Genomic DNA, 72089 nt, shown 5'->3' with positions numbered 1-72089 from the left:
AGACTAGAACCACTGCTGCGCTAATAGATCCTGTAACAGTAAGCGAGGACAAATCTGCGAGAGACAGCGACGTTGTTGAATTTGACAAGAAAGTCAGTGATCAGGGAGGAAGTCATATTTCGTCAGGCATCAATGTTGTAGCAGAGTAGAGAATGTACAAAGGACAGACACACGCTACGGGTGTGATCTATTGCCCAAGGAATGTTTATTTTGTTGTCGATAAGTCACCCTGAAACATTTACAGAAATGATAAAATAAATAATACATAAAATCGTCAATGTGCAATACTTATTACTAATATCGATAAACAGACTAGACAACAAAATACACAATGTTACAACTTATCTTATCGAGTATATAGCAAGACATATTTGGATAAACATTCTAATTTAAAAAAGGTTATGAACTTGAATCATTCAAACAATAAGCCTACCCTGTGGGTGAGACTGGGGTGACGACACAGCACAGCAACAATCTGTATCACGAATATATCTGAATAAAATATAATTACTCTCATAACTAAGAATAACACGCTTTACAATTTATGTGTTATGTGAAATGTTATAATGTATACACATACTAAACAACAGAATTAAAATACACATTCGGACTTAAATATGTCATGCGCGCAAGAGTAAGGGTATAGAAAAGTTGTTACTAACAACAACAAAAAAACAAACCTTACAACTGCTAAGCCTGGTTTAGCATATTTATATTTATAGATAATGGATGATATTTAGACAATATCAAACGCCTAGTTTACTTTAATAGAACATATTTAACGCATCACAACATATAGGTGCAATGGTATAAATATACAGAGATATATTAAACTAACCTGATTTGTCAAGTGTCTTTGTGAACTTGTCTCTGTAGTGACTTTGTGCAGAGAGCAGGCTATTAGACAAAAGGTTTAACTTGGAGAGTTAGTTTGGCCAATCAGTTGAGCACGTCATGGCTAGGTTTGTTAAGGGTTTGAGGGACACATGACCTATTAAGTAGCCTACAGATATACATGTACAGAATAGAAAACATTAAAATTATAATAAAATCCCTATGTACATAGTTGTGTCTCTGCCACAATATCACCACCAAAATGTGTTTTACTACACAGGTATGGTGTTACAAAACTGGTAAATACAATTAGCTTAACAATCTTATTGAAAATACTGATTTAATTTTATGATTCTACAAATAAGAACAGATGATTATGTATCAAAACTCGTTAACACTAACCATTACCCTAACCCTAAACCACATCCTAGCCCCTACCCTAAGATCATTACCTAACTCTGAAACCTCGAAACAATCCTAATAAATACAATACTTTTCAAGCGTGGGACTCTTACCATTGGGGCGATATTTTCAACAACCGTGAATGTGTTGATGATGCATGTAAAGTCTTCCACGATACTTTCTCAGGATATGCTATATCACGTGTCCAATCTAAAACTGTAGCGATTCGTCCCGATGATAAGCCCTGGTTCGATTCTGAGTTGAAACGGGAATGCAGAAAACGGAATAGAATGAGAAAGAAAGCAAAACGAACAGACAGTGAAATTGTATCCGTGTGTTTGTTGGTTCGGCTCTGGCAATGGTGGTGATAATGAAGATTTATTCTAATGAGGAATGAAGCTGTCGCTGAGACAAGTCCTGGAAAACGAAATGATGTTTCCACTTCAGCAACAGCCAGTGAAGTCATAAAATTAAAAATGGGAACCAAGTAAATAATTCTGATAAATTTACATATTAAACAGTTCAAAATATCACAGTAAATATCAGCTAGTGTATATATCACAGCAAATTATCCAATATCCTAATCTAATCATGTACAACACTAACTGCAAATATAGGGGTTGTAATGTTCTCCTCAACAGGTTGTGCCAGAACTCCCCAATACTTGCTGCATCTAATCATGTACAACACTAACTGAAAATATAAGGGTTGTAATGTTCTCAACAGGTTGTGCCAGAACTCCCCAATACTTGCTGCATCTAATCATGTACAACACTAACTGCAAACATAGGGGTTATAATGTTCTCCTCAACAGGCTGTGCCAGAACTCCCCAATACTTGCTGCATCTATTCCTGCACAACACTGATTGCAAATGTTGGAGTTATAATGTTCTCCTCAACAGATTGTGCCGGCACTCTATGGCGCTGTCCTTCAGCTGCCGAAGACCAAGACCTGCATGACTGATGGGGAGTGTGGGACTGGAGAGTGCTGTGCCAAGCAGATCGGGGGCTTAATTGTCAGCAAGAGGGATGCCTACACTACCCCCGACCCTGCCACTGTACAAGGAGCGTGCGTGAGTGCCTGCGTGATATGTGTGGTGTGTGTGTGCGTGTGATTGTGTGTGGTTATGTTTATCATGTGCACGTGTCCGTGTGTTCAATGGGGTGGGATCTATTTCCGCTCAAACACAAACCTTGTACCGTTACCCCTATTGTATCAATCGGACCATATCCTCAGTAAGTGATATCACCATAGTATACATTCCTCACTCATTCACTTGAAATGAGACGTCCAGGATATCTCAAATTATCTCGTCATCTCATTCACTCTTGCAGGAACCTGCAAGCCGTACCTGAAGCACGGAGAGTGGTGTGGAGGTGTCTGGAAGCAGAACGGATTTTGCGGGTGTGCCCCCTCCCTCACCTGCCACCGCTACCCCCTCACAGGCATAGTTACTAGGGGTAAAAGAAAGATGCTGGCTGGCAACTATCTCTGCGAGCCGAAGGAGATGGGTCCCTAGATCGTGATGTAATATGTCCAATACGTCTACTTGGAATATAAAGAAATATACGACAATATTCGTGATTTGTTTGTCTTTACAAGATTTATGTATCATGATCATTATTATTATAGAATATTTATACACAGCGCGCATATCCACTCAAATGAAGCTGGTTCAAGGCGTTTGTATTTTGTATTTTTCCTTCGATCACTGGATGTCAATCTCAAAAGGCACATCGTATTGTCAGTCCTAACTTTGATGCTTCTAGGCGCACCGAGTTTATCATGACCTTCGCATAATTTTCCTTTATCAATCTGGTTCTTGTTGTGTGATTGGGATCCACATTCCCCCGCCAACACCTGTGGCAAAACACGACTGATGGAGTAATCGAGCTTGCTGATCTGGGTAGGTCCAGATGTTCGCGAAAAGGGTAGCGGTGTCCCAGTCCACCGGCAACGCCTGACTCTTACGTGTTGCTTTGACGGGAAGGGGAGATGGGTGGGGGGTCTAGCGATCTTAGTTCAAGGTCAGATGAGGAAGCTCGGTTAAAAGCATAAAACCGTACTCATTCACTCACTCTTAGTTCAAACGCAGCACAACACGACAATGGCTTTCTACAAATGTATGTTTACTGTTGTTGTGAGAATATACACGGGAAGATTCAACACAGGAAAGTACACAAACTGTGTTTATGTCCTTCAGCCATTCCCACATTCGCCAGTCCGCCACGTGAATGCATGTCCGACATATCCATGAAAGCCTCGAATCAACATATCCATTACACACGTATCCTCAGGTCGTGTAGGCCATTGGTGCTCTCAGGATGCTGGAACATAAATAATGAAATAACGAAATCATCGTAACACATCGGTTGGCTGCGAAGGTTTGCTCTCTGTACGACTCTGATTTATGGGAATCAGCTTTTTCCTCAAATGGTCAACTTTTCCATGTTGAACGAGAACCTATCCGATCGAAGTCAAGGGTTTCCGCGGCCATTACCGTTTACGGAAGAAGCGGAAGTGAGCTATGATAGAAGCCTTGTGATTGGTACGCTAAACTTCAAATTGTAGATAGCTGATTGGATAAAAATCCAGCCAATAGAGGTAATACAATTTTCGGTCTAGCCGTAGATGCATGCAAAGTATAGTGGAGATTTATCTGAACGCTCGAGGTCTAAAGGTTGCATTGGCTGGTCAATTCGGGGACTTAGTCAATCTCATCTGATTGTGATCTTATTGTGTGAATCGATGTTCTTCACTGGATTGTCTGGTCCGAACTAAGAAGGTGAGAACATCACTCAGTCACACACTCATTTAGCCCCTGCAATGCGGGTTAGAACTGGGGCCAGTTTCACAAAGTTCTGTAAGATCTCGTAAATTTCCTACCTCCTCTACTGTAACATAGGCGGTACCAGTGTTACGAGTAAAGTTACGAGATTTTAGGCCTATCAGAGCTTTGTGAAACGGGCCCCTTGTCTGAAGCAGCCAGTAACCGTGGTAACCAGCGCCGCATTAACGGTTCGCTGATGGTGCGATGTTGAATGTTCAAGACTTGACCGATATAGATGAGGGTTAGAATTGGTCTTCAGTAACCCAAGCTTCTCGGAAGAGCTGACTAACGGGATCGGGTGGTCAGGCTGGCTGACTTTGCTAATGCATTTCACCGCGCTTCCCTGTCGCGTTGATCGTTACTCATTCTTTCGATCACTGGATTACATGGTCTAGATTCGATAGTTTACACACCACAGCTGGAATATTGCGGCATAAAACAACAAGCAAACAATGTTGAATCACTCATCCACGTCCAACACCTCCCTAATACAACCCTCGTTAATGCGGACACACCGCAACCCAGATGCTTACTCTCAACTCATGTATCCATCGTTACGGCACTTCGATAACGCGGACTGTTGCTAATGCGGACAATTGCACTGAATGCTGCTGTCCGTTTTAATGAGGTTTCAGTGTAACCGATCTGGACATAAAAGCAGAAATACTTCCCAAACTCTAGCAGCCACTGTAGCACATATGGAGGGATAACATGTTCAGATATAAAATATAAATGTAAAAAAAAGGTTCTTATCCTCCTGAGAAAGATTGATCGGAGGCTATAATAATGATGACTGATTATTTACCTGTGTGAATAAAGCAGGACCCGGATGATGGACAGGTACCACATAACCGTACTGGCCCCTGCTATATGGTAGCATCTTTCCATCGACGCCAAGGTCACGTGTTATTTGTCACCTGTTCGCAGGCGTCAGAGGTCAGAGATCATGCCACGAAAGACGACGTTCTTTAACTGTAAACAGCGAATTCTCTGAACGTGTACAGTCTTCGTCATTCAAAAAATTAAGAACTGGCCTTTTAGTATAATGATCACTGGTTTGTTTACAGACAGCCGTTGCGTGACGGGAGTAAATTGAGGGTGTATCGGACACCTGTACCTTTCTCCCGAACACCTGGTGTCATCACTGATTTTCAGTGATCTAGTGATATGATTTTCACAGCTACTTCCCCTTTACATCACTGACTATAACATACATATAAGATGTTCACTGGTCCCTCGGGACCGAACACCTCAATGTTAATTTTGAACTGTTTGAAGCACGGGTGCTGGATCATAATAAGAAGTACCGAAGTTAGGCAACAGCCCAAACATAAACAATACCAAATTCCCATAGTTCGGCATTTCAAGCGGGTAACATAGAAAATGTTATTCCCCTGTAAGCGGGACGGACCGATTGGCTCAACCAGTCAGAAAACGACATTTATGTGAGAGGTAAGATAATTAGCGTCATCAATTGGTTTCTTTTTTTTTTCTTAAATGTGTTTGACGCAAACAACTTTTATAAATTAGACGGTTACCTTCAAGGTTGTATTCATACGTTAGGATAAAGTTACTTGTTTGTGAACAACTAAGAGTCAAACATCGATAATTTTACAAATTACATTATATACTTCGGGAAGAAGATAAGGGATCACAAGAAAGGACAACTCTTCGTTTATTTTATTTCTTTCAGGTTTCTTCACAAGCTATCCGATGGAAAGCCTGTGAAGAAACCTTAGAAAAAACAACAAACAAACACTTGTCCTTTCAATTGATCCCTTATTTTCTTCCCTCAGTATATAACAAAGGATAATAGGCTTTATACATTGTATCCAATGAGGTATTGGAGTCGGGTCAAGCGTGTGACACGCGAACGCGTTAACCATAGGGTCCTAGATCGAATCCTGGAATTAAGCTTCCACTCAGTTAAAAATCCATACTTGAAAACACAATCTTACCTCGAATTCGAGTGGAAAAAGGGTCAAATCTGTATATTTATGTAAAGAGGGGATCGGAACCATATCATCGGTTCGAGATATCAATAAATTCTAGAAACTAATCCCATTGTTTTAATTTTGTATAATTTTGAAACATAAAATTACAATTTCTCAACATTTTTTTGAAAAAGAAATACAATGAAAAACAAGTATATTCTTCATAAGGCCTTAGGGCGGATCCCGCTCGGGGTGATTTAATGGGATTTATATTCTTTTCGTCGCATGTGTCACTTTTGATAAGTCTCAACAGACATTGCAAGATATAACATTCATACAGAATAGCCACGGACTGGAATTAACGTTAAAGAGACGGAGCTCGTGAGATCGGGGCGCATTTAGGTCACGAAATATCGCCGCAGGTGTGAGATCAAAGAAAAGGTTTGTGTTTTCCTTGTCGTAACGAAGAGAAATCACGACGAGACAGGTAATAACATAGACACGTACAGTGGAAGCTGTGAAAACCGGCATCTGTCTAATCCAGAAAGTTGTCTTTACCGGCATTGAAGTCCCTTCCGTGGCTTGTACATTTATCATCAGCTCTCCAATCCGGCACAGTGTTTTAAGCGGATAATTTCCTCAGTCCCAATGAGTGCCGGATTAGACAGATTCCACTGTATATGCCTGTGCATATACTGATGATACTATGTCTCACTCCGATTGCGTTACCTCGTAACTTTTGTTGTCGTTGTCGTTGTTGTTGTTGTTGCTGTGTTGCGGGGCTTTTTTCGATTTTGTTTATTGATGGTGGTAGTGGTTGTTGGTGGGATATGTTGTTGTTTATTCAAAAGATGGTTTGTTTATTATAAGGTATTCCATGCCAAGTCGTTGTTGTTCTTTGTCACTGTTATTTGTTGTTGTAGATTGTTGGTTACTCTAAAGACGGTTACACTGAAATGCTGGCATCGTCAAGTATTTCATGTCGATTTGTTGTTGCTGTTTAGGGGCTTTCTTTCTTTCCTTTTTGCATTTTTTTTTTGGGGGGTGGTGGTGGTGGTGTTTATTTAATTATTTATTTGGGTGTATGCGTTGTTTTGTTTTGGGTTTTTTTTGGTGGTGGTGATCGTTGTTGCTGGGCATTTTATTTACTGTAAAGAAATACTCAAATTACCAGAGATTCAGAGTTTACTCCGTGTCCTCCCTCAGTGAGTGAGTGAGTAAGTGAGTGGTCTTAACCCTGCTATGAGACACATGGTTTCCTCACAGTAACGACAGGCATTGAAATAGCCGAGTTTGTTAAGCCTTTCCTGAAGATCCGGGTTCGATTCCTCGATTCCCGAATTGGGTGCAGTTGTGGAGCTCTTTTCATTGCCGGAATGTATCTACAAGCGACATAATGCAATGCTCATTCACTATGCACATGAACTGAATTACCGATGTGAATCGAAGGAGATATGTGGTACCGTTACCAATATGAAAATATATAAATTATAAAATAAAAGATTCTATGGCGGTTTCTTGTGATCAACGTTTAGCTCTTAACTGCTGAAAATGTCAGCTTGCTTCGACATCAAGTCTGAGTCCAAGATCGAGTTTGTTTTTCTACTCGCTCTTGTTTTAGAATTATGAGATAAACATGTCTACAGATGTCCTAAATTGTCTAGACAACACCTGATTGTCTTCTAAATAGAAACACTTAAGACTGACCCGGTTAGAATTATCTTACAGCAACACATGCTTGTCGTAAGAAGCGACTAACGGGATTGGGCGGTCAGGTTCGCTGACTTGAGTGACCAGTGTCAGTGAATGTAATTGTCATGGTACGCACCTTCATCTCATCATCACGTTATCGCAGCTCACAGTATAACCTTTTTTTTTACGCTTTGTTATCCCACCTTGTTGTTGCTACCTATACAGGACAAAAATAGTTAGGGATATACAGTGGAAGCTGTCAAAATCGGCATCTGTCATTACTTCCACTTAGATGTCCAAAAACGAAGGTTTCAATGAAAAAGTGAGGGAAGTCCATCCAACGATCATGGTTAGAGACAATCGGGGATTCGAACTCGTGTTAAGCGGATCCTGGCAGAGATATGAGGCGAAAGGTGTTTTGCAACCCATATTGGCGAACAAGGGGGAAACACCAAACGAAGTTCCATGTATATTAACGAGGACGTAACCCAGCACACAAGCATTTTTTAAAACAGCAAGAGATCTGAAATCTAAACGGAAAATCGATTCAACCTGGACATAAGACGGGAGAATACACATACGTGAACTCCGAGATGGTAACAAGGACGGTGCAGTCCGAGTGATTACATGTGAAACTGACCTGGATAAGTATAAATGTTTGTAATATTCAGATTAATATTCAGACAAGCTGTTTATACTGATACAATCATAATACCAGAAAGTCAGTAGATATTGTCCACACAACGGGAGATGTTTAAGTCCAATGATTTTGTCGATATTTGTTCATACTGCTCTTGTATTTATATATACCCACTTCTTTTGCCTTCTTGCTCCCTGTTATTTGTCTATCCATTGTACCTCCAATGTTATATCCTGTCCACAAAACACTTTTGCTATACCCTAACTCCTACCTGAAGTCAGATCTGCATTGCCGGTTAAAATATAGAAGGGATCAATCATGTAAAGAAAAATGTAATTATTCTGTTTATATCCAATCTTCCTATAATGTGTGCCATGTGGATACATTTGCTACAGATTGTTCTCAGCATTTGCCAAATGTGTAATGATATAGTACAATACCGTGTGGCGATAGGAACTTTCAATTTCAGGAACTTTTCAATTGTATTGTAACTCCTGTAATCACTTAAGCAGTCTGCTCCTGTCAGTGTATCATGCAGTGTTTTTCCATGGATTATTTGTAACGAATTTGGAAAGTTGATCAGTTTGTTCAAAACTGAGTGCATTCTTTGCTTTCTACATTGTCAGTTACATAACGCCAACATAGCTGTGGTCCTCCTATTGTTGCTACTGCTTGCAGGGGACGTGGAGACAAATTCAGGCCCACTGAACCATGACCCTGAACAAGCACTTGATGTATTTCACTTAAATACACGAAGTATCCGCCACAAGTTAAATTATGTGTGTGAAGTTCTCTGACTATCACATTGTCTGTTTCACCGAAACACCTGGATGAGACTATAAACACTGATCTCTTATAGGATAACTTTCCCGAACCGGTCAGAAAAGATAGAAATACTTTTGGAGGAGTGGTCTGGCAACGTTTAGATCAAAGTGTAGAAACAGCCTCAGATGCAACTAGTAAGATAATGATCGCTGGGGATATAAATGAAAATTTGCTGTCAAGTAAACATTTAAATAGTGTGGAGTTAATGGAAAGAAAAATTCTATACAATGTTATTCAAGAACCTACCAGAGAGACTAGAACCACTGCTACGCTAATAGACCCTCTGATAGTAAGAGAGGACATATCCGTTAGAGACAGCGGCGTTGTTGAATTTCACAAAAAAATCAGTGATCATAGCGGAACTTATATTTCGTTAGGCATCAATGTTTTAGTAGGGTAGTGAATGTACAAAGGACAAACACACGCTACGGGTGTGAGCTATTGCCCGAGGAATGTTTATTTTGTTGTCGATAAGTCACCCTGAAACATTTACAGAAATAATGATACAATAAATAGTACATAAAATCATGAATGTGCAATACGTATTACTAATAGCTATAAACAGATTAGATAACAAAATACACGATAAGGCTACAACTTATCTTATCGAGTATATAGCAAGACACATATGGATAAACATTCTAATTTAAACAAGGTTGTGAACTTGAATCATTCAAACAATGAGCCTACCATGTGGGTGAGACTTGGGTGACGACACAGCACAGCAACAATCTGTATCTCGATTATATCTGAATAAAATATAATTACTCTCATAACTGAGAGTAACAGCTTTACAATTTATGTGCTATGTGAAATGTTATATGCGCACATTGTATACACCTACTAAACAGAATTAAAATACACATTCGGACTTAAATATTTCATGCGCGCAAGAGTAAAGATATAGAAAGGTTGTTAGTAACTACAAAAAAAACTTTACAACTGCTAAGCCTGGTTTAGCATATTTATGTTTATAGGTAATGGATGACGTTTAGACAATCTCAAACGCCTAGTTTACTTTAACAGAACATATTTAACGTATCACAACATATAGGTGCAATGATATAAATATACAGGGATATATTAAACTAACGTGATTTGTCAAGTGTCTCTGAACTTGTCGAACTTGTAGTGACTTTGTGCAGAGTGCAGTCTATTAGACAAGAGGTTTAACTTGGAGAGTTAGTTTGGCCAATCAGTTGAGCACGTCATGGCTAGGTTTGTTAAGGGTTTGAGGGGCACATGACCTATTAAGTAGCCTACAGATATACATGTACAGAATAGAAAACATTAAAATTATAATAAAATCCCTATGTACATAGTTGTGTCTCTGCCACAATATCACCACCAAAATGTGTTTTACTACACAGGTATGGTGTTACAAAACTGGTAAATACAATTAGCTTAACAATCTTATTGAAAATACTGATTTAATTTTATGATTCTACAAATAAGAACAGATGATTATGTATCAAAACTCGTTAACACTAACCATTACCCTAAACCACATCCTAGCCCCTACCCTAAGATCATTACCTAACTCTGAAACCTCGAAACAATCCTAATAAACAGAATACTTTTCAAGCGTGGGTTACGGGTGGAACTCTTACCATTGGGGCGATATTGTCAACAACCGTGAATGTGTTGATGATGCATGCAAAGTCTTCCACGATACTTTCTCAGGATATGCTATATCACGTGTCCAATCTAAAACTGTAACGATTCGTCCCGATGATAAGCCCTGGTTCGATTCTGAGTTGAAACGGGAATGCAGAAAACGGAATAGAATGAGAAAGAAATCAAAACGAACAGACAGTGAGATTGTATCCGTGTGTTTGTTGGTTCGGCTCTGGCAATGGTGGTGATAATGAAGATTTATTCTAATGAGGAATGAAGCTGTCGCTGAGACAAGTCCTGGAAAACGAAATGATGTTTCCACTTCAGCAACAGCCAGTGAAGTCATAAAATTTGGGAACCAAGTAAATAATTCTGATAAATTTACATATTAAACAGTTCAAAATATCACAGTAAATATCAGCTAGTGTATATATCACAGCAAATTATCCAATATCCTTTTAAAGCACCTGCATAAAGTTATTGAAACATTCAAAAAGCACATTGTCCAAGCCATGTTTACAGTTTACCTTAATTATACAAATGTAATATATATTCCTTAAATTGTAGAATTATTGATTAAATATTACTTTTAATTATATTTTATTATTGTTTAAAGGACATTTTGCACCTTTTTATAGGGAATTATGAAGTGAAGAGGCAGATGGAAACAGATTAGAAAATTGGCCATACCTGGAAAACGAAATGATGTGTCCACCTCAGCAATAGCAAGTGAAGTGAGGTGGTAAACAGGTGGCCAAAGGAAGTCTGGACAGAGGGCACAATAGCCAATAAGAATATAGGTAGCACATCAAAGGAAGTCCTTGTTTTGTCCTATTAATAGAAAAGGGAAACTCCCAAAGAATGGGTTACCTAGCTAAGAATAGAGAGGAAGTGAAGGGAAATCCTTGTTGACAAGGCTCCAGAAACAGAAGAAAAAGGTGAAGATGTACAGAGGTGGCATTCAACGGCAAGACACAGACAACATGGAAGAAATGAACATTGAACAGATAATGATGGCTATGAAATATGTGATGAATGATTTGTATGAATTATGCTGTGAAATACAACATTAAAAACATACTGCTACAAAAGAGCTATTCGATTGTATAAGAAACAGAGAAATAAGGTCAACAACATGAAACACCATGCAAAAGAGAAGTTTATTCCAATCTTGATGACTTTATCACTGAAATGCACTTTACAAATAAATCCTCTTACTGGAAAAGGTTACGGTATGTTGTAAAACATTCAAGTACAGCAACTTGCATTCCTGCTCTCAAACAGCATCCCACTGATGATGACCCGTCGCTTTTCTCCGATATTGATAAAGCTGAATTTTTAAACGACTACTTTGCCTCGATCTCCTGTGTAAATGACGAGAATATGTCTCCTCCTCAGTTTGACAGACGTACAAATTCCACTAGAATTTATAACAGTGACTAAACAGGAAATTACAGATATAAGTAAATGTTTGCCTCTGAGTAAAGCTTCGGGTCCGGACAGAAGAAGCCATAAGCTGTTAAAAGACACTGCTCATTCAATGAGTGTGCCATTATGCTTGCTTTTTGAATTGTCATTACTACAAGGTGTGTATCCATCAGAATGGAAACTAGCACACGTAATGCTTGTATTCAAGAAAGGTGACAAGACTGAAGCATCAAACTACAGGCCGATATCTCGTATAAGTTGTGTCGGTAAACTGTTAGAGAGAGTAGTATTCAAGCATATATCTAATTATTTCAACGAGAACAAGTTATTGTACAAATACTAAGCTGGTTTTCAAGCTCGAAGTTCAACTGTCCATCAATTTATTGAAATATATCATCAAATATGTCAAGCTCTAGATGATAAAAACCAGTATTGTATGATCTTTTGTGATGTTTAGGAGGCTTTTGACCGTGTTTGGCACAGAGGGCTTATACATAAATTGGAAATATGTGGTATTAAAGGTAGACTGTTAGAGTGGTTATGCAATTACACATGTAAGCGCTATCAAAAAGTCTTTGTTAATGGAGCCCTGTCTAAACCAAGGTTACTCCAAGCTGGCGTACAACAAGGATCAGAGCTGGGTCCGTTTTCACTCATTGTTTATGTGAATGATATTGCTGATGAGTTAGATTGCATTACGTGACTATTTGCAGATGAAACATCATTAGGCAATGTGACCGGAAATCTTAACAAAATCGAAACCTCATTAAACGTAAATCTCAGACGTTTAAACGACTGGGCAAACAAGTGGTTGATAGCATACAACCCAGATAAGACAGAATCAGTACTTTTCTCACTTAAAGATAATACTTCCTCATTTAAGTTATTATTTGACCATACTACTGTTAAAGCTGTAGAAAATCATAAGCATTTGGGGATAATACTTTCATCGAAGTGCAAATGGTCCAAAAACCTCTAAAATGATTTACTCAATGAGAAAACTTAAATATATTCTAACACAAATGCACTTCTAAATATTTACACAGTTTTTATAAGACCTCACTTTGAGTACGCATACGAAATCTGGGATGGCTGCGGAAAAGAACTAAGTTTAAAATTGGAAATCCTGCAGATTAAAGCTGCTAGAATTATTGCCGGACTTCCTAAATATTCTTCTTTTAATTCATTTTATTATGAAACAGACTTGGGAGCAATATCAGAGCGCAGAAGAATACAAAAATTGTCCTTGTTCTAAAATATTCAAAACGACAAAGGTCCAGTCTACCTAACAGAAATGATTCCTCAACGCGTGGGCTCCAAGCGTCAATATAATCTAAGAAATTCAAACAATATCTGCTTGCCAAGAACAAGAATATTTGTATTTCTTTTAGACTTCTTGTGATGTAATAAGTGATTGTAAATATCTTTGGAGAGGGGTTTTATAGGTTAAAAATCTTATCCCCAGTCGTTTTCATATTGTGAATAAAATATGTCTAAACTTAACTAAACACCAACATTTTATTATAAAAGCAATTACTCCTGGCGATCCTGTTATTGTTAATCCTGTTCTATTCCTGTTTATCCTGCGAGCATTAATCCAGGTTAGATTCCTTTGTTATCATTACAGCTCTGTGATTAACGCTCGTGTCTGAGTGAGTGAGTATGGTTTTACGCCTCGTTTGGCAATATTCCAGCAAAAATACAGTGGGGGGTATCAGAAATGGGATTTACACATTGTAGTCCTGTGGGAAGTCGAACCCGGGCCTTCCCCGTCACGAGCGAACGCTTTAACCACGGGTCTACCCCACCGCCCTGGCCCCGGCTACATAAATCATGAAGATTCCCCAAAGGTTTGGAGAAAATGCTCCTCAGGACAAAATACATCAAGGGAGAAGGAAGGGGTGGGGGTTGCACATCCCTACACCCCTCATCTGAGTCCGCCCATGGTAGATGTTTTATGTCGCAGTCTTTCAGCTATTCCACGACGAAGTTGAACCATACATTCCAGTGACTGATATTACGGACAAAAGTTAAAACGATTTGGTACAATGACACGCAATGAACCAAATTATCGATCCCGAGCACCAGATCATCAAGGACCCGTGCGGATCAGTGTTAGAGTGATTCTTCAGCAAGTTGAAAGCAACCCAAGCTTGTCGTGAGAGGCGACAAACGAGACCACGTGCTCGGTCTGGGTGACGTATTGCGTAGATGCATGCTCATGATTTCAATCACACGCTGTCTGACATAGACCTCGATTTCGGCATTAAAGAGACTAGGCAGACAGACAAGTCACCATACCTAACTCGAAAATCCCACTTGGGATGCGTAAAGGATCGCGATCGTCTAAAAACCAACAGTTTTACCTGTCATTGTTTCATTCGTCCGAACACCCCTACGTCAACCCCCACAATGTCCCTGAAAACGATATCGTTCGGGTGAACGAGGATTTATTTTGTACGCGAACTGCTGTTACTGTCAGCTCGTCATGTTTACTCTCGTGACACGTATCTAATCGTCAGATAAATCACTATACTATCTCTGACCTGTAACCCAGATCCAAGTGATTTTTTCAACAGATTTCGTCAAACATGGCTCCGACATTTGCATTTGGATTAGTGCTAACTTTTCTGGTAAGCACCTTGTGATGAAATACTAGTGCTAAATATTCTGGTAAGAGTACCTTCTGGTGAACGATTAGTGCTAATTCTTCCGGTAAATGTATCTTCTGATGAACGATTAGTGCTAATTCTTCTAGTAAATGTACCTCCTGATGAACGATTAGTGCTAATTATTCTGGAAAGTGTACCTTCTGATGAAAGATTAGTGCTAATTCTTCTGGTAAGTGTACCTTCTGATGAACGATTAGTGCTAATTCTTCTGGTAAGTGTACCTTCTGATGAACGATTAGTGCTAATTCTTCTGGTAAGTGTACCTTCTGATGAACGATTAGTGCTAATTCTTCTGGTAAATGTACCTCCTGCTGAACGATTTGTGCTAATTCTTCTGGCAAGTGTACCTTCTGATGAACGATTAGTGCTAATTCTTCTGGTAAATGTACCTTCTGATGAACGATTAGTGCTAATTCTTATGGTAAGTGTACCTTCTGATGAACGATTTGTGCTAATTCTTATGGTAAGTGTACCTTCTGATGAACGATTAGTGCTAATTCTTATGGTAAGTGTACCTTCTGATGAACGATTAGTGCTAATTCTTCTGGTAAATGTACCTTCTGCTGAACGATTTGTGCTAATTCTTCTGGTAAGTGTACCTTCTGATGAACGATTAGTGCTAATTCTTCTGGTAAATGTACCTTCTGATGAACGATTAGTGCTAATTCTTCTGGTAAATGTACCTCCTGCTGAACGATTTGTGCTAATTCTTCTGGTAAATGTACCTTCTGATGAACGATTAGTGCTAATTCTTCTGGTAAATGTACCTCCTGCTGAACGATTTGTGCTAATTCTTATGGTAAGTGTACCTTCTGATGAACGATTTGTGCTAATTCTTATGGTAAGTGTACCTTCTGATGAACGATTAGTGCTAATTCTTATGGTAAGAGTACCTTCTGATGAACGATTTGTGCTAATTCTTATGGTAAGTGTACCTTCTGAAGAACGATTAGTGCTAATTCTTATGGTAAGTGTACCTTCTGATGAACGATTAGTGCTAATTCTTATGGTAAGAGTACCTTCTGATGAACGATTTGTGCTAATTCCTATGGTAAGAGTACCTTCTGATGAACGATTAGTGCTAATTCTTATGGTAAGTGTACCTTCTGATGAACGATTAGTGCTAATTCTTATGGTAAGTGTACCTTCTGATGAACGATTAGTGCTAATTCTTCTGGTAAATGTACCTTCTGATGAACGATTAGTGCTAATTCTTATCGTAAGAGTACCTTCTGATGAACGATTAGTGCTAATTCTTCTGGTAAGTGTACCTTCTGATGAACGATTAGTGCTAATTCTTATGGTAAGTGTACCTTCTGATGAACGATTTGTGCTAATTCTTATGGTAAGAGTACCTTCTGATGAACGATTAGTGCTAATTCTTCTGGTAAGTGTACCTTCTGATGAACGATTAGTGCTAATTCTTCTGGTAAGTGTACCTTCTGATGAACGATTAGTGCTAATTCTTCTGGTAAGTGTACCTCCTGATGAACGATTAGTGCTAATTCTTATGGTAAGTGTACCTCCTGATGAACGATTAGTGCTAATTCTTCTGGTAAGTGTACCTCCTGATGAACGATTAGTGCTAATTCTTCTGGTAAGTGTACCTCCTGATGAACGATTAGTGCTAATTCTTCTGGTAAGTGTACCTCCTGATGAACGATTAGTGCTAATTCTTCTGGTAAGTGTACCTCCTGATGAACGATTAGTGCTAATTCTTCTGGTAAGTGTACCTCCTGATGAACGATTTGTGCTAATTCTTATGGTAAGTGTACCTTCTGATGAACGATTAGTGCTAATTCTTATGGTAAGTGTACCTCCTGATGAACGATTTGTGCTAATTCCTATTGTAAGTGTACCTTCTGATGAACGATTTGTGCTAATTCTTATGGTAAGTGTACCTTCTGATGAACGATTAGTGCTAATTCTTATGGTAAGTGTACCTTCTGATGAACGATTTGTGCTAATTCTTCTGGTAAGTGTACCTCCTGATGAACGATTTGTGCTAATTCTTCTGGTAAGTGTACCTTCTGATGAACGATTAGTGCTAATTCTTATGGTAAGTGTACCTTCTGATGAACGATTTGTGCTAATTCTTCTGGTAAGTGTACCTTCTGATGAACGATTTGTGCTAATTCTTATGGTAAGTGTACCTCCTGATGAACGATTTGTGCTAATTCTTCTGGTAAGTGTACCTTCTGATGAACGATTTGTGCTAATTCATATGGTAAGTGTACCTTCTGATGAACGATTAGTGCTAATCCTTATGGTAAGTGTACCTTCTGATGAACGATTAGTGCTAATTCTTATGGTAAGTGTACCTTCTGATGAACGATTAGTGCTAATTCTTCTGGTAAGTGTACCTTCTGATGAACGATTAGTGCTAATTCTTCTGGTAAGTGTACCTTCTGATGAACGATTTGTGCTAATTCTTATGGTAAGTGTACCTTCTGATGAACGATTAGTGCTAATTCTTCTGGTAAGTGTACCTTCTGATGAACGATTTGTGCTAATTCTTATGGTAAGTGTACCTTCTGATGAACGATTAGTGCTAATTCTTCTGGTAAGTGTACCTTCTGATGAACGATTAGTGCTAGTTCTTATGGTAAGTGTACCTTCTGATGAACGATTAGTGCTAATTCTTCTGGTAAGTGTACCTTCTGATGAACGATTAGTGCTAATTCTTCTGGTAAGTGTACCTTCTGCTGAACGATTAGTGCTAATTCTTCTGGTAAGTGTACCTTCTGATGAACGATTTGTGCTAGTTCTTCTGGTAAGTGTACCTTCTGATGAACGATTTGTGCTAGTTCTTCTGGTAAGTGTACCTCCTGATGAACGATTAGTGCTAATTCTTATGGTAAGTGTACCTTCTGATGAACGATTTGTGCTAATTCTTCTGGTAAGTGTACCTTCTGATGAACGATTAGTGCTAATTCTTATGGTAAGTGTACCTTCTGATGAACGATTTGTGCTAATTCTTATGGTAAGTGTACCTTCTGATGAACGATTTGTGCTAATTCTTATGGTAAGTGTACCTTCTGATGAACGATTAGTGCTAATTCTTCTGGTAAATGTACCTCCTGCTGAACGATTTGTGCTAATTCTTCTGGTAAGTGTACCTTCTGATGAACGATTAGTGCTAATTCTTCTGGTAAGTGTACCTTCTGATGAACGATTGGTGCTAATTCTTCTGGTAAATGTACCTCCTGCTGAACGATTTGTGCTAATTCTTCTGGTAAATGTACCTTCTGATGAACGATTAGTGCTAATTCTTCTGGTAAATGTACCTCCTGCTGAACGATTTGTGCTAATTCTTATGGTAAGTGTACCTTCTGATGAACGATTTGTGCTAATTCTTCTGGTAAGTGTACCTTCTGATGAACGATTAGTGCTAATTCTTATGGTAAGAGTACCTTCTGATGAACGATTTGTGCTAATTCTTATGGTAAGAGTACCTTCTGATGAACGATTAGTGCTAATTCTTATGGTAAGTGTACCTTCTGATGAACGATTAGTGCTATTTCTGATGGTAAGAGTACCTTCTGATGAACGATTTGTGCTAATTCCTATGGTAAGAGTACCTTCTGATGAACGATTAGTGCTAATTCTTATGGTAAGTGTACCTTCTGATGAACGATTAGTGCTAATTCTTATGGTAAGTGTACCTTCTGATGAACGATTAGTGCTAATTCTTATGGTAAGTGTACCTTCTGATGAACGATTAGTGCTAATTCTTCTGGTAAGTGTACCTTCTGATGAACGATTAGTGCTAGTTCTTATGGTAAGTGTACCTTCTGATGAACGATTAGTGCTAATTCTTCTGGTAAGTGTACCTTCTGATGAACGATTAGTGCTAATTCTTCTGGTAAATGTACCTCCTGCTGAACGATTTGTGCTAATTCTTCTGGCAAGTGTACCTTCTGATGAACGATTAGTGCTAATTATTCTGGTAAATGTACCTTCTGATGAACGATTAGTGCTAATTCTTATGGTAAGTGTACCTTCTGATGAACGATTAGTGCTAATTCTTATGGTAAGTGTACCTTCTGATGAACGATTAGTGCTAATTCTTATGGTAAGTGTACCTTCTGATGAACGATTAGTGCTAATTCTTCTGGTAACTGTACCTTCTGCTGAACGATTTGTGCTAATTCTTCTGGTAAGTGTACCTTCTGATGAACGATTAGTGCTAATTCTTCTGGTAAATGTACCTTCTGATGAACGATTAGTGCTAATTCTTCTGGTAAATGTACCTCCTGCTGAACGATTTGTGCTAATTCTTATGGTAAATGTACCTTCTGATGAACGATTAGTGCTAATTCTTCTGGTAAATGTACCTCCTGCTGAACGATTTGTGCTAATTCTTATGGTAAGTGTACCTTCTGATGAACGATTTGTGCTAATTCTTCTGGTAAGTGTACCTTCTGATGAACGATTAGTGCTAATTCTTATGGTAAGAGTACCTTCTGATGAACGATTTGTGCTAATTCTTATGGTAAGTGTACCTTCTGATGAACGATTAGTGCTAATTCTTATGGTAAGTGTACCTTCTGATGAACGATTAGTGCTAATTCTTATGGTAAGAGTACCTTCTGATGAACGATTTGTGCTAATTCCTATGGTAAGAGTACCTTCTGATGAACGATTAGTGCTAATTCTTATGGTAAGTGTACCTTCTGATGAACGATTAGTGCTAATTCTTATGGTAAGTGTACCTTCTGATGAACGATTAGTGCTAATTCTTATGGTAAGAGTACCTTCTGATGAACGATTAGTGCTAATTCTTATGGTAAGAGTACCTTCTGATGAACGATTAGTGCTAATTCTTCTGGTAAGTGTACCTTCTGATGAACGATTAGTGCTAATTCTTATGGTAAGTGTACCTACTGATGAACGATTTGTGCTAATTCTTATGGTAAGAGTACCTTCTGATGAACGATTAGTGCTAATTCTTCTGGTAAGTGTACCTTCTGATGAACGATTAGTGCTAATTCTTCTGGTAAGTGTACCTTCTGATGAACGATTAGTGCTAATTCTTCTTGTAAGTGTACCTCCTGATGAACGATTAGTGCTAATTCTTATGGTAAGTGTACCTCCTGATGAACGATTAGTGCTAATTCTTATGGTAAGTGTACCTCCTGATGAACGATTAGTGCTAATTCTTCTGGTAAGTGTACCTCCTGATGAACGATTAGTGCTAATTCTTCTGGTAAGTGTACCTCCTGATGAACGATTAGTGCTAATTCTTCTGGTAAGTGTACCTCCTGATGAACGATTAGTGCTAATTCTTCTGGTAAGTGTACCTCCTGATGAACGATTTGTGCTAATTCTTATGGTAAGTGTACCTTCTGATGAACGATTAGTGCTAATTCTTATGGTAAGTGTACCTCCTGATGAACGATTTGTGCTAATTCCTATTGTAAGTGTACCTTCTGATGAACGATTTGTGCTAATTCTTATGGTAAGTGTACCTTCTGATGAACGATTAGTGCTAGTTCTTATGGTAAGTGTACCTTCTGATGAACGATTAGTGCTAATTCTTCTGGTAAGTGTACCTCCTGATGAACGATTTGTGCTAATTCTTCTGGTAAGTGTACCTTCTGATGAACGATTAGTGCTAATTCTTATGGTAAGTGTACCTTCTGATGAACGATTTGTGCTAATTCTTCTGGTAAGTGTACCTTCTGATGAACGATTTGTGCTAATTCTTATGGTAAGTGTACCTCCTGATGAACGATTTGTGCTAATTCTTCTGGTAAGTGTACCTTCTGATGAACGATTTGTGCTAATTCTTATGGTAAGTGTACCTTCTGATGAACGATTAGTGCTAATTCTTATGGTAAGTGTACCTTCTGATGAACGATTAGTGCTAATTCTTATGGTAAGTGTACCTTCTGATGAACGATTAGTGCTAATTCTTCTGGTAAGTGTACCTTCTGATGAACGATTAGTGCTAATTCTTCTGGTAAGTGTACCTTCTGATGAACGATTTGTGCTAATTCTTATGGTAAGTGTACCTTCTGATGAACGATTAGTGCTAATTCTTCTGGTAAGTGTACCTTCTGATGAACGATTAGTGCTAATTCTTCTGGTAAGTGTACCTTCTGATGAACGATTTGTGCTAATTCTTATGGTAAGTGTACCTTCTGATGAACGATTAGTGCTAATTCTTCTGGTAAGTGTACCTTCTGATGAACGATTAGTGCTAGTTCTTATGGTAAGTGTACCTTCTGATGAACGATTAGTGCTAATTCTTCTGGTAAGTGTACCTTCTGATGAACGATTAGTGCTAATTCTTCTGGTAAGTGTACCTTCTGATGAACGATTAGTGCTAATTCTTCTGGTAAGTGTACCTTCTGATGAACGATTAGTGCTAATTCTTCTGGTAAGTGTACCTTCTGATGAACGATTTGTGCTAGTTCTTCTGGTAAGTGTACCTCCTGATGAACGATTAGTGCTAATTCTTATGGTAAGTGTACCTTCTGATGAACGATTAGTGCTAATTCTTCTGGTAAGTGTACCTTCTGATGAACGATTAGTGCTAATTCTTATGGTAAGTGTACCTTCTGATGAACGATTTGTGCTAATTCTTATGGTAAGTGCACCTTCTGATGAACGATTTGTGCTAATTCTTATGGTAAGTGTACCTTCTGATGAACGATTAGTGCTAATTCTTCTGGTAAATGTACCTCCTGCTGAACGATTTGTGCTAATTCTTATGGTAAATGTACCTTCTGATGAACGATTTGTGCTAATTCTTCTGGTAAATGTACCTCCTGCTGAACGATTTGTGCTAATTCTTATGGTAAGTGTACCTTCTGATGAACGATTTGTGCTAATTCTTATGGTAAGTGTACCTTCTGATGAACGATTAGTGCTAATTCTTATGGTAAGAGTACCTTCTGATGAACGATTTGTGCTAATTCTTATGGTAAGAGTACCTTCTGATGAACGATTAGTGCTAATTCTTATGGTAAGTGTACCTTCTGATGAACGATTAGTGCTATTTCTGATGGTAAGAGTACCTTCTGATGAACGATTTGTGCTAATTCCTATGGTAAGAGTACCTTCTGATGAACGATTAGTGCTAATTCTTATGGTAAGTGTACCTTCTGATGAACGATTAGTGCTAATTCTTCTGGTAAGTGTACCTTCTGATGAACGATTAGTGCTAATTCTTCTGGTAAGTGTACCTTCTGATGAACGATTTGTGCTAGTTCTTATGGTAAGTGTACCTTCTGATGAACGATTAGTGCTAATTCTTATGGTAAGTGTACCTCCTGATGAACGATTTGTGCTAATTCCTATTGTAAGTGTACCTTCTGATGAACGATTTGTGCTAATTCTTATGGTAAGTGTACCTTCTGATGAACGATTAGTGCTAGTTCTTATGGTAAGTGTACCTTCTGATGAACGATTTGTGCTAATTCTTCTGGTAAGTGTACCTCCTGATGAACGATTTGTGCTAATTCTTCTGGTAAGTGTACCTTCTGATGAACGATTAGTGCTAATTCTTATGGTAAGTGTACCTTCTGATGAACGATTTGTGCTAATTCTTATGGTAAGTGTACCTTCTGATGAACGATTTGTGCTAATTCTTATGGTAAGTGTACCTCCTGATGAACGATTTGTGCTAATTCTTCTGGTAAGTGTACCTTCTGATGAACGATTTGTGCTAATTCTTATGGTAAGTGTACCTTCTGATGAACGATTAGTGCTAATTCTTATGGTAAGTGTACCTTCTGATGAACGATTAGTGCTAGTTCTTATGGTAAGTGTACCTTCTGATGAACGATTAGTGCTAATTCTTCTGGTAAGTGTACCTTCTGATGAACGATTAGTGCTAATTCTTCTGGTAAGTGTACCTTCTGATGAACGATTTGTGCTAATTCTTATGGTAAGTGTACCTTCTGATGAACGATTAGTGCTAATTCTTATGGTAAGTGTACCTTCTGATGAACGATTAGTGCTAATTCTTCTGGTAAGTGTACCTTCTGATGAACGATTTGTGCTAATTCTTATGGTAAGTGTACCTTCTGATGAACGATTAGTGCTAATTCTTCTGGTAAGTGTACCTTCTGATGAACGATTAGTGCTAGTTCTTATGGTAAGTGTACCTTCTGATGAACGATTAGTGCTAATTCTTATGGTAAGTGTACCTTCTGATGAACGATTTGTGCTAATTCTTATGGTAAGTGTACCTTCTGATGAACGATTAGTGCTAATTCTTCTGGTAAGTGTACCTTCTGATGAACGATTAGTGCTAATTCTTCTGGTAAGTGTACCTTCTGATGAACGATTAGTGCTAGTTCTTCTGGTAAGTGTACCTCCTGATGAACGATTAGTGCTAATTCTTATGGTAAGTGTACCTTCTGATGAACGATTAGTGCTAATTCTTATGGTAAGTGTACCTTCTGATGAACGATTAGTGCTAATTCTTATGGTAAGTGTACCTTCTGATGAACGATTTGTGCTAATTCTTATGGTAAGTGTACCTTCTGATGAACGATTAGTGCTAATTCTTATGGTAAGTGTACCTTCTGATGAACGATTAGTGCTAATTCTTCTGGTAAATGTACCTCCTGCTGAACGATTTGTGCTAATTCTTCTGGTAAGTGTACCTTCTGATGAACGATTAGTGCTAATTCTTCTGGTAAGTGTACCTTCTGATGAACGATTAGTGCTAATTCTTCTGGTAAATGTACCTCCTGCTGAACGATTTGTGCTAATTCTTCTGGTAAATGTACCTTCTAATGAACGATTAGTGCTAATTCTTCTGGTAAATGTACCTCCTGCTGAACGATTTGTGCTAATTCTTATGGCAAGTGTACCTTCTGATGAACGATTTGTGCTAATTCTTATAGTAAGTGTACCTTCTGATGAACGATTAGTGCTAATTCTTATGGTAAGAGTACCTTCTGATGAACGATTTGTGCTAATTCTTATGGTAAGAGTACCTTCTGATGAACGATTAGTGCTAATTCTTATGGTAAGTGTACCTTCTGATGAACGATTAGTGCTATTTCTGATGGTAAGAGTACCTTCTGATGAACGATTTGTGCTAATTCCTATGGTAAGAGTACCTTCTGATGAACGATTAGTGCTAATTCTTATGGTAAGTGTACCTTCTGATGAACGATTAGTGCTAATTCTTATGGTAAGTGTACCTTCTGATGAACGATTAGTGCTAATTCTTCTGGTAAGTGTACCTTCTGATGAACGATTTGTGCTAGTTCTTATGGTAAGTGTACCTCCTGATGAACGATTAGTGCTAATTCTTATGGTAAGTGTACCTTCTGATGAACGATTAGTGCTAATTCTTCTGGTAAGTGTACCTTCTGATGAACGATTAGTGCTAATTCTTATGGTAAGTGTACCTTCTGATGAACGATTTGTGCTAATTCTTATGGAAAGTGTACCTTCTGATGAACGATTTGTGCTAATTCTTCTGGTAAGTGTACCTTCTGATGAACGATTAGTGCTAATTCTTCTGGTAAATGTACCTCCTGCTGAACGATTTGTGCTAATTCTTCTGGTAAGTGTACCTTCTGATGAACGATTAGTGCTAATTCTTCTGGTAAATGTACCTTCTGATGAACGATTAGTGCTAATTCTTCTGGTAAATGTACCTCCTGCTGAACGATTTGTGCTAATTCTTCTGGTAAATGTACCTTCTGATGAACGATTAGTTCTAATTCTTCTGGTAAATGTACCTCCTGCTGAACGATTTGTGCTAATTCTTATGGTAAGTGTACCTTCTGATGAACGATTTGTGCTAATTCTTATGGTAAGTGTACCTTCTGATGAACGATTAGTGCTAATTCTTATGGTAAGAGTACCTTCTGATGAACGATTTGTGCTAATTCTTATGGTAAGAGTACCTTCTGATGAACGATTAGTGCTAATTCTTATGGTAAGTGTACCTTCTGATGAACGATTAGTGCTAATTCTTATGGTAAGAGTACCTTCTGATGAACGTTTAGTGCTAATTCTTATGGTAAGAGTACCTTCTGATGAACGATTAGTGCTAATTCTTCTGGTAAGTGTACCTTCTGATGAACGATTAGTGCTAATTCTTATGGTAAGAGTACCTTCTGATGAACGATTTGTGCTAATTCTTATGGTTAGAGTACCTTCTGATGAACGATTAGTGCTAATTCTTATGGTAAGTGTACCTTCTGATGAACGATTAGTGCTAATTCTTCTGGTAAGTGTACCTTCTGATGAACGATTAGTGCTAATTCTTCTGGTAAGTGTACCTCCTGATGAACGATTAGTGCTAATTCTTATGGTAAGTGTACCTCCTGATAAACGATTAGTGCTAATTCTTCTGGTAAGTGTACCTCCTGATGAACGATTAGTGCTAATTCTTCTGGTAAGTGTACCTCCTGATGAACGATTAGTGCTAATTCTTCTGGTAAGTGTACCTCCTGATGAACGATTAGTGCTAATTCTTCTGGTAAGTGTACCTCCTGATGAACGATTAGTGCTAATTCTTATGGTAAGTGTACCTCCTGATGAACGATTAGTGCTAATTCTTCTGGTAAGTGTACCTTCTGATGAACGATTAGTGCTAATTCTTATGGTAAGTGTACCTCCTGATGAACGATTTGTGCTAATTCCTATTGTAAGTGTACCTTCTGATGAACGATTAGTGCTAATTCTTATGGTAAGTGTACCTTCTGATGAACGATTAGTGCTAGTTCTTATGGTAAGTGTACCTTCTGATGAACGATTTGTGCTAATTCTTCTGGTAAGTGTACCTCCTGATGAACGATTTGTGCTAATTCTTCTGGTAAGTGTACCTTCTGATGAACGATTAGTGCTAATTCTTCTGGTAATTGTACCTTCTGATGAACGATTTGTGCTAATTCTTATGGTAAGTGTACCTTCTGATGAACGATTTGTGCTAATTCTTATGGTAAGTGTACCTCCTGATGAACGATTTGTGCTAATTCTTCTGGTAAGTGTACCTTCTGATGAACGATTTGTGCTAATTCTTATGGTAAGTGTACCTTCTGATGAACGATTAGTGCTAATTCTTCTGGTAAGTGTACCTTCTGATGAACGATTAGTGCTAGTTCTTATGGTAAGTGTACCTTCTGATGAACGATTAGTGCTAATTCTTCTGGTAAGTGTACCTTCTGATGAACGATTAGTGCTAATTCTTCTGGTAAGTGTACCTTCTGATGAACGATTTGTGCTAATTCTTATGGTAAGTGTACCTTCTGATGAACGATTAGTGCTAATTCTTATGGTAAGTGTACCTTCTGATGAACGATTAGTGCTAATTCTTCTGGTAAGTGTACCTTCTGATGAACGATTTGTGCTAATTCTTATGGTAAGTGTACCTTCTGATGAACGATTAGTGCTAATTCTTCTGGTAAGTGTACCTTCTGATGAACGATTAGTGCTAGTTCTTGTGGTAAGTGTACCTCCTGATGAACGATTTGTGGTAATTCTTATGGTAAGTGTACCTTCTGATGAACGATTAGTGCTAATTCTTATGGTAAATGTACCTTCTGATGAACGATTAGTGCTAATTCTTCTGGTAAGTGTACCTTCTGATGAACGATTAGTGCTAATTCTTCTGGTAAGTGTACCTTCTGATGAACGATTTGTGCTAGTTCTTATGGTAAGTGTACCTCCTGATGAACGATTAGTGCTAATTCTTATGGTAAGTGTACCTTCTGATGAACGATTAGTGCTAATTCTTCTGGTAAGTGTACCTTCTGATGAACGATTAGTGCTAATTCTTATGGTAAGTGTACCTTCTGATGAACGATTTGTGCTAATTCTTATGGTAAGTGTACCTTCTGATGAACGATTTGTGCTAATTCTTATGGTAAGTGTACCTTCTGATGAACGATTTGTGCTAATTCTTATGGTAAGTGTACCTCCTGATGAACGATTAGTGCTAATTCTTCTGGTAAGTGTACCTTCTGATGAACGATTAGTGCTAATTCTTATGGTAAATGTACCTTCTGATGAACGATTTGTGCTAGTTCTTATGGTAAGTGTACCTCCTGATGAACGATTAGTGCTAATTCTTCTGGTAAGTGTACCTCCTGATGAACGATTAGTGCTAATTCTTATGGTAAGAGTACCTTCTGATGAACGATTAGTGCTAGTTCTTATGGTAAGTGTACCTTCTGCTGAACGATTAGTGCTGGTTCTTATGGTAAGTGTACCTTCTGATGAACGATTAGTGCTAGTTCTTATGGTAAGTGTACCTTCTGATGAACGATTTGTGCTAATTCTTCTGGTAAGTGTACCTTCTGATGAACGATTTGTGCTAATTCTTCTGGTAAGAGTACCTTCTGATGAACGATTAGTGCTAATTCTTCTGGTAAGAGTACCTTCTGATGAACGATTAGTGCTAGTTCTTCTGATACCTTTAGTATTTGATGTAAGTTTAGTGCTGATTCTACAAGTACGCTTAACTTTTAGCATAAGTTCAATGCTATTTTACTTGAATGTTTACCTCATGACGTAAGTTTAGTGATAATTTTACAAGTACGCCTACCTTTGGACCTATTTTGTTAAGTGCTACTTTACTGTATGTTTACCTTCTGATGTAAGTTAAGTGCTAATTTTACCAGTACGTTTACTTTTTGGCGTAAGTTCAGTCCTATTTTACTGCATATTTATCCTCTGGTGTATGTTAAGTGCTAATTTTACCAGTCCTATGTTAATGTATATTTATCCTCTGGTGTAAGTTAAGTGCTAATTTTACAAGTACGTTTACCTTTTGACGTAAGTTCAGTGCTGTGTTACTGTATGTTTATTTTCTGGTATAAGTTAAGTGCTACTTTTACCAGTAGGTTTACCTTTTGGCGTAAGTTCAGTGCTATTTTAGTGCTATTTCTACTTGTAAGTGTACATTCCCTAACTCATCTTTTGAAGATCAAAGCGTTGACGTTCTGGGACCATTTACCATTTAATTTCATCAATTACTGTCCCTGCCTTAGGTGCAGATGCTGGCATGCAATGCCTTGAGCCGTCTTCCAATCCAAAGGGTGTGTAGGACAGATAATGACTGTGCCCAGAACGAGTGTTGTGGGATACAAACTGGACCGCTGATTGTCAGCAAACGGCAGCTCGGCTCCATACAGGGTAAGTCGCTGAGTGAGTATGGTTCTATTGTTTAGAAATACTCCATCATGGTGGTGGGCACTAGAATATGGAATATTGCTGAGTGTGGCATTAATCAACCAACCAAAACCAGTAAAGGGCTCCACGCACGTAGGGAATCGAACGACGTATCAGCATGACGAGCAATGTTTTACCTATTAAACCCATGAAGATTCGGGTTAGATTTATTCTTCAGTAACCCATGCTTGTCGGAAGAGGCAACTATCGCGATCGGGTGGTCAGACTCACTGACTGGGTTGACACGTCAACATATCTCAATTGTTTAGATCGGCGCTCATGATGTAGAACACTGGATTGTCTGGTCTAGACTTGATTATTTACAGACCGATGCCACATAGCTGGAATATTGCTGAGTGCGACGTAAAACTAAACTCACTCACTTTAACCTTTAAGTCATGCAGGAATAGAGCCCACACTCTCCAAGTTGGGCACCTAATCCCCACCGGTCGCTGAATGGGTGAAATCACTGACTTTGTGTGCTGGGGATTAGTTGTCTGACTCAAAGAGTGTAGGCGCAGTCATGGATGCGACTCTAATATTGAAATTGTTGTCTTCAACAGGAACATGCAAGCCGTACTTAAACGAAAACGAATGGTGTTTCGGCCAGTGGAAACAAAATGGTGACTGCGGCTGCGCACCGTCTCTCACATGCCAGTATTTCCCGCCATCCACGGTAACTCCTATACAAGCCATTGGAAAACGCAGGCCAGCACCTGGGAAATACCTCTGTAAACATAAGCAGTGAGACTCGAAGATGAAAACAAGGAGAAAAATAAAACGTTTCCAATTATCATAGACAACAAAATAAGTTATATCCGCACTGATATATACTAATATGGCAGTGCCCCCTGCTACAGCAAAATTAAATTCATAACATATTTACTAGCTTTTATCTTTTGCTCACGTGCAAGATTCATGAAGTGACTGGTGTCTGCATAATCACGAAATGTAGGCTTTCGACAATAATTGAAGACAATGGATGCAATGAATTATGAGACACCACATTAATAAAACTTTGAATTTAAGGTCAAGGTCACCCAAATCAATTCGCGTCTGCCCAGTCCACTTATGTGGGATGTCACCAAATTTGAGGACACTGAGTACGACAGTTCATCAAATATCGCGTTAACAAGAGTTTGAAAAGTAGTCGATGTGTCTTGGTGACAGTCTAAGTAAACTTCGTCTCAATGTATTTCGTTACACTACACCACTGAGCCTAACAAAACTTAGTAGAAGGTCGCGTCAGGTAACCTTTAAGCAACCAATGACAGTCCAGTCAAATGCAAGACGGTTAAATAGATTTAACCAATCAGACAACGGCTATTATTTAGGGATCGGAGGGACTTTCAAAATATTCAGTTCACCGACATAGATCTCTCCACAAACAAAAATCCGCATATAACACAGTTATTTGACCTGCAGTATGTACGCTTTGGGGTTTCTGTTGACATGGTTACCATTAGCTAATATTTTCGCAAGATAACATCCTTGAATATTGTCAAAAACACTATTTTCAGCGACTGTTTACTCACCGTTGTCATGGCAGTACGTACGCCGTGTGCATCACACGGAAACCCTAAATAGCATTCGGAATCGTTCGGGTACGAACCTTTTCGAGATAAAAAGTTCATAAGGGATGTGCGAATGTGCACTTTCGTGATTTGGTAAGCTGTGTTCTGACTGGTCAATCTCAAAGGTTACTTGACGCGACCTCCCATAAGGTTTTGTTAGACTCAGTGGTGGAGTGTAATGAAAAGTACTGAGGATACGTTGACTTAGACTGTCTTGGTGACCAAGTGGTCGATGTGTCTTGGTGACCTTGAAGTAAGATAACTGTCATCCAAATCAACTAATGTCTTCATAATCCCCAAAAGTGTCACCACATCTGAAGACATTGGGAACAACAGTTCATTAGATATGGTGTTAAGAAGACACGGGACGTAGGGAGGGACACTACTGAATACAATAAGGGCCTGTGGACTCTGATCCTTCTTTAAAAGTCCCTGTTGCCTAACACCTTGTCTTCGCATGGAGACCAACAATACTCAGAAACATTCAAAGATGGTATTTGTTAAGAGGGTAAGATGGTAAGATGGGTAAGAGGGTAAGATGGTAACATTTGTTGTTTCCTTGCCTGGCGATGGGGATTAAAACTATTTCAGCTACATGAGTGCATGCGGTGTATATGGCTGCATTGAGTCCAGACCAGACAATCCAGTGATCAACAGGATGCACATCGATCTGCGCAATTGGGAACCTGTCAGACTCTACCTGTCACCAACACCCTTGACCTTCTTTGCATGGCTGTCCTCCAGACCACAGGGATGGCCTAAACAATACGAGAGCCACCAAAAGATGACATATGCGACCCTCCCACACCCACACCCACACACCCACCATGCACGCACGCACAAAAAAAAGGCATAGGCAACTATGCTTGTCATATGATGCTTGTCATATGACAGGATTGTCAGTGGTCATGCTGTTGACCACTGGACTGTCTAACCCAGACTTGTTTATTAACAGACCGTCGCCATATAGCTGGAATATTGCTGAGTGCGGCATGCAACTAAACTCACTCACTCAAGGATAAACATGCCAATTGACCTCTTTCTTTCAATAACAGTCACACTGAATTTGTGAATATATTATTCCTAGAGAAGGTATCATACTTATAAAAGTTTATTCATAGGCTGTACAAAACATGAAAAAACATCATGACGAGGGGATCTGGTCACCAGGCTGAGGGAAATACCACAGACGGAGGCTGTAGTCAATGCTGCTGCTACTTGGTGCTGTCTCTGTATCCGAGTCGTCACTGTCCCCGAGGGCCGGGTAGTGTCTCTGTCCTGATGTAGTGCACATCAGAGGCATTGTCCGGTGAACACTGAAACACAATGGAACACAATGGAACACAATGGAAAACTGAACACAGCAGAACAATGGAACACAATGGTTGGTTGGTTTATGCTACATACAGCAATATTCCAGCTACACTTTGGAGGTCTGTAAATAAGTCTGGATCACACAATGCAGTGATTAAACAGCATAAGCATCATTCTATGCAAATGGGATAGAATGACATGTGTCAACCATGTGATCCAAACAAAATGGAAAACACATGAATACAAGACAAGGCACAAAAAAACTATGCCACCAGCCTGCCTGCTTGTGACAGAGTGCTTGAGTACCTGAGTCCATTGACCACATCGGTGTGTGCCTGGTAATTGAGCACTGGCTTGAGGAGAGGCTCACTCTCCAGCATCCCAGTCTGAGGTGGCTGCAGGGTGTCCCAGACACTCACAGTGCCATCATGGTTACCAGATACCATGTATTTCCCAGAGCTGAAATAGACAATGGTCAATGTGACTTGAGTTTTTCATAGCTTCATGTATACAGGTACACAAACTAGTCAAGCATTATCATCAAAACACTCATATGCATCATGTACACAACAAAACATTTCAAATGGCTTTGATGAGGTAATAAAAGAAGAACAGGAAAAGGGAATATTATTATATTGTTGTATTTTAAATACAATTTTTAAGCTTCATCCTCAGTGAAACCTACATCTTTGGTGTGACAAGCGAAGGGCTACCCCTCACCAAGAAGTACATGTAATTAAATGTACTGACACGGATGTAAAACTATATACCTGACTTCATCAACTTACCTGTCCAAGTCAAAGTATATTCTCTGGTTTGTCTGTACCTGTCTATTTGCAACAAACAAAATTGTGCCAGGCTTTCTCAAATCCCAGCAAACAATTTCAGGATCCTGAAAAAACAAACAAAATCAACATGCGTTGTTTTAGACACATGCAGATGCCTGAAGGAAGCTTTCAGATAAAGTCAACCAAGCCAGTGATAAATAATATGAACAGTGAGAGTGTTTAGTTGTATAACTCACTTATTTACAGACCATTAGCCAGAATATTGCTGAAGGTAGCTTTTACAACAGACAAAACTGTTCAAACCAAACCGCTCTCTCACTAATGTTGTACTCAAAGTTTGGGTGAGTTTAGTTTTACGCCACACTCAGCAATATACCAGCCATATGGTGATGGCCTGTAATTTGTAAATAATCAAGTTTGGACCCGACAATCTAGTAATCAACATCACAAGCGTTAATCTGCTCAACTGGTACAGAAGGACGTGTCAACAAATTTAGTGAGCCTGACCACCCGAGCCCACAAGTCGCCTCTTAAGTCAAGCATCGGTTACTGAGGATGAATTTGAATTTGAATTTGAATTTGAATTTGAATTTGAATTTGAGCAGATTTCAATGTAGTAAAATATAATTGATGAAGAAATGAAATCTGCTTGCCAACACAGGAATGGATTTCCAAAATACACTGTGGTTTGTTTGTTGTTTAACGTCGCATTCAGCAATATTCCTGCTATATGATGACAGTGTGTAGATAATCAAGTCTGGACCAGACAATCCAGTGATCAACAGCATGAACATTGATCTACACAAATGGGAAACGATGACCAAAGGTCAACCAAGTCAGTGAGCCAGTCCACCCAATCCTGTTAGTTGCCTCTTACAAAAAGGTGCTGAACATCAGTCGTAACCCAGATCTTCAAGTAACAACATGGTATAGATGTATAACATCAGTATCAGAGTGTACACACTTCACAAGTCAGTTCATGTTAAGCAACACTGGTCATGAAGAGTTCTTTCAATGGTCATGCTGGCAGCTGACTCTGACATGTGCCACATGTGGTCTCACCTTAGGCGAGTGAGTTTGATCAAAACTGACTCTGATCATGAGGCAGAAAATGGGTACCCGGCTGGATAAGTCATGAGTTTTAACCTTCCAGCACCTTACAGACAGCTTGGGTTATCCAAGGGAAAACTGTCCATTATGCGCTTATAGAACTTGCCCATAGTTTGAGGGCTTTGGCACCATGAAAATATTACTGCATACAAAGCATAGCACAAAACCAACATAAGCTATAGAGCCACTAATTCTTAAACATACCTTCCTTCCCCCAGCGTAGAGCTTATTGCCATCAGGTGAAAACATGATGTGAGTTACTCCCCCTTGCTGACCTTGAAACATGCAGGCCATGTCACCTTTTGGTTCATGATACAGTGCAACTGAAAAACATGGTGTCGACCATTCACAAAATAAGCATCCCCATGTGTATGTCAACAGGTCCATATTTATTTTTGCCAAAATTCCAGTCCGCATAAACCATGCATGACATTTTAGAACATGTGGACAATACATGCATGTTGTATTTCACATTATTTCATTACCAAGATTCATCCTACAACATAACATAACTCTATTTTCAAAGCTCTCTTAGCACTAAGATAGTCATAAGTTAATATTAATGAATGGCACTTACGACTATCTAAGTGCTAAGAGAGCTTGAAAAATCTTGGCCCATAAGAGCTAAGTTTACATACGCTCTACTACTAAACATTATGAAAAAATATATTCTAAGGTATTGCTTAACTAAACTGCAGACCATGGTACTAAACTGGATGAAAATATTCTCAATAACATGACAACATCAAGAAGAGTGAGTGAGTGAGCATGGTTTTACATTGCTTTTAGCAATATTCCATCAATATCACAGATGGTGACACTAGAAATGGCTTTGCGCATTGTACATACGTGGGGAATCATCAGCCTGACACTCAAACCATATAACCACCAGGGACTAGATTTTCATAGTCCTCTCAGCACTAAGACAGTCATTAGCTAGTATTAACACATAGCACTTACGCAAGGATGAGAATGGGTTTGAGTGAAAAAAGAGGAAAATGGGCTAGGCCTCTGTTAACTAAGGCAATATAATAAATATCATGACCAACGCCAGTGCCATCAAATACACAGAATTCCGCGGAATCGTGGAAAATTCTCATCCCTGCTTATGACTGACTTAGCACTTAGAGAGCTTAAAAAACCTTGGCCCACACTACCCCAACACCCCTTCATCTACAAAAAGAAGGGACTAAGTTACATTGCATCTACAGTAAAAGTCATCTCAACAAAAAGAGTTAAAATACCACTGAATATTAATAAACATCAACTTAAACACATTCCGTTTGGGGACAAAATCATCTTTTTTCCCAATTTGTCGGCCATGGCCGTTTGTTCAGAATTTCGTATCAATCCCTGAAAGATGCCAAGATGGTAAGAAACATAATCACATATACTCACTACTTCTGGAATACATAATCACATATACTCACTACTTCTGGAATACATAATCACATATACTCACTACTTCTGGAATACATAATCACATATACTCACTACTTCTGGAATACATAAGCACATATATTCACTACTTCTGGAATACATAATCACATATACTCACTACTTCTGGAATACATAATCGCATATACTCACGACTTCTGGAATACATAATCACATATACTCACTACTTCTGGAATACATAATCACATATACTCACTACTTCTCACATATACTCACTACTTCTGGAATACATAATCACATATACTCACTACTTCTGGAATACATAATCACATATACTCACTACTTCTGGAATACATAATCACATATACTCACTACTTCTGGAATACATAATCACATATACTCACTACTTCTGGAATACGATCCTGCAGCATACAGGCCTTGCTCCGTGGGACTCATGGCAATACAAGATATTATCCCCGACTGGCCTTGTTTGACTGCAAGAAAGTGAACAAATCTTTTAGTTTTGCCTCTCTCAACAACACTGCACCTTGGATGATTTAAGCGAGCGAACGAGTTTAGCTTCACGCCAGTTTAAGCCATTTTCCAGCAATTTAATGGTGTTAGACCACATGAAATGTGCTTCATAAATTTACCTACGTGCCTAATTAAATCTGGGTCTTCAGCATGAAGAGTGAATGCTTCCACTACTTTTGGCTACCAGACCACCAGGATCTGTAAGTGTTTTCAGACACTTACCATATGTTGGTCTGCTGTGGAAGTCCCTTCCTGGCCGGGCTGTGTCGAAGACTCGGATCATCTTGTTGAAGCCAGTGTATAACTTGCTGCCGTCCAGACTGAAGGCCAAACTGTGGGCTGCTGTCACCTCATCCTGCATGTCATACAGGTCATGTGAGGTAGAGGTCATACAGGTCACACAGGTTTGAGGTCATACAGGTCACATGGGGCAGAGGTCATACAGGTCATGTGGGGTAGAGGTCATGCATGTCACATGGGGTAGAGGTCATACTGGTCACGTGAGGTAGAGGTCATACAGATCATATAGGGTTGAGGTCATACTGGTCACATGAGGCAGATGTTATACAGGTCACACAGGGTAGAGGTCATATAGGTCTCAAAAACCATAAGATCATATGGGCTGAAAGTCAAAGCTCTACCAACTGTAAATCATCTGTGGTAAACATTTGACCATCCTGTCTATGAAAAGAATGGCTAACCAAAACTGATAAGAGCTCATGGAAGTTTTGTGATACATATAGCATTGTGACATAGTATTACCAAAAGTGATGAACTCAGACATACTGACTGGAAAGTAAATTCAGTAACCTCACCACTTGGTTGAATGCTCGGTATGAGCACCTGAGTTCTCCTGTGAAGGCATCCCACATGTGAACAGGGGTTTCTCGACTTGTACTCACAAAGCTGAAAGTAGTCAGGGTATATATCTAACAAGGACTGTGCAACACAATCAATATATTCCAGACCAATTATATTCCTTGTTTTATGGATTTTCGTTCTCAGAAAACATAAAAACCCTCAAGCTGCTGCCTAAGGTCTTGGGGCTTTTTTCAGAGTGGAGAAATTAGTTTAAAAAGTAACCAATGCATTGATGTTAAATTGATCCTTTCCTTGTTTCATTTGTGGAAAAATATTTAAATCCATATATAAATTTTAAAGCTCAATCAAGGATAGTATTTTGTTATTAATCAAGTATTAACTCAGTTATGTCTACTTTTTAGTTAAAAAAATCTTCTTGAGCGCATTATATGCTTTTGCATCGCATTATATTGAGTGAGTGAGTGAATGAGTGAGTTTAGTTTTATGCCGCACTCAGCAATATTCAAGCCATATATTGGCGGTCTGTAAATAATTGTAAATAACCAATAACATGTGCCAACCAAGTCATCAAGTCTGACCACCTGTTTCCGTTACGGGTCCACAATATATTTCAGTATGAAAATTCTCTGTCACATCCATCCATTTGTCTGATTCCTGAATGCTACAAATTAGACAATTCAAAAGTTGAATATCGATGCTGCAGCTACGAAAGTGTTTGTGTCAGTGATTGTGTGTGGTTGTCCATGTATGGGATGTATTTTTTCACCTTTTTCAGACGCAAAACATTCAACAATTATTTCATGAGTGTGCAGATGAGGAACTGAACTCTTGTATCATACCAACAGGAAGATGGATCTGAGGAATGCATCATGGGGTACCAGCTGAAGTCATAGATGAGTTCTGATTCTTTCGTCTTCAGGGCAGGGATCTGGTTAGAAATAATACCGTAAATGGTCTCAGTTCATATTTTCTGGATCAGGCAATGCAATGATTGATGTTATAAGCAGTTTTTGCAATACTTTAATTTACTAGCTGTCTGCTTTAAATTGTACAGGCCCTGAATGGAATCTGCAGGCCCATGTTGTTAAAGTGAAACCAATAAAAACAAAACACTCTACACTACACAGTTTCACACAAAAATCAGTTAGCAAATCTTATGGAAACGATTTTATTTGTTAAAGACGGGTGTTGTGCAAAGTGCTTAAATGCCAGTAAGTGAAACTGTAAATTATCGTAACATGAGGGATCATGGATGATTACCCAATGTTAATAAAGAGGAAAATAAACAACAGAATGACTTCAATTGTACAAAAAGACAGATAATTTTCTGGAGGCCACAAGGGCCTGCAGGTATTTGGAACTGTAGGCCCAATGCAATAACAAACAGCGCTGGGTCTCTGGGCTAGCGATTGTTTCGAACGCTGGCTATGAGCATGAATCTATGCAAATAGGATGTGATGACATGTGCCAACCAAATCAGTCAGCATGCCTCCCAATCCATTAAGTCACGTCTTATTTATTCTTACCCAGATCTTCTCTTTCTTTTGCCATCAAGGGAATAATGTGAGTCTATGAATTTAGGATGTAGATCCTACGTTGATCAGTATGGTTATCAATATCGTGAAGTATTCACTGCTGAGAAGCTATGCAGTTTTCCAGAATTTTCAAGAACATTACAGTATTGGCCACTCAGATGTACATAGCAGAAGTGTCACTATTAGCAATAATCCAGCAATAATCCAGCAATAATCTGTCGGGAACACCAGAAATGGGCTTCACACATGAAGGGAATCAAACCCATATAGGTATGTCAAGCAAAAGCTCTAACCACTTGACTACCCAACCACCCTTACAGAAGAAGTGTCCAGTCTTATTCAGCATATATAGTGGACACAAGGACTCACCATGTCCTCTGGAATGTCCTGACCGTCAGTGTACACACCCTCGGGGAGGTTGAAGAGGCGCAGGTAGTTGTCGTTGGAGTTAGTGAGGATGCAAGCACCATCAGGGGACCTGGCCATGAAGTACAAAAGCAAACGTCTCAGTTTGGACAAAATATTTCTCAGTAATTTTTGTTGAAAAGAGGCCTAACTGTTTACTTGTTTGTTTGTTTGTTTGTTTAATACAACATCATTCGTTCGTTCGTTTGTTCATTCGTTCATTCGTTCAGTACTACACTACATATTACATCCATACGACTACAGGGAGAAAATTATCGAGTCTTGACCAGAAAATCCTGTGATTGATCTAATCAGGGTTTCAGAAAATTTCCAACATCTGGAGTATGATCCCTTTATTTTTTCAAGAAGTACGTACTCCTTATATTTACAAAATAGGTGCACTGGTAAAACTAAAGAGTACATGAAGACAGAGACAATTCATATCATATCTGATTAAGACTACTGACTGGAATTTAATGGAGTATCAGTAATCTTGTCCTTCATTTCACACATGCACCACTACACTGCTACTTTTGTGTAAACAGGTCAGTAAACAATACTTTTTCAGATGAATAAATCTTCAAATGATTCTAAGGCTTACACCATTACTGTAGTGTGCATCTGCTGCATTTTCTAAATTATTTCCTACTGTATTGTGCATATGCTTTATCTGGACATACGCAAATACAGCCTTTATCTGGAGCCCTGCTAATGATGCACACACCAGTGGTACAATTATTTTTTATAAAAGCAACAGGGCAAGTGATTTTGAGAAAGTCACTTTTCCTGGCTAATTTTCCACTTAATATGACATAACTCAACATGGTATTGATGATAATGTTTATTGAGAAGTGATCAATAGTAAACTATAACTCGACTTGATTATCTTTGCAAAATCACAAAGAGAGATTATCTAGTAGCCCATGGACAAGTAGGATACCATTATTTGATTGCCTAAAATGAAAACTGACTTGTCCCAGGCACCAGGTAATGGGATTTTTTTAACCCCTGCCCTGCCCTGAATTTGATAGCCATTGTTAGGTGGTTAATGCAAACAGATTGAGACTGAAATATAAGAACATTCAGGATTAAACTTTGATGAAACACGTAACTATAATTTTGAATGAATGTCATGTCAAAAACAAAACAAATGACCTTGAAGATGAAATTGAACAAAGCACAAAACAGAGTTGAATGATAAATGCCTGCATCAGAATGTTGTGAAATATCAAAATATTCAAACGTGAAGTCACAAGTCAGAAAATCCAAGATGGCTATCACTGACAGTCACAGTCTTATATAAGATCTGTACCAACACTTGCGAAACACGCATTATTTTGTTAAATCTCCAAATCATCAAATGAAAATACATGAAAGTACAAAACAGTTGTGTCAAACAGATAACAGTCAAGAAAATCCAAGATAACTGCCACTGAGAATGTACTGTCTCATAATAGGTCATTATTTACTATTTCTTATCTATACTGAGAGCATGTCGGCTGTTCTGTTCTCTGACTGGTCAATCTCACTTTGAGGCACAATTAATAGCATTATGCGATACAGTTACTCACCACTTGCATCCCCGGAGATAGTTCTCATGCTGCAGGAACTCACCCCAGCATCCCGATACCTGATACGGAGTCGAGTCAAACACCACATCACCTTCAACACTGAAACAAGATCACATCACTTAGTCCACACTCTTTACAGGAATAGACCGCAGAGATAGATTACTTTGTGGAAGGTACATTTTCATCATCTGTTAAGTCTCAAAATCTGTGTCAGAACTGAATAATTTACTAATCTTGCTGACTGAAATAGCTACTGAAATAGCTGTGTTTCATCATTAAGCATACATAACTGAGGGTACTTGAATTAAAAGTAATGTTACAAAAACACAATGTAATGGCATTTACCAGATTTAGATACAGAGCTGTAAATTTCTAAAGATCCACAAATCCATTAACTTCAAATTTTAAAGAGTATTTCTCTTGCTACTTGCCTTGCTGAGTGACTAAATGAGTATGATTTTACACTGATTTCAGAAGTATTCCGGCAATATCATGGCAGGGGACACCATAATGGTTTCATGCAACACATGCATGTCGGGAATAAAACCCAGGTCTTCGGCACAACAAGCATTTGCTGTAATTGTCAGGCTACCCCACCACCCCGATATCAAGAGAGACAATCCACTTCCTAATGACCTCAATGCAGACCACTAAATATTACATGACCTGTTGCTAAATAATGTGTGAATATATAATTTCTCATTTAAAACAACAGAAACCAAAGAACAAACACCCACCCACCTCCATCCTTCTTAACATTATTTTGGCAACCCCATCCTACTCATTACTTTTTTCTTCATTAGTTAGTTTAACTGCACTTCTTGAACATTTGTGTGTTTGTTGTGCAACACTGTTCTCATTAACATTCCGCCCATATGACATCGGTCTGAACATAACTGAGTCAATCCGGTGATCAACATCATGAGCATCAATTTATACTACAAACCTGTAGAGGTTATGAATTCTTTGAAGAATGTCCTCCTTGGGGTACATGTAAGCATTTTTAGGTCCATTAAAAATCCCTACGACAGTTGTAACTATTTTGATAATAAAATATTTACAAAACAAAAAAATTGTTTTTGTGTTGTGGGACCACCTTTACAGGGCCCCCCCGGCCGACTACAGCCAAGAGCAGGTAACTCTGGCCATCTACCTCGCACCTCATGTTTCATGCTGAACGTATCAGGCAGAATGAGTTGAGGCGGGTGGCCGTACCCCAAGTAGCACATTCTTCAAAGAATTCATAACCTCTGCAGGTTTGTATAATTCTTTTTCAGAAGAAGTCCTCCTTGGGGTACATATAAGCATTAAACCGAAGCTAAACAACTGGGAGTGGTATTCTGTCTGACATCACAGTCTATTCGATCAAAGTGCAAATCTACAATGCACGGAAATAGAAAAGGCACCGACCTGGTCACCTGACCGCTGATGTTGATCAAGGCAGGGGTGTGACAAAGCTGAGGACCCGCTTGCCAAAGCTTACATGCCCATTGGCTAGAATTTGGGAAATCCCAAATGACAAACCCCGCCCACCCAAATGAAAGTTTGGAGACCTGGACATACGTGAAACTCGGAAAACTGAACCCTGTCCATATTGCATTAGCAAGTAAAGCGGGGAAATGGAAAGGAAAGTAAGGCACCCAGCCAAAGGAGGGTGGGACTAAGAAACCATCACCAAATACCACAACCAATAAAATGAGAATGGATAGTCACTCACCATTGAGTGCAAACAGATACAGTCATCTGACAAAGCTTCATCCGCTTGAGCAGAGCTATTCTGTCCACCGCTGAGAACTGGCTGACCGAACCGAGCACGCTTTCATCAGTGTCTATCCAGTTGATAATGACGGATGATGGTACTCGAACGACTCAACATAGCCTCTGAGTAGATCCCCTCAATGGGCAGAGCCACGGCACACGATTTTGACGTGGCCACTGCTCTCACAGAGTGAGCTTTCAACCCCTCTTGGGGACATAAGCCTTTATGTATAAAGGCCGTGCTGCCTGCTGATACAACTCATCAGGATACCGTCTGTGTGTTAGCCGGATAGCCAGCTTTGCCACCACCATAACAGCAAAATTGCTGTTTCTCCTTACGGAGTAAGGCTATTCTCTTAATATAAACTTTCAGAGTTTTCATAACGTCTAATACATAAGCCCTACAGCATGTATTATCTGACGACGCAGGCAGCTTAAACACAGGTAGATCAATAAGCGCTGTCACATGAAGCGAATGATCGATCTTTGGTCGGTATGAATCCGGTGAGTGTATGCTAACCCAATCCTTATGGATCGGGTAAGTTTCGGGTCTGAGGATATGAAGTGCAAATCGCTAACATGTCTATCAGACGTTACCGCCACTTAAAAAGCCATTTTCCAACTTAACAGTTGTAATGACAGTTTGGTCGAGTCATAAACAAGAGAGAAGTAGGCACCATTCCAGTAGTCTAGACAAATCCCATGGAAGACTTGTCCGTCTAATGACCGGACACAGTCCGTCCACGCCTGCAAGAAAACGCTGTGTCAGGGGGTATTGTCCCAACAAGGCACCCTTGACGGGTACGTGGAAGGTTGAAATAGCCGTGGAGTAGCCTCGAATAGTAGAAGCGGTTTAAGCCGGATTCAAATTGAGACTGTAAAAACTCCAACACTTCAAATAAGGGATAGAGAATCCCTCTATTTCCACACCAGCGCGTATAACAGGCCCATCTATCCTCATACTGTACATTCGTGGGGTCCCTCCGCGAGAACACAACTATGCCTGCAACTGATGCAGGAATTCCGTTCGCTTGGAAGCGATTGCGGACAGTAGCCAGGTCATCCACTGAATCCTGGGATTGGGATGTGGCTGGCCGTTCTGAGATAGTAGGTTCGGTCGCCGTCGTAATAGTAAAAGCGGCTGCACTAGCCACCTGAGTATTACCGGGAACCAGCATTGAGACAACTACAGAGGTACAAGAAGCACTAGTAGCCATGCTGGTTGGGTGGCTGGAAGGCAATCGGTCTCAGATCCTGAATCTGAGAACAAAACACAGGAATCTGATTTGTCACCCTAGAGGCAAACAGAACAACCCGAACAACTGGGAGATAATCCGGAATGTCTCCAGACCGAGCAACCACTCATGGGGAGCTAGAACACGTCGTGACAGTGCATCGGCATGCACGTTGTCCACCCCAGGGAGATAGACAGGCATAACCCGTATGCTGAACTGATAGCACCAAAGCTGAAACTGGTTTGAAGGTTTGACAGAAACACCATGCCGCACTGCTTCAGAATGTATCACCGTCCAATTGTCCATCCCCAGATGAGCCACACGGCTTCGAACCTGATCCATGAAGTGTTCGAACGCCAAACTGACTGCTCTCAATTCTAGCACATGTGTAAGGTCACCTCATGCTCGGGCCACAGGCCAGACACTGAGGTCGCCCAGGACGCCCCCACCCTGTGAGGAAGGCATCCGAATTGTGAGCGATGGCACCGGAGTCGCCCAAGGTAAACCTTTGGACAGTGGGGAATCAACCACTGGGGAACAGCCAGATTCTTCTCTCAGCTCTCCAAGTGGGACTACTGCTGTGCAAACGCCTGCTGAATGGGACGCACTCTCAGACGCTCACGCAAAGCTATGTCCACCGCATAGCCATGCTGCATAGCAACTGAAGCCAAGTTCTTGCTGAGACCACGGGGAACTGCGGAAAATGTAAAACTATGCCCCGTACCTTGATAATGCGCTCTTGGGACAGACAAACCAACCCTCGGGTTGTCTCAAACCTCGCCCCCATGGAAACCAGATCCTGTGTCGGCTCCAGTTCTGATTTTATAAGATTGATTCCCCAACCTAACCTGGTGAGAATATCCATCACCGACTGTGTGGATTCTCGACTTAAGTGTTGGGACAGCGCCCTGGGGATCCAGTCATCCAGGTGTGGGAAACAAAAGTGACCCTGTGCCCTGGCGACCTGAGCTGGTACTAGCATGAGTTTGGTGAACACCCTTGGCGCCATGGAGATGCCGAAGGGGAGCATACGAAACTGATAACAAACCCTGTCGACGGAACACCTGAGGTATCTCCTGAACTTGGGATGCATCGGTACATGGAGGTATGCATCTTTGAGTTTGATTGACGCTTGACAATCCCCCGCCTCTACAGATGAGATCACTGACCATAGTGTCTCCATCTCAGAAAAACGGCATCTCTATCATGCTGTTCAGACACTTGAGATTTAGAATGGGTCTGAATCTTCCGTCCTTGGTAAACGGGATATAAATGGAGTAGAACCCCATAATCTCCTGGCCCAACGGAACAATCTCTATAGCCGCCATGTCCAGATAGGTCTGGATCATGGGACAGGGGATTGTCACCTTTTCCGGCGACTTTGTCACTGGAGTGCAGTGAATCCCAGCAAAAGGAGGAGGCTCTCGCTTCCACTGTGGCAGGAGGACATCCATGAGTGTGGACAGGACCCAGATTGGATGTGACTCTCCCATTTTCGAAAGGACTTAATGGGAGGCGGCGATCCACAGGTACTTTGGGCAAAAAGGCAATATGTCCCAGCTGACGGCAGAGAGACTGCTGCTTGCAACAGGACAATTACGGGCTCAGGAGGTTCGCTTACTGAGAAGCTGCTTTGCACATTGCCCTTGCTCTTTCATGCCTGTAGTGAATCAGTCCACTTCGGTTCATACTTAGAGTTAGACTGAGTCACAAGGTAGCTCGAGCTAAGGACCGAAGACCGCACGCGAGAGGTGGAAGGTTGTTTGAGCAAGCTCCTAGAGTCCTTGAACTGCTAACAACCTCTGCGGCCTCCCTAACTACTGTCAAAGCCCCCGGAAACTGGGTAAAGCCAAACCGGAGAGGCAGAGACAGTAGTGTCTGCTGTGTTGCCAGTGAAAATCTGGCGACAGACAGCCATAGCTTACGAAGGCCCATCACGGCATACATCATCTGACTCGCGCAAGAGAGCATTGATTCGCGTGCCAGATGTGAATAGACCTCCATGAGCTGCCACGCTAACGTGGACCAGGTAATTTCCACGTACCCGTCTCCTGTGATACCAGCTGCCTCTGCAGGACAGCGAGGTATGCAGAGTGTACCGCAACCGTAAGTTGCTGCAAGGCATTCTGATACTGCTCCTCAAAGGAACAGTAAGCCGACGCCAAACTGTGGCCAAATGACCCTCCAATCGTGATCGAGGTGTAGATACACTCGTCGACAACAGGAGAGTCAAATAGCGCATCCTCTGCCATTTAGTAGCGTTGGTTGAGCTCCGGGAGATCAAACCACGAGTTGCAACCCGACAGAATACTAAAGAGTATAAAAGACTTCGCTAATGAGCGAAGGTAATCTCGGCCTCCCTTTACACAGTAAACACTTCAACAGGAAGACGAAACTCCGAGGGATCGTGGGCGTCCGAAGGGACGAGCGGGGCTCTGAGCGGAACCGAGACAGGCGGCAAGCCGGTGTTCGAGAATCATCAGTTAGGTTACCAACGGTACGACACCCGATGGACCGGGGCGACAAGCGGAACTGCATACGTGTCAGTGCTCGGAACAGAACCCTCAGAGCAAGCGGGGAGGCCATCAGCAGAGCCGGAGCCGGACATGACCCCCAGGGAAAGCCCCCGTGCCTGAACCTAGACCCAAGGCTTGGGTGCCCCCTACTCTCTTTCTCAAACGAACCCAGACCGCCAAGATCAGAGGAACGGATGCCAAGTTCCTGCTAGAGATCAGACATCATGTCCATGATCAGGGACCAGACCGACGACATTTGATGCTGCAATTGCTGGTGCAGGGGAAGCATTTGAGAAGTAGATGGAAGAAAGAAAAAACAGGGTTATGCCCTGACTTAGCCCGCTTATCCCCTGGAGCCCGCTAAAAGGTAACGCCGAGGTGTGTCTGTAACAATCAGAACCAAACTAATGGTAACTGATGTACAGAAAACATACGCAATTGAACTCACAACAAGCATAATATAAATGCATGGGTGATAATAAATTGCCAAACTACATTTAACCAAGCTAAACAACTTTATTTTAAAGTATAAGCGGATAAATGTAAGCAACAAGTGTGTACATATAATTGCGTAATGCTATGAAAAAGACGATGTCTTGAAACCAACTTACTTTGACTGAAACATGAACAAATTGGTTAAGACATCTTAGCATGTAAAACATACCAACAAGAAACACGCAGGAACAAGTGAGGCGCAAGCGAAAGAAGACATAAAATCTGCCATCTTGCCAGCCACATGACTGGCAAATTTACAACAATTTATGAATGAAAATTTCAGCCAAGAAATTCCAACTAATGCCCGTGCGAAAGAAAAGGAACCATACACACAGTAGCTGACTTTCTCACTCATAATTCCGTACGTAGATAGCACAAAGACTATCTAAATGGACCATAAACGTCTTTCTAGTCGAACGACAGCATGAAAAGTGAGGTAGACAGCCAGAGTTACCTGCTCTTGGCTGTAGGGGGCCTGGTGAGCCCTGTAAAGATGGTCCCACAAGACAAAAACGACTTTTTTGTTTTGTAAATATTTTATCATCAAAATAGTTACACCTGTGGGAGTGATTTAATGGACATAAAAATGCTTACATGTACCCTTAGGAGGACTTCTGAAAAAGAACTAAGCAGCTGGGATACGATCAGTCAATGTAAACTTATCCTCAGTATGTTTTGTTACACTCCACCACTGAGTCTAACAAACCCTTATGGGAGGTCGCGTCAGGTAACCTTTGAGATTGACCAATCAGAACATTCGCACATCTCTTATGAACGTTTTTATCTCGAAAAGGTTCATACCCGAAGAATTCCCAATGCTATTTAGCATACGATCGCTTCCAGCTGATGCACACGGCGTACATACAACCATGACAACTGTGAGTAAACAGTCGCTGAAAGTAGTGTTTTTGGCAATATTCAAGCACGTTATCTTGTGGAAATATTACCTAATGGTAACCATGTCAACAGAAACCCCAAAGCGTACATACTGCAGGTCAAATAACTGTGTTATATGCTGATTTTTGTTTGTGGAGAGATCTGTGTCGGTGACCTGAATATTTTGAAAGTCCGTCTGATCCCTAAATAGTAGCCGTTGTCTGATTGGTTAAATCTATTTAACCGTCTCGCATTTGATTGGACTATGATTGGTTGTTCAAAGGTTGCCTGACACGACCTTCTACTAGGTTTTGTTAGACTCAGTGGTGTAGTGTAACGAAATACACTGAGACGAAGTTTACTTAGACTGGGATACGATAAATGTCAAGCAAGTCACCCAATCCTGGTAGGGCCTCATAAGTCTAGCATGGATTGCTAAAGACCAATTCATGAACTAATTAGTCCAACTACCACAATAAGAAACGACAAACAATTTCAAAGATGCCCAGCCAAGAAACATTCTTTATGTTTTCAAAAAGGTAAAGAAATTATCTTCACTAGTTATCACTTATCATGCTTATAAGTAACATCACTGTACCTTTCAGTCTGAACTTTTGTGGCATCATCCTCAGCAGGGGAGACAACTCCGACACCCTCAGGTTTATCCTCTTGTACATTAGGTTCTTCCAACTGCAGCCTTGGTCTCTTTGCCGATGGAACATCTTCCTGATTGTCTGGTTTTTCTTGAAGATTATCACTGACTGTCTTTTCGACCTGTTTCAAAGTTCCATTTGCAGATTGTTTGGTGTTTTTGTGTCTCACAGCTCTTGGCAACAACATACTTGATCCAAAACCTTGAGATGATGGAATAACCCCATGAGAATCTGATTTATCCAATGATCTGAGTTCTGATGCAGACTCCTGATTCATGACTAACGGAGACTCTGTGATGGCTGGAGCCTCGTGTGAATGTTCTGTAGCAAAAGGCTGGGTTCCCTGTGAAAGAGAAAAGGTCTCAACATCCTTTGAAGGGTATGACCCTCCAATTCCAAGCAAGTCTTCGTCAGACGTGTTGACTACCTTTGAAGGGTCCACTTTACCAGACAGGGTTATATAGGATGATGTCTGAGATTCACATCTGGAAGAATCTATTTCTAGTGAGGGTGAGACAGGTGGTTCTTCCATCTTGTCTTCTTTGCTGACCACTTTTGGTTCTGCAGGTTGATCCACTTTGTCCTCACCAGCTGGAACAAACAAATTAATACAATCCACTTTCCTTTGACATTCTCCTCTCCCTTATATCCTACATAGAAGGCAGTGACTCTGATAAAGATACATAACCTGAAAACAATACATCAGAAACAAGACATTCTGAAACCGGATGTTATTTCTTGGAGTTAAAATATGTAATTATCAGCAAAGGAAACCAAACAGAAAATTCTACCAGATATCAACCAGCCTGGTATTTCTGAAAACTTGCATCCCTTTCCCAAAGGTTGCCAGACCAACGTTAATTTCAAATTTCAGCTCAGCAATAATAAAAAACTACTAAGTATCTTTGCTTTCATATTTACTGAAATGCCCAACAAAAGAAACAGTTTCATTACAGCGCTTTGAAACAAGTAAACAATAGTCTCAAAACTAGAGTAATGAATATTATGCCATTGTAGCAAGAATGTGTTGACCAATAAATTCTTGATAGATCAGTGTAATCAATTTGATATGAATTCCAAGTAAAACTGAATCAACTTAACATGAATCTTGACTAATACATCACAAGTGTTTTTGTTACAAAAGCAGACTCACAGATAAGATTCTCATGATTACACATAAAATATTTGTCCAATTGTCTGTTCGCAAGATTTATTTTTTGCCATTGCTGCACAGCACTAACCCATCTTGGGTGTTCAGTAGTTTCATACACTGATAATATATATGTATTTTGATTGATACTATGCTTGCTGTAAGATTCCACTAACAGGATCGGGTGGTCAGGCTTGCTGACTTGGTTGACACGTCATCGGTTCCCAACTGCGCAGATCGATGCTCATGTTGTTAGTCACTGGATTGTCTGGTCAAGACTTGATTATTTACAGATCGCCGCCATATGGCTGGAATATTGCTGAGTGTGGCGTAAAACTAAACTCACTCACTCACTATATCTTGAACTACATGGAATAACATCTCACTGTAGAGACTTAACACTGATTTTGTTTGCTGTTTGTGTTTCACAATTTATGAATTTGACTATAGCTAACAGTGGACCAACCTGGTGGACTGTCCTGCACACTTGGTGACTTCACCTCCAAGACATCTCCAGACGCAATCCCGGTCCCCTCAGCAAGTGCTTGGTCAATGTCTTCCATGAGTTGCTGTGAGCTGACCTCTGTTTGTGACTGACCGGGACTTGATTCCACTATGTTGTCGATGTCTCGGATCAGGGCTTGTGTGCTAGCCTGGAAGCTTTCTTCAGACATGACACTGATATCACTGCCAGATCTCAACACTGTCTTCAGACATGGTTACCGAATCCTGGTGCTGTCTCCTTGTGGTAAAATTCCTTGAAACAACGTAAATATATATCATAAAGTCCAGTGAGAGATCTGTATAAGAGCTACCTTCACCAGTATTTAACAGTAAGTGAATATGGTTTTAGCAATATTTCAGCATTATCAGGGTAAGGGACACTAGAAATGGGCTTCACACATTGTACCCATGTGGGGAATCGAACCCAGGTCTTCGGCATAATGACCGAACTCTTTAACCATTAGACCAGCCCTGCCTCAGAATTATAAGAGCACAATGGTATACAGTATGCAACGTTTACCATGGCAAAATCTCACACATGCACGCACGCACGCACGCACACATGCGTGGCCTAGGTATTACATAATACTCTAGGCTATTCTGTAAACAGAAATTTATCCTATATCTTGACTTTTGAAGTTCCAGTGTTCCTGATCACAAGTGATGCAGTAAATATTGTGTATGTTCATTTCTTACACAAAACAATTCAATGTATCTCATGCAACAGCATGTCAATCCCAATCTGAAAACAAGTGCATTGTAGAATGGTACGTTGAATTGTGGTAGGGTACGCTTTAGGGATGAAACGGTATGCCCTTACCATAGTGCAGTGCATCATGGTAACGCCTTCAGCTCAGTCTGTTTTGGTTTGATGTTTGAAATATGATCATAATGCAGAAAACTGACGACAAGAACTAAACCTTACATAAGGCCTGACCAATTTTATTTCTTGTTTTACAGATCCGCCTGCCACATTTTTTCAAGAATGAGAAAAAAAATAAAAATTAATTTCCCTCACTCAAAAAATAAAATCCTAATGTTTTTATCTGCTAAAAATGTATATTCACAAGAAAATACTTTTTAGGTTGCTTTTTTTACACATATTCATTTCATAAATTGCCAAAAGTAAAATATTTTGAGTATTTACAAGGAATATTACTTTGATTGGAAATTTTATTTTTTTTTTTTTTTCTCGCCAGCCTTTAGGTTTTCAGATGACAAAAATCTGTAAAACAAGAAATAGAATTGGTCTGGCCTAACATGGAAATAATAACCATAAAATTATGGCTTTCTGAACGAACAAAATTGTCATTTTTTTTTATCAGTAGAAACAATGGTACAAAAACACAGAATTTTTGGATTACACTACAATATGCCAAACCAAAGTCATAATTCACTCTAAATTTCTGGATACATATACATGATATATGTGTAGTGCCCCTTCCAACAACGACCCTTTCACTCACTGACTCAGCTCATGTAAACGTTTAAGCTACTTGCCACTCGTCTCGTTAGTTTACATTCTTGGACACCTAGGTACGGCTTACAATTATCACAGCTGTACCACGGTCCTTCGTGAACAATTGACTTTAAAGGGGCACTGATGCGGAGCAATTTCCGTGGACTGGTGTAAACTTTTGTTATTGTTTTTCTCCCGTGAGTACCCGCATGATATCCCAGAATTCGTGACTGGTTCGTGACCTCTGCTGTGCAGTCCGTAAGCGCAGTTGATAGTTTAATTATAGACAGATCAACTGATGTGAAGTCATTTGTACTTCATTACAAATGTATTAGGAAAACAAATGAAACACTTTGAAGGTTAATCATCTGCCAGTGGTAGAAATGGTAAAAAACTATTAGGACGGAAAAATAACGAAGCCAATGTACGTCTCTATATTTTGTCTCATAACCCTAATTAGTTTATTGTCATATTTGTATGATTCTGAAAATTAATAAAAGAACACACGATTTGCTTATACTCATAGTAAATTTCTAACATAACAGCAACATTTATACATTGTATAGATTGCCAATGTGGATCCTATTTCACACACATACGCGATCTAGTGTGTGTTTTCTGTCATACAGATTCTGCTGAATGCCACAACAAATAAATTAAAACAAAATGCAAATAATGAATGTAAAACAGACTAATTTTATAGCAACAATGTCAGGCTACTACCTTGTTCAGGAATGTATCCATCAATATCCACGTAAAAGAAATCGTATTCCATTCATCTGCAGTTGGTAAATAATCCTGCTCTGTGTCGCGTGTCTTACAACTGTCTCATTTGCGAAAAAGTAACACATCGTTTCACGTCTTTTGTTGGTGAAAACTAGATAAACCTCTCATTGGTCTCCCAAGATAGCACACCTGGCAACTAATTGTATGATGTCCACTATTCTAAGTAATTTAGTTAACCAATATTGAGCAATCAATCAATCAACGCAAGGGTGGTTAATTCTTTGAAGGGAGGATGTTGTTTTTGCACTCACACTTTACGACAGGGTGTAGTCAACACACTGCCTTTTGACAAATCCGCTAGAAGATAAAAGTAATTAATCAATCAGTGTGTTATCGGTAAATCCTTTGATCGATGTTTGTTTTTGTAACTCAGCTGATAAACCCTCTTGCATCACTTACATGCACATATTACATAACATACAATACATTTGCCATTACAGACCTTAATTTATAATGTTGAGTATTTACTCCAGACAGGAGAAATGCGAAATGGGAACCTTTGTTGAGTAACCGAAGTGGTGTTGCTACTAATTATACCTGTTATAAATTCATGAATTGACCATCAAGAGAATGATGACAAATAACACGTGTAGGTTTACACCATCAAACGCGAGTTACAGCAAGGAAGATGTAATCTCTGTGTCGCATGCAGCCTGAAAACACTTATGGGCCGAAACTGTTTTGAGGATACCAACGGAATTTCGTTACATAAGGAATACACACAGGCATTTGCTGTGTACTTTGGTAAATAGGTGAAATAAGGTTTTTTTTACGAAAGACAATTTTCAGATTTCTCTACCAAAGGCAAAGTCATCATTTTTTTTGTTTACGAATTCAAATAAATCAACTGTGTGTTTTATTATCATAAATAATAAACCATTGTAGCTACTATAGCTACCAAAATTTACGTATGCTATTTGCTATCACAGCTCAACCAACACTCAAAACTACCTAAATATAAAGCTTTGCAATCTTCCGTACTGAAACAAATGACTTGCTACGTGCCGGTAGACATCATATTTGCAATGTGACATGATTGAATATCGAGGTTAAAAACACAGAAATAGGATCAAATTGGATCAGTAAGTATACCATCCAAGCACCCGAAAAGAACTACACTGCTGGGATATATGGTTACGATCAGACAAGGAATATCATGGATATTTTAAACAAATGGCATGTGATGGGCATCCGTCCTCCTGACTGTTTAGGTGAAGAAATTCTGCTAATATGGACAGGAGCCCAGTTCCTTTGTCCGTCACGGTCGAAGGAGTGGGCGCTGACCAATTTGCGGTCTGCTTTCGTAATTAGACCGTTGGCGAGAAGCATTATTCGCTCCGCATCAGTGCCCCTTTAAAGACAAAACACGGGAACGGCAGTTATTGCAGGTCAAAATTATAGTGTATTTCATGCCTTTCACACATTATTGATGGTGTAACTAGTGATTAATTTGGGTGACAGTTCATAAGTTAATGTTTTGGGAGGTGGGGTACGGGCGGAACTCTTACCCAAAATATCAACTGGTGCTTGATAGCATAATGAACAGATGAACGATCAACGTTTGGAGAACGACGCTCAGAGATCATAACTTGGCATGCAGCACCTGACAGCTGAGTACTCAGTAACAATCTCCAGTTTGAAATGAAATTATCAGTCAACTATTACAAATACTTACAGAACAATCTTTGTATATGACATTTAATCACAGCTAACAACAGCTTTTCTGTTTCAAGCAAGCCTCCGCGCGGAAGGCACTATGTTTACAATTTCGACAGAGTTGCTTCCCTTACTAAATTTTAACCAATCCACGAGTATTATTTCGTACCTCTGCTGAACTGTAATCATGGCGGATTACAGAGACAACGTGGTTTCGGGAATCCTTACATTTACAAAAGAAGGTGGAAATTCCTCGTTGGATTCGCATAACATGTTGACAGTGATAGACAATCACCAACTGTTTGGAATTCAGGTGGTAAAAAAATTTCCTCTTGTATTATTTCCAATAACTTAACTGTTTACTATGTATATTTCCAGGGACCATATATCCCTGATATTTGTAATTTAGTTGGGATTTTATAAAAGAAAAAAACCTTAATAAATGTTGTCATTGTTGATTATATGCTTATACCCACGACTACTGTGATTTTTCACCCAAATACATCGTGGAAAATGCCAGAACGCGTAAAACAAGGACCCCCAAAATTGGACCAGGTTTTCATGAGTACTACAGAGTTACGTCCCTTGGCAACTCACTTAGTGTGGACTTGCTACATATATCCCTGATATTTGTAATTTAGTTGGGATTTTATAAAAGAAAAAAACCTTAATAAATGTTGTCATTGTTGATTATATGCTTATACCCTACTGTGATTACGCTTAACAAATCCAACGACTACTGTGATTACAAGTCCACGGTGACTGATGAGATTATATGATGATACTTTGCTGAATTGATGTGACGTCTTACCCGAAATGTGAGTGAGTTTAGTTTTATGCCGCACTCAGCAATATTCTTACCCGAGAAATGTCTGTCGTTCAGATTGAGTGATTGCCATCGTAGACAATTTGGACAGAATGACATGTAATTACCAAGTCGTCAAGTGCAATATCACGGAAGGCGACACTAGAAGTGAGCTTCACATGTGGGGAACAGAAACCGAGTCTTTGGCATGATGAGTGAAGGCTTTAAGCATGTGGTTACCCCACCGCACCCTTTCAGATGTGATACCAACACGAAACACCAACAGTTTCTATACCAATTTCAACAATGCATCATAGATTACAAATAAATGTTACAATAAACATGAAAATCAAAGAGATACATAGGCAACAGCTTTGTGTTCATACCTTAGTGAGACAGTCAATTACGTTTCTGGTTTTGTCAGCCCCAAACCCATGCTTTCCTAAGCATAATGAGGCAATGTATGAGAGTTTTTATTGTTTCAGAAAGCTTCCTACCTGCAAGACACCATTGGTCATATACACAGCTGTTTAAACACAGCAGCGAACAGGTAAGGTTCACATTCACTGATTCAGTAAGGCTTCTCTTTGGTCAAACTGAAAGCACGTCTGTGGGTTCAATCCCTTGCTGCGTTTTACCAAAGACATTTTAGATGTTAATTGTTGTTTCCATGTCTGTCTCTCAGGCTTATTTGCAAGCATTGGTCAGGACTGGTGCAAGCAGGCTAATGTTTTCATTGTATGTACCTTTTTAACCTTTTCTAAATCACTTAATATCAAAACATTTTGTCAGAATCTATGCATTTCTTAGTTGGATATCAATTTCCTGCATTGTGAACATATCATATAAACCAAACCCAAACTGACCAAACCTAAGGCCTTGTACCATACTGACCTTCACACTAACTGCCTTGTCCAATGGATACCATAAAAAAGCAGATCACATAGATAAGCTGACCCCCTAACTTGAACCTTGAAATCAGTGTCAAAATTGTATGTTTCAAATATACGCCACTTCTTTCTCTCTTACCTCCCGTCTATCCATGTTCGTGAGGATCCACTTTTTTGGTCCAACCAATGGCACCAATTAAAGTATGTTTACTACGGTCTGCTTGCCTCTAGGTATGATGGTCTGGTGTTGCTTGAGAGACTGGTTTCACAATGTTCGACAGAAGTGTTCACTGCAAATGTGAACACCTGGTTCAAGCTGCTGTTGCAGGTTTTACAGGTGAGAATCACGACAAGTTCCCTCTGGTCATCTGTCCCAATAGTAAAGTATGTAGACAGATTGTTGAGGGCTAGTCAGATACAAATGATTACGTTTTTCACCTTCAGTTAGGGTAGAGTTTCTCTTTTCAATAAAAGGTTGCTCTTGGGTCTGGTGGTCATAGCTAAATTAAACCTTGACCTTTTTTTCTAAGATGTATATGGTCATCCTATCCACCACAAGTCAGCCAATTTTCCTGATTTTCAGATAGTTTAGTCTAGAATGATCGCTGAAACTATTTTCATGTATGTGCTTTAAGTGCACTATTTCCCACAATATCTTTCTTGAAAAAAACCATAAAGCTGCCATATGATTTATTCCCCCCAAAATTACGTATTTATGTTGCAATATTAAATAGTTTGAATGAATTGTTAATGCAATGTTGCATTAACTCGAATCTCACACCCTCTACCAGCCACACATAATTAGAAGCAAACCCCAAAGAGTTATGTCCCTTGGAGCAGTCTTTATGAGCATTCTGTGTACTTGTGATTGAAACCAGTTCTGCAAACACCGACAACACAGCATGAGACAGTTTTCGATGTACGCAGCATTCCATACATGGCAAGTATTCCTTGTTGGAAGCTGTTTACCTTGAAGTCACAATCATTGATTGGACTATTTTTTTTAGGCAAGTTGTAAGGGATGATGTGTCTGTTATTACATCAATAGGAATCTAAAATGAGTGCATACGTCCCAATATTGTCAAAACTGTATGACATTGTGCCTCTCATACTTTGTATACTTAATGATGTTTTTTTTAAAGTTGGTTTGAACACCTTTCAGTCACACGGTGATGTGCAAGAGAAGCAGCAGTCTTGTCAGATCCTAGCAGAGATGTTAGCAACATCGAGCAGCTTCCCCGAGATAAACCGGGAGATTTCGGCATCCATCATACCTAAATTCCTACCCTTACTCCTCGCAGCAACATCAGCTGTAAGTTTACATGCAACAATGATGGATAACATCATGAAGGCGTAGCCGGGATTAACGTTACCTTGGTAACTGTTTCTTATAGTTAAAATGCCATCATGGTTTCATTCAACATAGAAATGTGCATAAAGTCCATGTGCACTCAGAAACATACTGCATTGTATCAAATGAACAATATTCACTATCACCAATTCTAAACTAGATTTATGAAGCTCATCTAATTAAAGTAATTTGGGATTTTTACACCATTTCAGTACTTGACAGGAGACTCATATTTCTAGTGAGACCCTTCACACTATTAGTTGTGAGTGAGTTGGGTTTTACACCACTTTTAGCAATATCCCAACAATGTCATGACAAGGGATACCAGAAATTAACTGGATTATTGTACCCATGTGGGGAATTGTACCCTCAGCTTTGGTGCGACTTTAAGCACTAGACTACCTCAGCACCCCTATTAGATGTGTTCCCCTGACCTCTAGTTCTGCAGGCTAACGTAAAACCCTGTTAGTGTATTTATAATAATGTGGTCATCCAAATATTGTTGAAAGTGCTGATTTAACATGGTCATGGGTTTTGATCCTAATTAGTGCAGTGGGATGGCCTAGTGGTTAAGGCGTTCACTTGTCACGCCAAAGAGCGGGGTTCGAGTCCCTACATGTGTACGTTGTGTGAAGCCCATTTTGGTGTAGCCCATTGTAATATAGCTGGAATATTGCTAAAAGCATATATGTCTCATTTCTCTGGTGTCACTTCATGGAGCTTCGTTGTTTCTCATTTCTTTGGTCTCACTTCTCTGACATATCTTGTGTCTCATTTCTCTGGTCTTCCTTCACTGACCTATCTTGTGTCTCATTTCTCTGGTTTCACTTCACTGACGTATGTTGTGTCTTATTTCTCTGGTCTCACCTCACTGACGTAAGTTGTGCCGCAGTTCTCTGGTCTCACTACACTGACGTATGTTATGTCTCATTTCTCTGGTCTCACTTCACTGACTTAAGTTGAGTCTCATTGCTCTGGTCTCACCTCACTGACTTAAGTTGTGTCTCACTTCTCTGGTTTCACTACACTGACGTATGTTGTGTCACATTTTTCTGGTCTCACTTCACTAGTGTATGTTGTGTCTCATTTCTCTGGTCTCACTACACTGACTTACATTGTCTCATTTCTCCGTTATCACATCACTGATGTTTGTTGTGTCTCATTTCTCCTCTGACACATCACTGACGTATGTTGTGTTTCATTTCTCCAGTTTCACTTCACTGACTTGAGTTGTGTCTCATTTCATCGGTCTCACTTCCTTGGCATATGTTGTGTCTCATTTCTCCAGTCTCACTTCACTGACTTACAGTGTCTCATTTCACCGGTCTCACTTCACTGACTTACAGTGTGTCTCATTTCTCTGGCCTCACTTCACTGACTTACAGTGTGTCTCATTTCTCTGGTCTCACTTCACTAACACATGTCGCCATATAACTGTAATATCACTAAATGCGGAGTAAAAAAAACCTCACTCACTCACTCACTCACTCACTCTCACCCACCCACTCACTCACTCACTCACAATCTCACTGACTTGTGTTGTTTCAGTGGCAGGAGGCAGCAACGCGATGTCTTGCTTCATGCGTGTCTCACTTCCCCGGTCCCTGCAGGGTGTTTAGGGTAAGAGTCATTGATGTAAAAAATTTCACTTACTGCCTAAAAACTGAAAATAATGCTTTTGGACCCATCAGTTTCAGAAACTGTTTATGGTAATTCTAGAACTTCTACTGAGATTTGCTAGGATCCAAGTTAGAATTAATCTCCATCTTTGTCTTTAGAAGGAAATAAAGGGTAGTATGTTCAGGCTCAATGACATGCTTGATGCATGTCATCGTATCCCGATTGTGATTTATATTAATGATGTCAATCACTGGATTGTCTAGTCCAGACTTGAATGTTTGCAGACATCTGTCATACTCCTGGAATATTGTTCAAGAAACTGATACTGAATGGAACTCTTCTAAAAAAATCTGTGAATGACACAGTTAACCCATGAAGATCCGGTAAAAACTGACTGACTGACTGACTTCTTTGAAACATGACATCATATCCCAGTTGTGTAGATCAATGCTTGTACTGTTGATCACTGGATTGTACAGTCACAATTCAAGTATTGACAGACTTACGTATTACAATGGGAATATTATCTAAGTGTGGCAAAAAACCTTTTGGTCTTCGTTTTGTTCTTGTTTATCTATGCTTTACATTTCTGTTTGCTGTAATGCATATCAACTGTAAACAATTCAGCATCAAGTAAAATTCACAATGGCCAAGTATCGTTTTCTTGTCAACTCTCGCTTAGGTGGTGTAACTATGAAAAATTCTGTAAGTCTCACTTTCAAAGAAATCTTTCTCTTGCATCTTGCAATTTATGGAGTCATGTTGTTTTCTCGTCTAGTCAAAGATTGAATCCATGATGCTGCGTCAGCTAGATCGTCCAAGTCCGAGCGCTGCCAGCATCCGTTGTCTGTCACTCCTGGCTCGACTAGGGCCTAGTCAGGTAGCCAAGCAGATGGATGGATGGATGGAGATGTGCCGGGTCCTGCTCTCTTCTCTCAATCACTGTCTCTCCTGTCTCTATGAAAGCCTGGAAACAGGTACTGTGTGACTTCAGGGGGTTGGGTTCCTTTTTGTTATTATTGGTAGCTCGCATTGACAGTGTTGTATGAACAGCTGGAGCCGAAGTAAACATAAGTAAACATCATCATCATCATCATCATCATCATCATCATCATCATTATCGACCCGTGAAGGTCCCGGGGTAGAATAGGCCTTCAGCAACCCATGCTTGCCATAAAAGGCGACTCAGCTTGTCGTAAGAGGCGACTAACGGGATCGGGTGGTCAGGCTCGCTGACTTGGTTGACGCATGTCATCGGTTCCCAATTGCGCAGATCGATGCACATGTTGTTGATCACTGGATTGTCTGGTCCAGACTCGATTATTTACAGACCGCCGCCATATAGCTGGAATATTGCTAAGTGCGGCGTAAAACTCAACTCACTCACTCACTCACTCATCATCATCATTATTGTTTTCATTAGACTGATATCTAAAGATTGAAGAGTAGAAAATGTCACTATTCCCAAACTGAATCAAACAATAAAGAGCAACATAAGTTTTGTTGTTGGATTAATCACAATTTTGTAAACCACAAATTTACAAAATTGAATGTCATCAGCATCACAAACAAGAAACGTGATGCCAGTGACATCACCAAACAATAGACTAGATAGAAGCATGGTTTTGGAGGTTGTATTCAAGTCACAGTGGCAAGCAAATATCTGATAACATGGAGGCATTTACATACTGTTTCTGTCCATTGAGGCTGTAGTTTGTAAGTAATGTTGTTAATGAGACCTTGAGGAAATGTAGGTCTCGTGGGTCAGGAAAGTCATGAGAATTGACTTGGAAAGAGATTTTGGTGTCAGACTTTGTGTGAACGGGACCAGGGGGCAGCCTATTGGTTAAAGTGTTCTCTCGTTACACCAACAACTGGGGTCGGTTCTCCATATGGGTACAGTGTGCGATGCCCATTTATGGTGTTCGACGCCATGATTTTGCAGGAATATTCCAAAAAACGGTGTACAACCCAACTCACACACACACAGACACACACTCACTCACTCACTCACTCACTCACTCACTCACTCACTCACTCACTGTGGAATGTTTTACAGATGAAGTGCCGACATCAGAGGAGAATATCTTCTCCTCTGCTCCAGACACTGAACCTGGTAGAAGTAACATCCTGACTGTACGGTACAAGACACTTGGAATGTGTCTGCAGGCACTGCTTGGGTATGTGGATGATAATGACATACTGAACATGTTGCTACACAGTTATCACTACGGTCAACTTGCACTCACATCACATTCTCAGCTTCCTGTCGAGTACATCATGTTCTGCTTTCTGTTACAAGATTGCACACACTTATAGTAATGCTCGGGCCCATCACTGTATTGTCACAAACAGTATTTTCGATTTTCTGTACAAGACACCTCCTAATCAGCAATTATTTTTTGTAAATCAACAGCCTGACATCAGTCATATATACATACATATCAGTGTTGCCATATAAGTTATGGAATTTCATTTTCTGTTCCCATTTTTGCCTTGCAGTTAGAGTTTTAGTATTTACTGCACTATGATAGCTATCTGGCTTCATTTGACTAATGGCTCTTGCTGAAAAACTGTCAAAGTTAAAACAATATTTTTTTAAAAAAATATGTTGATTAAATGCCATGTTATTCTTTTTTATAACAGGATAAGCCTTATAAGTTCACATAGTAAATGAATAAGTAGATGTCAATCTTAACATGCAAGCATACCGTTAAACATTGTGCAATAGAGATGATCAGGTTTTCAATGTGTTCACTTATGACGATTAAGACCTACGTTTGATTCCTCATTTTTATGTATTACATTCATATCCTCAGTATGATATTGCAGGAAAATTGCTGATAGTAAAGTTAGATGTGGATCGAAAGTGCAACACTCGTCTTCCCCAATTTTGCGCCCGAATCACGTTCTCAGCTCCCTGAGGAATATGTCAAATCCTGCCATGTCTTTGCAGAAGACAAAAGTGATTCACACTGGCACCACTCTGATATAAAAGATATATTATCTGCCTGTTATTTCTTGCAGGTTAGAGTTGTGGAATTAAGCATTTTGTATATTTTTTGGAATTGAGTAATTAGTGTCAGTATGCTACAATCAGTGAAAAGACGAACATATGTACCGGTATATGTTGGATACCTACCAATGTAAAGTGTAATGTATCTTGCAGTGAGAAGCATCCTTCATCTGTGAAAATACCAGCACAGGACATATTGGGCGTGGTATGCAGGTGTCTGGCCATCAACTACAGAATGCTGGTATGTGTCATACATTTCATGGAAGCCTATTTCTCTTGTTATCAGCCTTGTTGTTGGTGGAATATTACAAAAAGAAAGCAGTGTAAGTGTTAAAATGATAAATTAACCAACTCATCCTCCCAACTTCTCATTCATCCACTTGCACAGCGACTTATTCAACCTCTTCCTCAACCTCTATCAATCATTCATTCAGTCTCTCCACTCAACCTCTCATTCAACTATTAACCCATCCAACTGCCCACTCAACCTCTCATTCAACTATTAACCCATCCAACTGCCCACTCATCCCCTCGACCCATGAAGATACTGGATGGAATAGGTCTTCAGCAACCCATGGTTGCCCCAAAAGGTGACCATGCTTGTTGTAAGAGGTGACGAAAGGGATCAGGTGGTCAGGCTCTCTGACTTGGTTGACACATGTCATCAGTTCTTAATTGCACCGATCGATGCATATGCTGTTGATCACCGGATTGCCTGGGGCAGACTCGATTTTTCACCGACCGCTGCCATATAGCTGGAATATTGCTGAGTGCTGTATAAAACTAAACTCAATCAAGCACTCACGCAATCATCCAAAGACCCACACAATCAGCTCACAATCCAACCAAGAAATCTGTTTAAAGCTTACATTTGCTGTGGATCATATCCAAGAACCACAAGGTATCGTGTGAGCAAAAACATCGCAAAATAAACCAGCTAAATTCCAGGGAATAACACAGACTGTACTTTATTAGATTTTTCAATCACTTCAGTTGGCTCGGCCCACAACAGACAGGATCCGACTGTTCTCGCACCTGCCTGAGTTGCACAAGTCCAGTCTTGATCTCCTCACTGCCCTCATTATGAGGTATGTCATTGATAAAGTAGGGTTTGGTACATCTTTAATTTTCACAAATGGGAATCTGCATTAGTTTTGGTTGTTTCTCATTGAAGTGTAATCAACTAGTCCATTGAAATGCCATGATGTGTGTATTTCTCTACAACTGCTAGAAAGTTGAGATTTTTATTTTTGTCTGAAATCTAATCTGTTGTGGCATGTGGTCCTCTGCATGGAACTTAGGTCACAAATCAGTTGAACTTAAGCTACCTGGACTCGGACAGTCCTTGGTTGGGTGACTGTGTTTGGCGGTTTGACTCTTGAGAATTTTAAGTATGCAGTCCTGCCCCACAATGAAGTAAATGTAGTGCATGTGGTCTCACCTTAGGCAAGCAAGTTTGTTCAGATTAATAAGAAGGAAAAAATGAAACTCAAGAGAAGGTATTTCTCACCATTTTCTCACTCACTCTCTGAAATCAACATTGTAGATTTAAATAGACCGTATCTTGAAAAATTTGTCTGCATGATTTCCCCAAATTCTAAGTCACATTACGAACAAACCTTCACAGTTGTGACAGCTACCTTTGTTGACACTGGCAAGCTGGGTTGTAACAACGACCTAGCTGATTGGCTTCTGTGAGAATGTGGAGCCAGCAAAGGGAGGTAATAAGCCTTTCAGGTCAAGTCGCAGAAGCATCAAGAATATTGCAGAAATCTATCAGAATGTGTACCCTGGAGATGTCCAGGATTATCCCAGTGTTACTTCTTCTACACAGCTGCCGTACACAGTTACTTCCTTTGAGTGACCTCATCAACAAGCTGTTCCTCCAGTGTCTGACCTTCACACACCTGGATCCAGTGTACGCCCAGGAACGGCCGCTCAGGTGAGAGACAGAGATTTGCAAGGGTTGGGAATACAGCTGGGGACATTCAATATGAGTGGGGGAGGGAGGGACACAATGTTGGGGGAGGACACAACCTGCTAGGAGAGGGAGGACATGCGTTGTAAGGGGTGGTCTGGCACGTAGTTAAGTCATGACCTTAACAATGAAGATTCCTACAGTTTGGCAGTACTTTGATAGGACATCAATCTTCAGTTCCTTGCACAGCTGGGGAAAATATGAATGACAAGTCTTTATGAATTGTCAATTTCTTTATTGATCATCCATAACGATGATGCCATTCGAACAGTTTACAGAAATGGCTGGTCAAATTGGTAGGACATGGTCAGGGAAAGGATCACTGTGGCACGAGTATATCTTCGATGATGATGATGATGATGATGATGATGATTGTGGTGGTGGTAGTGATGGTAGTGATGGTGATGATGGTGACTTCAATATTGTTGCAGCCAGAGTGCAATATGTGATACAGTACTACAATTTTGTTGCAGCATTCCGAGGGAGGCGACATACAGCAGCCTGATCCACTGGCTGAAGGTGGTCGGGGGGGTATGTAACCTGGTGACGGAAGAGAAGGAACTAGTCAAGGAGGTCCTGCATGATGTTACACCTGTCGCAGACACACTCAAGGTAGTATAGCCAGATTGTTGCACAGTGATTGTTTGAACATATCAACTATTAATAAGCATGTGCATGAGAGCCTCTTGCTTTCATAAATGTCAGTCAGTATTTGGGATTTTGACATTTGTGATTGGTCTTCTGTTATTAGTAGTTATGAGTTTGTGTATGCAGCAATTGAACGCAACAGGTTGAACCATTATATACTTTGTTATCAACTAGCCATGATAAATGTTTCCTGAATTTATTAAGTAATTACTGGGTAACTTTTATAATATATTCACGTTGTCCATGGTATGTTTACAGTGACCATGGTACGCCTGCATTGACCTTGGTATGTCAGTATTGACAATGGTATGTCTGGATTGACCACTGTATGTCTGCATTGACCTTATTATGTCAGTATTGACAATGGTATGTCTGCATTGACCATGGTATGCCTGTATTGACCTTGGTATGTCTGCTTTGAACTTGGTATGTCTCCATTGACCTTATGTCAATATTGACTTTGGTATGTCTGCATTGTCCGTGGTATGTCCATATTCCGTGATAGCTGAAGGGCAGTCTGAAGTGCAGCTTTGACCCGCCTCCAACCAAGAAGAAGAAGAAGCGAGGTGGCTACCAGGAGTTGAGTGAAGGCATCAGCTCACACAGGAAGATGTCCCACACTGCCAACAGCATTGTCACCAGCAGCGCCTTGCAAGGTATATTTCCCATGGGGATTCTGGGTCACAGTTCCTATATTGGTCCCAACGAAATGGATGGAATGAACGGTTGATTGGTTAATGACATCGTACCCTGATGATGCAGATCATTGATAGCAATATCATTCACAGGATCTTCTGCTCCAGAATTGATTATTTGTAGATAGCAGGAATAATGCTGACATTCTTTTATGTGACTGAAATGATTATTTTTCACAGCATATCAGCCTCTGATAGAACATATGAGCAGATCCTTGTGAACTAAGGGCAACAACTCATCTTCATCCTTTTGGAAACTCCAGGACCCTTTTCCTCAAAGCGATAGTAGAGCTAAGATGATTGCATCTCCCATACTTTAACATGGACTTACGACTGTTGTTTGAGGAGCGGAACCCTGGACTAAAATGAAGAGTCATTGAAGCGTTAGAAGCAATTGAAGGGTTTAGGGATATATCTGATTACCATGGTATTTGAATCTAGGGACTTCTCATATACTGAGAGGGTAAAGTAAAGGATTGTATGAAAACACAAGTGTGTGTTCCTTTAGTTTTGCCATCATTTCTTTACAATCTGTGCACTACAAAGTTATGAAGAATCCTTGGGAAGGAAAAAAGGAACTTTTGTGTATGTTATACTGTTATGAGGACCATATTTTCAGGAGAATGGTTTTGTTTGTTTATTCTCTGCTTTGTTTTTGCAGGCCTATTTTAAACATCTACATCACTATGTTTCAGTGCTCCATCTCTTTGTATCCAGATTTGGAGATGTTCTGAAAGATAAGATTTATCAGGTAGAACATGTTACACTTACTTTATGGAAGTAGTTTAGGAGTGGTGAGGCAGCATAAGTTAAGACTGACGTTCGATTTCCCACATGGGTACAGCGTGTGAGGCTCGTTTCTCAGTGTTTGACGAATACCATGGACTGAGTCCCTGGGTGGAGTGGATTTCTCCGATCGGCCATGTAAATGTCCTCAATAAACTTGGTACAGTAGTGCTTAACTATTTACTATACTATCAGTAGTCTCACATAACATCTATTGATGGATCAATAGTTTTTCTTTTCTACCATCGCTTAAATGCTATCAGAGACTGAACAGTTGCAATCTGTCAGTTCAATGCATTGTTACAGCACTAATATTCACACTTTCACTCACTCACTCACTTAGTTGATAGCTCAGTTGACGTCACTTTGAAAAAGACTACATGAGTTATCTCCCTTGGATTTACAGCATAAGTAGGGAATCAGTGCCAAGTTGCCGACAAAGTTTGAACGAAAACCACGGACAGTACTGAAAATAGATATCATAGGGATACATAACACGCAAATCATTTTGTGATAGAATTACTTTAATTTGCCTTCTCAGGATATCATTGACTGCGTGGTGAGCACAATAATGCTCATTCAACAGAACATCTTGGAGGCACCAGTTCCGTACGGCAGTGCCAAATGTCGTGAGGGTCTCTACAGAACACTGCTGGCATGTAGTCTACAGACACATCCTAAGGTGGCATCACCGTTACAAGTTAGTCTGATGTTGTTTCGGTCAGGTCTGCAAGATCCCAGCATCGAGGTACGTTGTAGAGTCAGCTAGGGCAGGATAAATTGATTAGAAATTAGTGTTGAGACGGGTCAAAATTTTCTACCCATATATCCCACCCCTATTACCCTACCCTATCCAAATACCTGTTATGTTAATTCCTGGCATCTAATTTGTAAGAAAGGGCATTACATTCTTCAGCTCAGAGGTTACAATTTCAAGTTTTTCCAAACCATGTATCATTTCTAAGTGACGGCATGATAGTATGGAAATCTTCAAAGACAATACAACCTTTTAAACATGAAATAATACTTAAATTGTTTAGTCTGTTTGTCATGTGGTCATAACGGGTCATGGTAATGAGGCAGGTACCCGGCTACAAGTCATTATCCACCCATCCTGGGTATCGGCTGTAACAGGCCAACCTTTTTCCCCGGCCAAACCTACCCCATGGAAACTTTGGCCTAGGACAAACTAGATTACCAGTCCCAGCCATATTGGAAATATCATCAGTGGGAAGAAATATTTTGATTAAATGTTATGATTAAATAATGCCTGTTAGAAAGTGGCAAAATGTAGCCTTTGGTTCTGATAATTTATAGTCCACATCTATATAGCTGGAATATTGCTGAGGGTGACAAAAGTTCCAGAGGGGTTGACAAACAAACATGATTGTCAATGAGTTGTGAGGGGTTGCCAGAAATCATAGCTTTGTACATTATTTGGTGACAGGTCATTTAGTGTGTGGGCAGCAAACAAACAGACCAAAGTCCAGTAAAATTCCAGATAATTCTTCAAGTTATTGAGGTTGACAGCAGTCCATATAACATCAATTTTTTTTACTCAAATGCAGAGAGCAAATTTGAGGTGGTAGGCAGACTCATATTTGGTACAGACTCATATAAAATCAAACATATCTAGACATCAAATGTATCTATTTTACATTAGATGCAGTGAACTTTTTTCACTGAATCAGTGAATGTGATCCATGATGATTTGGATTAGAATCAGTCTTCAGCAATCCATGGATGGTCAGACTCGCTGACTTGGTTGACAAAGGAGGCTCCTGGATTGTCTGGTCCTGACTCAATTATTTACAGACCGACACCATGTAATATTGCTGAGTACAGCGTTAAACAACAAGCCAACCAACCATCTTGAATGATGGGTTGTATTCTTTATGACTTGTTAAATTACTGATAATAATGATATGATAACCTTCTCTCATCCCTCATGTGGGCAGTCTGTGGCCTAGTGGTTAGAGCTTTACTTGTCATGCCAAAGACTCTGGTTCAATTTCCACGTAGACATGGGTGAAGCCTATTTCTGGTGTCCCCTGCTGTGATATTGGTCGAATATTGCTAAAGGCAACGCAAAACTCTCTCTCACTCACTCACTCACTCACTCACTCACTCACTCACTCACTCACTCACTCACTCACTCACTCACTCACTCACTCACTCACTCACTCACTCACACTCACTCACTCACTCACTCACTTCACTCACTCACTTGCCTGTTACAGGTGTCGTACATTTGTCAAGAAGCCCTGACAGTGTGTGAGTGCCTCGTCCATCCTCGTGCTCCTTGTCTGCGGGGACCACGTCTCACACAGACCACCATCACAGTACACACTGCTGTTGCTGATGCTGACCTGAATGGCAACAACATCACCACAGTTAGTCCCCAAACATCCACCATACAGAGCTCTGATACACATAATTCCTCAGAAACCATTTCAGTGACTGACAAACACAAACTGGAATCGGCATCTACAGATCACAACAGTGTTGATCAGTCTGATCGTGTGTTGTCCGAGACTGTCGCGAAAGATCCAAATATATCTTCATCAAGTGTACTTGTGACAAATAGAGCTGCTCCTGAAAGTCCAGAGAGCGTAGTTGAGGATGAAGTGACCAGCAGTGATGGAGTGGATGATGTTGTGATGGTGGACAAGACAGCTGGTCAAGAAACGTGTGAAGAAGTTGGTGACCAAAAGTCTGTGAGGACACCAGAACTGGTAGCATCTGAGGTGGAAAAAGAACAGTATTCTGTCCCTGTGTCAGGGTCAAAGATGGTGGAAGAAATGGAGAGTGGGGAAGGGAAGATTGTGCCTTCAACATCCATAGAATCCTCCCAACAGATTGAGTCAAGTGGTCAGGAGATGAGGGTAAAATGTTACATTTTATTTACTTCTATACAAATCATGTGCTATTTGTGGTGTGTAGGTTTCCATGCATTTTGAAATTACTCATGAAGATCCAGGTTAGAATTGGCAACCCTTGCTTGTCGTAAAAGACAACCAATGGGATCAGGTGCTTAGTTGACACATCATTGCATCCAAACAGCATAAATCAATGGTCATGCTATGTATACTAGGTCCTAAGAGACACATGAAGATGCAGGTTGGAACTGACCTTCAATATCCAATGCATTGTATCCCAATTACATAGATCAGTGCTCATGATGTTGATCACTGGATTGTGTTGTCCAGACTTGATTATTTACAGACTGCTGCTGAGTGGAATATTAAGTGTGGTGCTATACAACAAAGGAACCTTAATCCTTCAGTGGTCATGGTGAATGTATATTAAAGCAGATCAGTTAACAATGGCCGTTTGGATAACCAGTAGTGTTTTCATTTGCTGCTGACCAAAAACTGTTTTCAGCATTTTGTCGTTTCCATTACTTTCCAAGATGTTTTTGTTGGTCCAGTTTAAACTCACTCACCCACAACGTCCTGTTCTTCAGCCAGGCAATGCCATTGCGTCATTCATTCTAAAAAATATGCAGTGCTAGTGTGAACCCATTGCACAACATTTAACATGATATACAGGGCCCTTATTCTTGAACCATTCGTAGCCATAAGAATTCTTAACTTTGATTGTAGCTAATGTGTTAAGAATGGGCTTAAGAAGTTCGTAGGGCTACGAACGTTTCAAGAATAGCTAGCCTGGTGTTCTGTGCCATTGTTATCTTGACTGGCAAAAGTCTCAGCTGTATTTGCACACATTTTAGTGATGAAGCTGCCAATTGGCAATTCAAAAATTCTGGCTGAAGCACTTGCAAGGTCCCAAGCAGCCTAAATATTACATTAAGGTAATTTAGTGGGAGGTCATGTTCATAGAAGGTGATGATTTGTCTTTGTACTTGTGACATTTCTCATGGTATTAATGACAGCTTTGCGTGTCAAGTACTTGTGACATTTCTCATGATATTAATGACAGCGTTGCGTGTGAAGTCAGTGCTTCTTTTCCTGAACCAAACAGATATTTCCAGGCAACACTTTCACTGATCATTTGTTCCAGTATTTTTGTTGAACCATATACACAACCATTTCTTTAGACTTTTTCTCAAACATATTTGATATCCCAGTATCAACAAGTTGCTCAATTTTCTGTAGGTACAGATTGTTTTTTGTCTGTATATTTCATTTGCTCTTTGACCGTCTTGTCAAAATCATGTCTAGTCATGATGCCTTGGTGATATGATAGTTTACTTCTCCTTACAGAGTGGTGAGGTCGATGCCATGCTGCTGAGTTTTGTGGATGCTGAACCAGATTCGGACTAACTGATGTCAGTTGATTGGAAATAAAGATGTGAAACTTTGAAGCATGCTTGATTCATCAATTAGACTAGACTGTTGATACAGAGACTGGGGAATAAAACCCAACCTTTCTGCTCTCAAGGCAAATGCTTTGTCCACTGGACCATAGAAGCAGTATGTTCTGATGAAACCAGTAAGTCCTTCCAGCCCATTGACGTGAAGAGCGGTCCAGTGACAGTACAGGAGAAACTGAAATCTGGCACTCCAAGAGGACATAATTGTGCAGAGTGACGTGTACCCATGAAGTTACGTGTCAGTCGATGTGCGAGATAGTTTCCAAATTTAGCCAGTCCGGCTTTCTATAACTAGAAGTCACTAGCCCACAAAATAACTCACAACCCGTAATTTCAATGTAGACACAGGTTTCATCATTAAGTTGCTATTATGATCAACATTTTATTTATTATTATGTACTATATTATTATTATCATGTACTGTAACGAGTCAGAGTGATATATTTACAAAATGACCCCATGAAAATTCACCAGCCAGTCGGGTCAGTGGCTGTGAAGATTTACTAGCCTGACTGGATTTTTACTAGCCATGGGCCTGCAGGCCAGTGACTGTTTCGAGCACCTGTCACAGTTGATCACAGTAACCTGTGCTTGTCACAAGTGGGGTCAAACTCAGACTTTGATGTTTCTTATCGTATCCAAAACAAGTACATCGATACTGAAGACTCCCGTCCCAGGAGTCAGACTATTGCCGACAAGCGCCATCAGGCATATAACAGTTACACAAAAACATCAACACAGAACATGGTCATGGTTTCAAATGTGGTTTATTAGCTTTAACATGGAATAAATATATGTAATATGAATAATCTAATTCATAATAAAATCATGGTCATTCTAGAAACTGGACACAGCATCCACTCTCTATAACACTAAACATGTGCTTTAAACATGTGCTTCACAGCCTGTACAGCACTATTAGACACTTGGCGACATGTCAGGCATCTTGGGACAATGGAGGTCCTCTGATTAAACTACAAGTGTTTGTACAGTACAAAGAAACTGAAAAACTGCCATCTGCAAAATTATGCAAAGTTAGATAAAAATCCAAGTACCCTTAAAGAATAAAACAATGCTTTCTTTAAAAAATGAACTTGAAATCCCTAAGGCGGCAAGGAATAAATGTATTTCAGTTTAGCTAAAATGAAATGCTACTATCAATAGATGTAATTAGAAATATGAGGTTATCTCCCCTTGTAATTACTTGGGTCACTCTTGAACAAGCCAATTGCAGAATCTGTCATGAATAATTAGGGCCTGGTTTGGTCAGTGCATTATGTATTAACCTGTTCAGCTATCTTTACACATGTTAGCTGAAGAGGACAAAACTGAAAAATGAGAGGTTTGACAGTTGGTAAGCAACAGCCTAAAACATTGGTTGTATTTTGTCTTCAAAAAGAGTTCCAGTAAAATGCTACCAATATTAAGCATCACACACTGAATTCAACATTATTTTTGTGTCCTTTGTGTTTAACAATGCTTTGAACTGACTGTCACTTTTATCAATATTCCAGCAATATCAGGTCAGGGGACAGCAGAAATGACCTTCCCACAATGTACCCATGTGGGGATCCAACTAAGTTCTTCAACATGAGAAACAGCTTAACCACTAAGCTGATCCACTGCCCCAATGCTTTGAACAGTGTTCACCTAATATCACACTCACAGAGCATAAGTACAAAGTGGCATGAAAATGGCATCAGGAAAATCTATTCTCTACAGAAAACTTAATATTTAGTCATCGAATAAGTAAACCCACCAAAGCTGGCCTTGGTAATGCAGTACTGGATGGTTACAACTTCGGGAAAACCAACCCAAGGTAAGTTCTGACAAAACTAGGAACAGAATGTGGAGCCATCGGGATTCAAACCCACTACTGCAGGTTCCTGACATGCCTAAGGGATGTAACTCTGAATTTTCTTGTCAGATATCACACTTACAAGGTTATGTGTGACACTTGAAGGGATGAGCACAAATGCATGCTACTTCAAAGTTGCCCAAAACATCAGGTTTAATTATAGTGCCAAAACCCAGAAAATGGGACAGGAAAGATAAAAATACATATCCCAGTTAGACAAAAATCTAGTTTTTGAAATGGACATACTTTGACAGATGAAAAACAAAAACAAAATATTTTGATGAAATATAACTAGAAATGACCCCAGAGACTGTCATTTATCTGTAACCAAACATGTCCACTGTGCTATAACTGCCTTCCATTGCAACATGAGTGAGATGGTGACAGGACATTTATGCAGAGATGCCAACCCAAACTGTGCCCAAACTGTATTTTGTCCAAAACCTGATACAATAATTGGTATTTTTTGGGGGGTCAAAATAAGCATTATTCTAGCTAGGGAATTTTCATATTTAATAAAAATTATATATTTCTAAAACCTAGTTAAAATCATTGTTCATACTCAGATTTTTAAAATTTGTGTATTTATCATGTACTGATAACTTAAGTGATGACATGGCTGTGATGCTATCTCTGTGACTATAAACTGCAACTCACTTGCATTTAGCTAGATGCTGAATAAAATGTAGATAAAATGTATTGATTACAGTATGTTGCTATTTGATGATTTCATATACCAGTATATTATTCTTTCAGTTTTTTTAAAAAATCTGTATATTTTTAATGTTATCAGAGTCGTGTATTTTCTGTTGTTGTTTTATTCCCCTGTAACAAATATGATAAAATCATATGGGTTGGTATCTCTTTTACTGAATACTGCCATTGTCATCTCTCCAAAGATACCCTTCCACTGCCAGCTCATCCCACTTTATTTACCCACCAAAGAAAATACCGTTTTCAATGTTACTGTACCTCTGATGGAAGGCAGGTAGGAAACAGGTGGTCTTGGCTGGGAGGGGAAGGAGAGGTAGAAGAACCTCATCGTGTTCTACACAGTGAGTCTTGTGATTTGTGCAGACCTTGAAACTTAAGAAGTCTAAGCCTGCCACATTATAGCCAGTTAGTGATTTTAGTTTTACACTGATTTTAGTGAGTGAGTGAGTGAGTGAGTGAGTTGAGTTTTACGCCGCACTCAGCAATATTCCAGCTATATGACGGCGGTCTGTAAATAATCGAGTCTGGACCAGACAATCCAGTGATCAACAACATGAGCATCGATCTGCGCAATTGGGAACCGATGACATGTGTCAACCAAGTCAGCAAGCCTGACCACCCGATCCCGTTAGTCGCCTCTTACGACAAGCTGAGTCGCCGATTTTAGTAATATTCTAGCAATATTCCAGCACTATTATGGTTGGGGTGACACCAGAAATGGGCCTAACACATCATGCCTATGTGGAGAACCAAACTTGTATCTTCGGCGTGACAACCACTAAGCTACTCCACCACCCCTACATATTACAGATTCACAGTGACTGGATTGGATACCTCTCTCTCATTCTGTATGAGACACCCCCTACCGCCCAAAATCCACAAAGGAAACACTCCATTGCTTATGAAACTATCTGGGGCCTCTGGACACTTCGATCCTGACACTTTCACTTGAAACATTTGGCGCAAGTTAATAAGGTTTTACGGTCCATGGCACAAAGTATATTTACAAACAGAATGACAAAGTTCAATTCATGTACATAATGGCAGGGTTTAAAAAATATTTTGAAAAGCCACATGCCACAGGGCAAGTGATTTTACCACTTGCCACAGGGCAAGTGACTTTAAGAAAGTAACTTGTTCTGACTAATTTTCCACTTATCCTGATTTTATGACACATTGCATGATGTTAAGATTTACTGGACTATTTAACGAAGAGTGATAACTTC

General features: G+C 39.9%; 3 protein-coding genes across 3 annotated transcripts; 2 read left to right on the top strand and 1 right to left on the bottom strand.

The window, feature by feature from the left end:
* Window positions 1-14770: 14770 nt before the first annotated feature.
* LOC137282563 (uncharacterized) lies at window positions 14771-28912 on the top strand. Its single transcript, XM_067814334.1, has 3 exons — window positions 14771-14836; window positions 27847-27991; window positions 28591-28912. Exons 1-3 carry the CDS (start codon window positions 14795-14797, stop codon window positions 28773-28775), a joined length of 372 nt encoding a protein of 123 aa, XP_067670435.1. The 5' UTR covers window positions 14771-14794; the 3' UTR covers window positions 28776-28912.
* Window positions 28913-30696: 1784 nt separating this feature from the next.
* LOC137281368 (telomerase Cajal body protein 1-like) lies at window positions 30697-52319 on the bottom strand. The gene is made up of 13 exons (XM_067812553.1): window positions 52186-52319; window positions 48228-48518; window positions 46557-47202; window positions 39079-39177; window positions 37472-37580; window positions 36407-36495; window positions 35561-35651; window positions 34968-35100; window positions 34616-34705; window positions 33018-33136; window positions 31704-31807; window positions 31222-31374; window positions 30697-30917 (listed from the first exon to the last, which is right to left on the bottom strand). The coding sequence occupies exons 2-13, from the start codon at window positions 48433-48435 to the stop codon at window positions 30746-30748; spliced, it is 2013 nt and encodes a 670-aa protein (XP_067668654.1). The 5' UTR covers window positions 48436-48518; window positions 52186-52319; the 3' UTR covers window positions 30697-30745.
* On the top strand, window positions 52294-68665 carry LOC137281367 (proline-, glutamic acid- and leucine-rich protein 1-like). The gene is made up of 16 exons (XM_067812552.1): window positions 52294-52479; window positions 53457-53521; window positions 54093-54198; window positions 55024-55173; window positions 56761-56832; window positions 57611-57809; window positions 58892-59012; window positions 60002-60089; window positions 60842-60936; window positions 61683-61790; window positions 62300-62438; window positions 62980-63130; window positions 63865-63920; window positions 64497-64703; window positions 66196-66840; window positions 68182-68665. Exons 1-16 carry the CDS (start codon window positions 52354-52356, stop codon window positions 68239-68241), a joined length of 2388 nt encoding a protein of 795 aa, XP_067668653.1. The 5' UTR covers window positions 52294-52353; the 3' UTR covers window positions 68242-68665.
* The last annotated feature ends 3424 nt before the right edge of the window (window positions 68666-72089 follow it).

The sequence above is a fragment of the Haliotis asinina genome, chromosome 4 (assembly GCF_037392515.1).
Source record: "Haliotis asinina isolate JCU_RB_2024 chromosome 4, JCU_Hal_asi_v2, whole genome shotgun sequence".
Lineage (NCBI taxonomy): Eukaryota > Metazoa > Mollusca > Gastropoda > Lepetellida > Haliotidae > Haliotis > Haliotis asinina.
The sequence above is the reverse complement of the archived record's forward strand: the minus strand, read 5'-3'. Positions and strand labels throughout refer to the sequence as shown.

What these genes read in the sequence shown, in the direction of transcription:
- LOC137282563 (XM_067814334.1), top strand. Translation starts at nt 14,795, where the DNA reads ATGGCTCCGACATTTGCATTTGGATTAGTGCTAACTTTTCTG. An exon ending in GATTAGTGCTAACTTTTCTG is followed by an intron (nt 14,837 to 27,846) that starts GTAAGCACCTTG and finishes TCCCTGCCTTAG; the next exon opens with GTGCAGATGCTGGCATGCAA. An exon ending in GCAGCTCGGCTCCATACAGG is followed by an intron (nt 27,992 to 28,590) that starts GTAAGTCGCTGA and finishes TGTCTTCAACAG; the next exon opens with GAACATGCAAGCCGTACTTA.
- LOC137281367 (XM_067812552.1), top strand. Translation starts at nt 52,354, where the DNA reads ATGGCGGATTACAGAGACAACGTGGTTTCGGGAATCCTTACATTTACA. An exon ending in GTCCCTGCAGGGTGTTTAGG is followed by an intron (nt 56,833 to 57,610) that starts GTAAGAGTCATT and finishes TTTCTCGTCTAG; the next exon opens with TCAAAGATTGAATCCATGAT. An exon ending in CACCAGCAGCGCCTTGCAAG is followed by an intron (nt 63,131 to 63,864) that starts GTATATTTCCCA and finishes ACTATGTTTCAG; the next exon opens with TGCTCCATCTCTTTGTATCC.
- LOC137281368 (XM_067812553.1), bottom strand. Translation starts at nt 48,435, where the DNA reads ATGTCTGAAGAAAGCTTCCAGGCTAGCACACAAGCCCTGATCCGAGAC. An exon ending in TCAGATCCATCTTCCTGTTG is followed by an intron (nt 35,652 to 36,406) that starts GTATGATACAAG and finishes GACTACTTTCAG; the next exon opens with CTTTGTGAGTACAAGTCGAG. An exon ending in AGGATCGTATTCCAGAAGTA is followed by an intron (nt 33,137 to 34,615) that starts GTGAGTATATGT and finishes CATGTTTTTCAG; the next exon opens with TTGCACTGTATCATGAACCA.